This window comes from Anoplopoma fimbria, chromosome 2, assembly GCF_027596085.1.
Source record: "Anoplopoma fimbria isolate UVic2021 breed Golden Eagle Sablefish chromosome 2, Afim_UVic_2022, whole genome shotgun sequence".
NCBI classification, from domain to species: Eukaryota; Metazoa; Chordata; class Actinopteri; order Perciformes; family Anoplopomatidae; genus Anoplopoma; species Anoplopoma fimbria.
The window spans coordinates 7,989,254-8,061,342 of record NC_072450.1 but is presented as its reverse complement, the minus strand read 5'-3'; the positions used below and the strand labels follow the sequence as shown (position 1 = coordinate 8,061,342).

General features: G+C 39.9%; 2 protein-coding genes across 3 annotated transcripts; one reads left to right on the top strand and one right to left on the bottom strand.

Annotated features, from left to right (window-relative positions):
* The first annotated feature begins 13,180 nt into the window (after positions 1-13,180).
* On the top strand, positions 13,181-20,635 carry anp32a (acidic (leucine-rich) nuclear phosphoprotein 32 family, member A). Of its 2 annotated transcripts, XM_054620330.1 has the most exons (8): positions 13,181-13,540; positions 16,168-16,317; positions 16,408-16,530; positions 16,627-16,825; positions 16,943-17,052; positions 17,134-17,188; positions 18,033-18,044; positions 18,856-18,938. In XM_054620330.1, the coding sequence occupies exons 1-8, from the start codon at positions 13,487-13,489 to the stop codon at positions 18,936-18,938; spliced, it is 786 nt and encodes a 261-aa protein (XP_054476305.1). In that variant the 5' UTR covers positions 13,181-13,486. The 2 variants fall into 2 exon arrangements, with proteins under 2 accessions (XP_054476305.1, XP_054476295.1); XM_054620320.1 differs by having other exon boundaries at positions 13,185-13,540; positions 18,033-20,635.
* Positions 20,636-21,474: 839 nt separating this feature from the next.
* Positions 21,475-60,602, bottom strand: coro2ba (coronin, actin binding protein, 2Ba). The gene is made up of 12 exons (XM_054613045.1): positions 60,474-60,602; positions 34,939-35,139; positions 28,756-28,872; positions 27,847-27,996; positions 26,964-27,128; positions 25,770-25,886; positions 25,496-25,600; positions 24,415-24,511; positions 24,169-24,281; positions 23,642-23,732; positions 22,462-22,601; positions 21,475-21,615 (listed from the first exon to the last, which is right to left on the bottom strand). The coding sequence occupies exons 1-12, from the start codon at positions 60,486-60,488 to the stop codon at positions 21,481-21,483; spliced, it is 1,446 nt and encodes a 481-aa protein (XP_054469020.1). The 5' UTR covers positions 60,489-60,602; the 3' UTR covers positions 21,475-21,480.
* Positions 60,603-72,089: the final 11,487 nt, after the last annotated feature.

Sequence of the window (72,089 nt, the reverse complement as noted above, 5' to 3'; positions counted from 1 at the left end):
TACTCTCTCCTCTACTGGCTTTTTGTTTGCCGCAGAAGTGGATTGGTAGCTATTCATGGATGAGATATCCGTTCCCAGTTTAAAGGGGAACTCGACCATTTTTACATGTCAAAGTCTGTTTGCTGGTCTTGGGGAGTGCCTGAGAGAAAAGTTCTATAACTCCTTTTGTGGCTTTAGAGGTATCTGCGTTAAGTCTGATAACTTGCCTCAAGTGATGATAGTTGAGTCAGCATTGTCGGGGCTAAAGACTACTACCTCTGTATCCTGCTCCTCATCTCTGCTTAAGGCTACTTATTCTACTAGCAAAACACACTCAAATCTTAGACCCAACTGTCTCGGTTTGTGTTGAATTGTGGGTAATGCAGGCGCCAGGAAGGACCATTTCTGCTGCATCGATCTTGATCCTTCCATGGTGAGTCTGACAATGGTAAAGTGGTGCAATGCTGACTCTGTTGAGTTCTCTTTCAATACTCATTTTAATGCCACGAGTAAGATAAGAAACTCAACACCCCTGTTATATTTTCCCATGGCTTCATTTAACGCTACAGCCAGCAGCTGGCTAGCTTAGCTTAGCATGTGACTGGAAGCAGGGGGAAAGGATAGCCTGGTTCTGGGGCGGCTGTGGCGTAGTGGAGAGCAAGGTAGTTCTCCAATCAGAGGGTCGGTGGTTCGATACCCGGCTTCGGCAGTCGATGTGTCCTTGGGCAAGACACTCAACCCCAAGTTGCTCCCGAAGGCTTGCCATCGGTGTGGACTGGATGATGCATGTTAGTTAGAGTCTGATGGTGGCACCTTGCATGGTAGCCTGTCATCAGTGTGTGAATGGGTGAATGATATGTAATATACTACTGACTGTAAGTCGCTTTGGATAAAAGCGTCTGCTAAATGACTGTAATGTAATGTAATGTTCTGTATAAAGATAACATACCTCGCTTACCAGCACCTCTAAAGCTCACAAATGGGTGTTATATCTGGTTTTGTTTTTTTGTTTTTTGTGCTAAGCTAAGATAACTGTCGGCTCATGAGACATATTTAATGGACACAATAGGACTGGTATTGATTTTCTCATCAACCTCTTAGCAAACTGACATTGAGTCGATGTCCGTTAATTGCTGGAATTTGTTTGTTCAGGATCGAAAGAACAAAGGCTGTAGATTAATTTGTAGTTGCAGTTTTATTCTGGCAGGGGTTGTAATTTTCCAGCAGTGAGAAAACACTCAGTGCTCACATATTTCTCTAACGGCTGCCTGTGTCTTTACCTCCTACAGGCGAGAAGTCAGAGACAGCAAGAGGTAAGAAGGAGACAAAACACTGTGAGAGAATAGGAGAGTGTGAAGTACAGCGCTGCCATATGCAGACATTAAGAAAATATATATTTAAATAGAAATGATTTCAGAACAGAATAAGCTTTTCAGACGACTGACAATGAAACCTGCTGTTCCGATATCGTGCTCTTCTTCAGTATATTGTTTATATATTCATATTGTTTACTGTTAAATGCTTTAAAATGGGATTAAAAAAAGGATTAAAATGACCACAGAGAATTACTTCGGAGACCCATGAAACAGCTTGTTGATAACAAAGCACTGCCTGCTGAGAGCAAAGCACCACATCATTCATTGTAGTATCTTCCCATGAAAAGGTTTAAGAGGCGTGTAAAATAACAAAACAATTCAGGATAGCAACTTTGCTTTAAATTTGGACCAATATGAATTGTTTTCCTCCATAATTTATGCCTTTCTTCTTGAAACTAAGTGAGCAGACCATTTTTCCTACAAGAGGGGAATACGAACGGATGAGTAGAAGTGAAAAAGGAGGAGAGCAGCTTTATGAAGCTTCTTATGGGATAATGGAAATTATGCAAATGAGGCTCAGACTTTAAAACATTAACACAAGGAGGAGTCGTGAAAATTACAAAAAAATCTTGATACCAAATGAATTATAGTTTCATTTATCTCCACAGATTCACTCTTTTACTGCGGTGATTTTTAGAAGTAGCTCAACTGAAACTTTATTTTTTAATCAGGAGAATGAGGACAAGGTGCTTCTTTCTGAGAGGAACAAGTGTTTGCCTTCATGAATGTCGATCATGTTACGATGACTTCTGCTGCTGCGGCAAAGGCTAGACTAGAAATAAGAGTCAGCGAAGGTCATTAGTGAGTAGAGAAAGACTGAAAATACAGCCGTGCTAGTGAAAGATGAAATTGTGTTTTAGTGAAGATGTGTTTTGTAGATTTTCATTGAGATAGTTTGCATTAAGGTCAATGTGTTGAAGTGATGTATATAATTTATAGTCAATGTTCTTTTGTCCTACAGTTGAAGCAGACATTAAAGTGAACCAAGTAACATCAAAGTAGCTGTCTTCATGCTCTTACTTTACCCCGAAAATATAGTTTTAATTAAGGTGCGATCAAGTTTACTGTTAATGTTCAGAGTAAGCAGCGTTACACTGGGGCAGCGCTTTTGTGTGTTAGCATGCTAACATTTGCTAATTAGCACAACAAAAAAAAGATAGCTGAGACTTTTTGGGAATGAAATTAGTTGTTTTTTTCAGGTTCAAAACCAAAGTATTGGAAATGACTAATAACTGTGACCTGATGGTGACGGTAGAGTTATTACAATTTATCCTGAGTTGAGTGTCTGTACCAAATTTCAAGGCCACCCGTTCGATTGTTGTCGGGACTGAAGGTGCTAGAGGTAAATTCAGAGGATCAGAAAAGTCAGTAGGTGCATCATCTGAGAACCATGAATGTCTACAAAATGTCCCCTTCCAATCCATTTTGTGGATTTCACTGAATAAGTGACCTCCTGGGGAACTAAAAATCTGAAAAAAGTCAGAGGATCATCAAAGTATTTAATTCACCCTCTTAGCACCATGGATACATGTACCAAATTTAATGACATTTCCCCTTAAAGCTTAATTTGTTGTCTCCATGGTGGCGCTAAAGGAAAGGAAAGAAATCTTTCAGGACAAAATTTTGTTTCAATCCTCTTTGGCTAATTCCAGCACACTGTACAGATTATCAGTGTTCAGTGCTCCTCCACGTCATTATGAACATGACGAGACCGCTGCAGATTAGCACAAGGCAAATATGTAATTATGCATCATCCACCGTGCTGAAATATGATTAGGCAGAGGCAGGGATGTTTTGTGTGAGTGTGTGTGTGTGTGTGTGTGTGTGTGTGTGTGTGTGTGTGTGTGTGTGTGTGTGTGTGTGTGTGTGTGTGTGAAATAGAAATAGACAGAGAGGACGATGGATGGTTGTAGTGATGGTGTAAATGTGTTCTGTCTGTATGAACTGTATTATTGTATGTGCACAACAACACTGTAGACTGAAGGAATCTCGGGAAAGTGCAAACAAAAGCAAACAGTAGAGAAGATAAGAGGTGAGATTTGAAGAGGATGAAGCAGAATATGGTGTGTATGTGTTCCGGCACAGATGAAGGGTTCAATAGCAGAAGCAATGTTCTTTCCCCGATTAATACTCCTAATGTTCTCATATGTCTCAGCTACAGTAAACCAAGGAGAGGTACGGCTCAAATCTTCCCTTGTTGTGTGAATTTGATCTCACATTGATAATCTAGAGAAATCTCATCCTACTGCAGATGAAACACAAGCACCATCTCCAAAGATCAAGATCAATCTGGGCTTTTTAAAGAAGCCTTAATATTCATTTGTTTTTAAATAGCATGCTAGTGGGGAGGAAGAAAGCTAGGAGGTGACGGGAAAGGGAAGAGTTTTGAAGCGCAGAGAGTCTGCACAGTAACTGACTGCTCTGGATGAGCAGAATGGAGGGGCCTCATTAAATTTTAATTGCAGCGCGATGCTGAGTGCATCCCCATCTACATCAAGATGCGTGTGACCTTCTTTTTTCCTTTTTTCCTTCTACCAAATGGGACTGTGTACAATCGCGTTTATCCTCTCGTGAGCTTAACAGCTCTGTGATCAAATAAAAAGCATGTTGGGGAAAACACAGGCACAGTTAATATTCACAATTTAGATTTAAAAAAATGATTAACAGAAAAACAAACTCAAAGCAATTCGGTATCCCACAAGAATAATCTGCAATTTGTGGATATGGGCATTTTTGCACTATCGTGGTAAATATTCCACACGTGGCATGAGAAATTCTGCATATAGCATTCCAATAAATTACAAAAATAAACAAATATAGCCCGGTCTGCCTGAGATATGAAGAAAAAACCTGTGAAGCTAGGTAAATATGTGTTCCCTACGCCCAAAATCCTCAAACGTGTTTCAATATCAACACTTTTCCACTTGATGACAAACACTATACACTATATACACTGCAAACACCACACGGCTCTAACAACGCAAGTCACACTCCAGCATCGAGAATTAAACCTGAGTTCTTTCACAAGTTGATGTGAGAGTCATGTGAGCAGGAAGCAGCCTGTTCGGCGTGCATGCTGGAGGAGATTAGTGTGTGTTTATCGTCTTCCTGTCCTGGATGGGTGTTGCATTACAAGGTATTGTTTTTCAAACTGCCAGAGTCAATTAATATGAATAATGAATGCCGACTGACGCTGAGTGCTCATTATGTTCCAGCTCCCATTGTCCCGACACATGCAGAGCAGTTTAATTTCGCAAGAGGTCCAAGAAGCTAATTCTTTTATGGAGAACAGTAAAAAATATTCAAAAGTGAAAAAGGCACCACATGTGCTGAACAAGTATCGCACCACAAACTACACACCGGCTTAAACGTGATATATCCTGAAGGAGAAGGACGGCAATATCATTTCACTTGTGGAATGACACCGCTGAGTGAAAACAAAGATGGCATTACTCACGCTACTAAGATCGCTTTACACACTTCAGCAACCACAGCTGGAGGAGTCACACACATCAGCCCGGTCAACAGGCACTAACCAGTGGTCACCGGGCACCAGCTGACACTTGGCTCTTTACAGCCTGCTGCAAAATGCTGGTTTTATGCTCGGTGATATCACAAATGTAAAACACGCTGTCCACTTTATCATTAACCAGGTTCAGAGTGTTTAAGTAAGTAAAGTAAGTAAATTGAACTGGTTTAATAGTGCAAGACTTTTTTAAAGCAAATTGTTTTTATGTAAATCTAGGAATAACATCAGATCAAGCCGACGCAGAGAGAGTCTATAGCAATGCTAGCTACTCTGCTTTGAGCTAAATGCTAACATTAGCATGCAAATATGCTCACAATCACAATGCAAACACGCTGATGTTAAGCGGGGATTATGTTTACTATATTAGTTTAGCGTGTTAGCATGCCACACAGCTGAGAACAAAGTTGCCTCCAGCTGAGGCTGATGGGAATATCACCACCATAAACTGATATTCTGTCCAATTTCCATCAGAGGTAGACAGAAAGAAGTCTGATTGCCTTTAAGAAAATAACCCTTCCTCTCATTTCATTTATTACCTGCGTTTACATTGTAAATATGAGTTTATGGTTTAGCTGACTGGGAATAGGCCCTTTTCACATATCATAGCAGGGTTAACACAGGTTTGCTTGACATGCTTCCTTGTGTGTTGCCATGGAGATCATCTAAGTAACATGGATGCATTCATTTTGCATGTGTCATACTACTGAAGTAGGGGAAGAGGTAATAAAGAATTTATTGCAATAGATATTAGTTGCGAGTGTCATGATATTGGTTGTTCAGTTCTAAATAATTTATATTTAAGGTGTCGACCTTTTGACCCTGTGAAAGGTAGAGCCCTGATTTAACTTGAGAAAAAGCTAATTAAAAGCTGCATCGACAATTTTTAGCCTGTATTACATATTGATTGTGATGCTGTTAAGCCCATAGTTTCTGTCATTTACTGCAAAACCCTCACAGATTAAAACAATTACTTTGATTACTTTATTGTAATGAGCTGTATTCAAGGCCACCTTCAGAATTTCAATAAATGCATTTTGTTACTGGATTTTGGGGGGAAATGAGTTAAAATGTTGGCAGCAGTTATTCATCTTAAATATTTCTCCATTTTTAAAACTCAAAGAAACAGAAATTGTGCAACATTCAGATGCAGATAAAAAGAAGTAGAGAAAGAAAAAAATACATTTTTTGTATCTTACTAGTAGCGTGTTTAAACATGAGAACTGCACTGATCTGAATTCATTAGTTGGGATTTAGTGTTGCAGCTCTGCAAAGTTATAGCACCATTGATCTATAAGCATTTCCATTATTGACTGTTATCTCAATGAACAATTAACAAGTTGGTGATCAATTGCACCTAACAGCTGCAGGCTAAACCAGGAGTTTCATTTAGTATGAGGTGCATCGTCTTCAAGATCAGCCCAGACTTTGGTTCAACCTCAGGTAATCACTGTTAGCACTGTTAGCACTGTTAGCAGCTGCGCAGCCGTTGATGAGAGCCGAAATGCTCCCAATATAGCACCTTAAAGGCAATAGATCGAAAACCTTCCAACCTACCATGAAAAGTCTTCTCTTATCAGAAAAAATATTAATACAAATGATTAAATACATCTCTCTCTGGGAAACACAATATGTTAATATATAACATCAATGCATTATTTTCTGATGCAGTGTTGTTTCGACACTATAACTTTTTTGCAGCGGCTTTTTTACACAAAATATGAGCACACCTGCCTGATTTCTGCATCTAAAAACCTGGTTGCTGCTCAGAAAAGCTGCCAAATTGCTCCAAACTGCAGAAGAAACCCTTCACTCCAATCAAGTCTCTTTACTATTTTTTCTTTTAATTTTCAGGCAGCTGCTGGTGTGAGATGAGTTAATTAGAGCTGACAACTAAGTAACATTATGAGAAAGATTTTTAATGCAAAATCTTCCCGTGAAGGAGCATTTCTGTTGGGGGTTACCACAGGCATAAAGTGCTGCCATGTGGAGAAAAGTGGAAGGGCCTGATTATTTCTGCATCACTGTGCCATGAAAACAATGTGTTGCCCGTAAACCTACCTTGTTAAATCATTAATGAATACATTAAATAAAGGTGTGAAGGTGTGATCGCCTATAATGAAGAACAATTGGTTTTAATTATTTCACACACGTGCTTTAGTTTTTGCAATGTGGCTTTTTGTCAGCAGATTCTATTCCATAACTTTAAATATATCAACAATATTATATATTTCCATTATTTCCAATAGCTGCTCCACATGGACTGGTGATGCCATCTCTTTTTATCAAATATCACCCTCTTGTGGTACATTTACTCTCTCACAAGCACATTTTTGACAAGCCAGTACTGTTTTTCTTTCCACCGGCCTTCATTTCTGCCACATATGATCCGCACAATTACATTTACACACGTTGCCCTTATTGTATTTCTGTGTGAAAAAGCCAACTAGCAGGTTGAAGAAAACTTTTAATCTTAAACTAGGACCAAAGCTTAAAGGCGCACTCATGCAGGTGTTTTCAATTATTCTGTCTGATTAGACTTCTGCTCAGGTTTAAATAGACCTATTTTGACCTTGCATAGGAAGAAAAAGCAAAGGTGTTACTCGTAACATTAATGATGGCCCTGTTGTATTCAAGCGTCCCAGTTAGACACACCTCCTTTATTTAATCAGGTTAACTCAGGGAGATCAACATGTCTTTTGCAAGAGACCTGAGTAGATACAATGAAAAAACAATATATAGTTTGATACACTAAGGCACTTTTTTCTCAGAGACAATGACTGGAGAGAAAAGTTATGACAATAACAGGACCCTTAAAGGAATTAAGCCATCATTTTTTTTTTTTCATCATTTACACCTGGGTTTTTCTTATTGTGACTTCTCAAAATGTCTTCTGTGAAAAACACCTGGGCAATTAGCAAAAGTGGAAATACATAAGGTCATATACCTTAACATACCTATATGAATAACAAATGTGTTACAGTTCAATTCAATTCAATTCAGTTTATTTTGTATAGCCCAGAATCACAAATTACAAATTTGCCTCAGAGGGCTTTACAATCTGTACACATGCGACATCCTCTGTCCTTCCCTCACATCGGCACAGGAAAAACTCCCCTAAAAAAACCCCTTTACAGCAGGGGGATGTCAATCAAACTCAAGACTGTACATGTCCAAACAGTCCTCACCAGATGTCTGATGAAGCAAAAAACACCTGTTGGATTGTACCAACAGCAGGGCCTCTAAATGAAAACAATAAAAAAAAGTATACCGTGCACACATTCATATTCTTTATAGGATTAAAACTAATTTTAATGTCCGCAGAGCCTCATATTGCATTTTTGTGTGTGTGTGTGTGTGTGTGTGCTGTAATTGAGGCTTCCTTTTTTTATTATTATTTTGGTTGACGCATACCTCGCTCTAGGTATCACCAGAGTGCAAAAACACTTTTGTTCAGCCATCTTTGTCTGTAAAAGCTTTTGATTATGTAACACCTTGCAACCGTAATCGAAAACATGAACAAAAATGAACATTTTCAGCATAAAAGTGAAACAGTGGTTTATAGTTTTTGCAAAGACAGACTTTTGAATGGAATCTGTTGTCCCATACATACGTACGCTTATATTCATATTTACTTACATTCATACACCTATATGTTGATGTATACTACATACACAAATGCATCTGTTGCATTGCTTCTGCTTTGATTATCTGTATTGTCCCTCTTGTCTAAACCAACAACTAAGGGTAAACATTACCTGTACCATCCACACAGGAGACACATGCACAATCTAAACACTACAATATCAAGCATTGAACCTTATTCTTAGTTAAATTATTCATCTAAATCAGTTACGTATTTCCAACATAGTGATTCTTGTTGTTCCACTGGGCAGCTTCACAAATCAGAGAGCCATGAGTAAAAAAAACAGCAGCTGTGTCAGATATCATTTGATCTGATAAAGAAGTGGCCAAAGCCTCAGTAGAATTTGCTTTAAAGATCCAAGAATTTCTTTTTTTCCATGCCGGCATTTCCTGAAAAAAGTCTCATCTTTAAGAGTACATCTTAAACAAGTTGTTTTGGTAGATGAAGATCTAAATTCAAAGCCCGACAGCCGAGGATCTCCAACAGAAAACGCCGAGGATTTTTGATGTCTGCATAAAGACTGAATGTACAGACGTTACTTTTTCTCCAGCGAGTTAGATACATTTGGGATTATTTGGATTTGGATGAGTCACATATTTCTGCAAACAATCTAAAAGAAGAACGACTCTCTAGTGACGATGAACAGCTCCAGGACTATTAAACCGTTGTTTAAAAATGATTTCACAGATGCAATTTCTGACACAATAAGACACCAGTGGTAGCGGTGGGTCAACTGATATTACAAACAAAGCAATCAAGATTATCAGTAGATTTCTGTCATGTGTCCAGGAATAATAAAGTTAAAGGAGCATTTAGTGTTCCAGTATTCCAGATAAGAGACTTAATTCAAGCCAGACCTCCCTAATATGTGTCCTACATGATTCCAGACATGCATGGTGAGGTGAGCAGTCTGGTGTCTATACGCATCAAACATATATTTCATATCATGTGTGTCTGTCTGGCAAGTTAGCCAAGATTTAAACAAACAATTGTGGGTTTGTCATCCAGGGAAGATGACAAACTCCTGCCAGAAAACTCTACAGCTCTCTGCCAAGTGAAAACAAGCAATTGGTGTTTCACGGACAAATTATTCAAACTGCCTCACGTAACTCCACGTAAAGGAAATAAATCCTCATATCTCAAAACATGTCTGTCTTTTCTTCAAGGTTGGCAATGGACATCAACATATCCTTCCTCTCTCCATCATCAACGTCCAGAACTCTCCACTTTACATCCTGGCATGACGTCTGCCGTTGCGATGGCTTATATACATTTTAATGTACAGGTGGATTTTCATTGTGCTGCTTTGTAGCTTATTTGATCCTGAAGGATAATTCATGTTCTTGATAGCTTTGTTAAGGATAATTATTAATGCCAAGCTTATAGCTGCAGCTGTGAGGTAGCCAGTGGAAACAACAGACTATATTTAAGTTCTGAAATTCTCACACATCTTGCACCTTTAATCTTTGGCTGTTCTTATAAACAATGCTTATTTTCCAAACTTAAGATTTTCTGAGAGAATAACCATCTCTATTGTAACATTTTTGTTTGCAACCTTATACACCTCATATTATATGAAGCTACTGGTTTAGCCTGCGGATGGTAAGTACCATTAAACACCAACTTGTTTATTGCTCATTGAGATAATAATCCTTTAAGGAATCATAACATTTTACAATAAATATCTGTTAATGTGAGACATGAATTTTTTGGTGGCAATAGGAGCAGAGCGATGCCTTCATTTTACAACAAACTGTAAATGATGGCATGTGATTGAAGAACTGCACTGAGCTGCCATCAGTCTTAGTGTTTCTCCATCAGCATTTGTTTCTGGGAAAATCTAAGGATAAACATAAATCATGCAGCTGCACTGTATGCCTCATTGAATATGTACAACACCTATAGTTTGGTTAGTTATTCATGAGATTCAGGATGTTGGACAGGCACATTGTCATGCTTGGCACATCAATTCTAGCTGGGAGTTTTCCAGATTGAAATCTTCATCCGCCCTCTGGTGGTCGTGTTCCTACCCTAACTTATTCCCCCTTACCGTCTCCACTGGTGTGTCAGTCGGTATAAACTCATGCTCTGCAGCCAATATTTGTTCAAACCCAGAGATTTATTGAATTCATTAAATTGTAGTGCAGATCCTACAGTTTGCAAAGACACAAAATGGTGCACAAGACATCCAGAATATTTAAATTTGATGGAATAGTACAGCAACGACAAAAACAAAGTGTCTTTCGGTTTTAATATTTTCACACACAGCTTGAATGAAAAGCTGACGTACAGTTTATATGTGATGCTGTCAGACAGGCTGAATCACATGACTTCCAATGCTATTTACAGTAAGAGGTTAAACATAAAACCTGGCTTCTCTTTTGGTGTGTATTCAGTATTTATGTCAGATCTCCATCTTCATAGATGTGTATTATCTTTGTGAAGCAGACAGGGCCGCATAAAGCAGCTACTCTGCTTTGCATTCATTATCTATCAACAATGTTTTACACCAGATTAATAATACATGGAAAAGTTAGCCTCATTAGCCGAGATGCATGTGTGCTGCTTTCCTAATGTGGCTTGTTTGACACTAATAGAGTAAAGCGAGGAGTCATTGTGTAGAAAAGGCTGCCGTGTGAGGCGACTGACTGGCAGATTGCCTCTGAGGCTGGTGATGGAGACGTAGGCCGCAATAATGCCATTATTGGCAGTTACTCACATGACTCGCATGCATGGTTTCTGTCACGCTAGTAAAGTCACATGGACAAGGAGCAAGACACTCCTCCCTTTAGATTACCATTGGCATGTATTTCTATCTTGAAAACAAATTCTCTATTCAGGCTATTTAATTGATTTCGCTTCACATTAGCTTTTTTATTTGCTCCATTAGGCCCGCTACTGTGTTCTGTGCTAGGAATGTGAATAGATCTCCTCCTCTTCAACCTTTACTCATGTTTTCCTTTACATTTGTATCACGAGTTCAGATGAAAATGTCAATTTTAAACACACTGGTGAGGCCACTGGCTCCAGACTGGTGCCTCTGCTGCCCCCTTGTGGATAAACTTGGCCAGAACTCTCCAGCAGGAACTGGCAGTTTATTTTTGGAGAAAGCCACTGAGTGGAGGTCTGACTGCCCAAATAAATGGTCAAAAAAGTTAATTTACTGAGTGATGGAATGTATATAATATAAAAACTTGAAACACTATGTAAAAAATATTTATAATTTATTTTTAATATATTCTCATTTATGATTTAGAAAACTATAAACTATGGTTTTATTGTTATCTTCCCTCATTTTTAATAGTTAATTACATTATTTGATTTTTATGTGAACTGATTCTTTTTTTTGTTTAATGGAGCCAATCCCCTTAATATATTACAAATAAATAATGCTTTTATGTTTATTTGTATTGGTCTAATGTCTAGGTGATGTATTCAAACAATTTCCGTTAAATGACAGTAAAGTATGTGTGTGTGCATTTGTATAGGCTAACATGTAAAACCCTGAATCATTAAATCTACATTCAGCTTACTTTTAAGTCTGTAATGAAGCAGCAATTCAGATGTTTTTTTTGGTATCAAGGATTTAGGCGAGCCAGAACCATTGTGGAAATGCCTTTTTCATATTAGCTAAAATAACTATACTTCCATGTTTTAAGTGACCTGGCAGTTATCAACCCTTTGAGAATCCAAAAATTGTGTAGTTTTTTTTTGTTGCAAACCTTTATTTGTGTTATAACACAAATAACGTTGTATACATACTGTTGCAAAAGGTAAAAACATTTCATTTGAGCAATATATTTTTCTTCTTTCTTTGCATGTATTTTTACTATTTTGTGAGTATATGGATGAACATTGGCACATTGTGTGTATGTTGTTTTTTTGACTCATAATTATTATTATTATTATATTCCTTTATTGATCCCCATGGGGAAATTCAAGTGTTGCAGCAGCTCAACTACACAGACACAGACAATAAATACACATACTATACAATACAACTACACAGACAATAAATACACATACTATACAACTACACAGACAATAAATACACATACTATACAACTACACAGACAATAAATACACATACTATACAACTACACAGACAATAAATACACATACTATACAACTACACAGACACAGACAATAAATACACATACTATACAACTACACAGACAATAAATACACATACTATACAACTACACAGACAATAAATACACATACTATACAACTACACAGACAATAAATACACATACTATACAACTATACAGATAATAATAATAATAATAACCAGCTTCAAAACAAGGCTTCACAGACAATAAATACACATACTATACAACTACACAGACAATAAATACACATACTATACAACTACACAGACAATAAATACACATACTATACAACAAAATGAAGATAGAACAGGAATAAAAATAAACAGATAATAATAATAATAATAATAATAATAATAATAATAATAATAATAATAATAATAATAATAAAAAAGAAAAAGCATAATAACCAGCTTCAAAACAAGGCTTCACCTGTGCTGGCTGTTTAACAGTGAGTATTACGCTTCTCTCTCCCACAGCATGTCGCTCAGTGTAAATCATTAAAAAAAAAAAAAAAAAAAAAAAAACCTCCACACTAACCACGTAAACTTAAGTTAACAAACGACCAAACTTCAACAACAAAAGCCCCACCCAGCTCCACGGGGCGTCTCCATTGGCCCGCCCGGCTGTAGCTCCGCTCCCTGCCCGTCCTCAGAGCGCCATTGGCCGGCGGTGACGACAATCCCGAGCCGAGGGCCCGCCCACCGAGCGGATCAAGTTTGAATGAACAACAGTCAGTCAGCTCTGGAGGTGGTAGTTGCATTTGCGGTAATTATTTAAAAAAAAAAAAAAAAAAAAAAGAAAAAGAAAAAAAAAAAAAAAAAAGAAAAAGTGTTGCATCGCGTCGAGGATGGACATGAAGAAGAGGATCCACCTCGAGCTGAGGAACCGCACTCCGTCAGACGTAAGTCGGCTTCTCATCCCCGCTGGTGATGTTCCTCTCAGCTTAATGGAGAACGGGGTTCTTGTGATGCTTTGGCGTGGGGGGGTTGGGAGAGAGAGAGAGAGAGGGAGAAGGAGAGAAAGAGAGAAAGAAAGAGAGAGAGAGACAAAGTTTCCCTGCAAGTTAAAGAAGACGATGGAGACGTCGGGCCACAGTGCTGCTTTGTGGAGGCTGGGGCAACTTTTTGTGTTGTGCACGTCTTTTGATGTGCACTTTGAGAAATGCACATCTTATTTTTTTTATTATTTTTTATTATTAAAGCCACTGATGTATAAACAAGGCACAAAGCGGTACGAGGAGCCACATGTGTAACTTTTGATGCACAAACGCGCCTTTTCTTTCCGTTTTTAATGTGCGTTGAAATACAGTTTATAAGCTGTGCACTGGGAAGGATGCGGACACTCAAAGTCATGACATTATCAATGATGTGCATAACAGATCACAGCCTCTTATTGTCGCCTTGCAAATGCATCCTACATCTTAATAATAATAATAAAAAAAGGAGGTACTCCACCTGGACGGGTGGTGCGTTTCTGCAGGAAGTGCATTGAAACATTGAAGCATCACACACACTGGTGAGCCTGCAGCTCTTTGCAGCCAACAACTGGAGCACAGATGGCCGAAATAAAGCGGTGTTAGGGCGGACTGTCACCAGCCTGCAGGCCGGTGCGATGGCACAGAGAGATTACCCCGCAAATGTAGTGTTTTTTGTTTCTTTACACACATTGCTCTCTGTGGGGATCGAACTCGCGTCCAGCAGCCACAATGACAACAAACAGAGGAACCGCGCTGTTGCTCTAGTTTTTTTTTTTTTTTCTCTCCAGAACTAGGACAAGCCGCCATTTTACCAATGAAACAAAGGCAATCAGAAAAACACCGACTATCCGGGTTCATTCGACATCAAACGACGACCGACACTTCATACCTTCACATTTTACGCGCCATCGGCTCCAGATCGGAAACTGTTTATTACGCACTGGCAACAATGTATCGTTTTGCCCGGCAGATATCTAATCCGACCCGACTGCCCCTCCTACTCACACACGACCCTGTGCACGACTTGTTTTGTCTATTCCCTCTGAACCAGTCACACACATGTCTTTATTATGGTTTAACTATAATAAATAATACAAATAAACATCTACAAAACGACGCGCACGTCTGTTTCACATTGGGGGAGGGGAGCTGAAAAAAATGTGATTTTTTTTTAATTATTTTAAATGTTTTCGACGGGTTATTGATGGACTGTTTTATTTAATAGTTCCGGTCCTTGTTGCTGATTGGCTGAGTCACGTACCAGGCCGGGGACATGTAACAACAGCACACCTGTGACCGCACATCAGTCAGATTAAATATCAATACGCCAACGCTCACAAAGCCTACTGTCCTATGTGATGTGTTTATCAGGACTACAGTCTGTCTGTTTAACAGTAGGCTACCCAACATTTGGGTTCATGTGTTTTATTTTCATTTAAAGGTCCAGTCTTATGATATCATCAGTGTTCAGATGTTTTACTAATGAATTATAGAAATACCACAGTGTAGGAATACTCTTACTCTTATAAGTCCTGCATTCAAAGCGCTACTTATGTAAAAGTAAGAATACATTGCAATTGAAATCTACTTGAAGTACCAAAAGTATACATTATTTAGTAAAGGCAATTTACTATAAAATAAATATTGGACTATAATTATTGTTAATTAATAGTTTTGTGTGCATTACTTTGATGTTGCAGCTGGTAATAGTGGGGCTAATTTGAAATAACCAAAATTAAATTCCAACTATGACGGTTGTGTTGTCATTTATAAATAACTGATTGATTGAAATACTCATGTTATGTAAAAGTACCTCAAAATCGTACTAAATACAGTACTTGGGTTCCTGTTGCCTACTTAAATACTTTCAATCACTGGTAGAAGTTTACTTAAGTAAAAATAGCAATACCACACAATATAAATACTCCTTTACAATTGTGCTACAAGTCTTGCTTTGAAAGTTCAAGTATTATCAGCAAAATACTTAAAGTATCATAAATAAGAATACTCAGGCATCAGAATGTTATGTTGTAATGTATACTGTTCAATCTATATATTAAAGTACTTGAGTAAAGAATGTACTGTGTACTAGCAATAAGTCACATTTCCTGCTTATAAGGCTTTAAGGTTGATGTAGTCCGATAGCTTTCTCCCTAAATAAACTTTTAAACCTTTTTTATTTAAGAGGTCTAGTCAGGAAATGTACTTCCCAAAAGCTGAAGCACAATCAATGTAGAATGCCAAACACTACTTGACATTTTTTTGTTTGTTTATTTCATAGTCGGTATTATTATTATATTCCTTTATTGTCCAAAGCAACAAGAAAGTCACATTAAACTTCAGTAGGAATAAGAGCTAGAGGTCCTCAAAGTTCTAAGTGCATCCCTCCCAAATCAAATAAAAAATATTATCAAAAGATTTTTAACCTTGAAATAGCTTAAACTTAATGTAACATTTGTGAACACATACTTATATTTGATGCACTCTGTATTTGTCCTTATGTATTTTAAAATGTAACAATCGCTGATGAGATGCATTTGCTTGTTCTGCAGGTCAAAGAACTTGTTCTAGACAACTGTCGCTCAAATGAAGGAAAGATCGAGGGTCTAACAGACGAGTTTGAGGAGCTGGAATTCCTCAGCACAATCAATGTCGGACTCACGACAGTTGCTCACCTGCCGAAGCTAAATAAACTAAAAAAGGTGGGTGTTTATCTCTGCACAAAACAAGCCTGTGACTTACAGCTTTAAAAGGTTTTTGCATATTTTGACCGTTTTTTAATTGACCCACAGCTTGAACTCAGCGATAACAGGATCTCAGGGGGGCTCGAAGTTCTGGCAGCAAAATGCCCCAAACTCACACATCTCAACCTCAGTGGCAACAAGATCAAAGACCTCAGCACAATAGAACCTTTGGTGAGTGGGATTCAGATGTACTTAGGGAAAAAAAAAAGCACAATATTCACAACAGTCTGTTGTTATTATTCATCACTTGATTTTTCTTTTTTACAGAAAGAACTGGCGACCCTGAAAAGCCTAGATCTGTTTAACTGTGAGGTGACAAACCTGAACGAGTACAGAGACAACGTCTTCAAGCTTCTACCCCAGCTCACGTACCTGGACGGCTACGACAAAGACGACAAGGAGGCGCCGGATTCTGATGCTGAGGTCTACGCGGAGGGCTTAGATGATGATGAGGATGATGAAGACGGTGAGTTTAAGGCTTCACCTACCGTCGTGTATTCTTTCTGGCATCTCTTAAAGTTGCTGTTTGAACATTTGGCTAATTATTAACAACTAACAACCCACTGGTTTCACCAATATGCAGATGAGGAGGAGTATGATGAAGACGCACCACCAGGAGACGAGGAGGAGGAAGAGGGAGAGGACGACGACGAGGAGAATGAAGAGGAGGAAGAGGAGGACCTCAGCGGAGAGGTGAGAACAAATGAGACTTGCACTTAAAAAGGTTCGGTCTGAAATATTTATGCTAACTTTGTCTTCTTTTTTTTTTTAAAGGAGGAAGAGGAGGAAGATGTGAATGACAAGGAGGTTGACGATGAGGATGATGAAGGTGAGTAAGATGGTGGCTGACATTTAAACCCAGAAGCTGTCTCCCAATAACATACTACATGCTAGGTGTATATAACATTAAGTACTTATTGTAATAGTATTCAGTTTTTTGCAGCTCATTTACAAGAAATCTAAATACTTTAAAGGTTTCTCGTAAACAAAATTATTGTTTACTACCTTCAGTGTTACTCGCCAAAACTTATTGTGTGTATTCTTGAGGCCCAACAAAATGGTTGATTAATTTCCTTTCACAAAAAGAATCTGCAAAGCCAATTAAAAAAGATATCAAATATTGTATGCTACTTACTTCCAAGGTTTCTTTGTATTGTGCAAACAAATAGGGACCCACTTGTGAAAACGTTTCTCAATAGTGCTATAAGTGGTCAATAACTCAACAGGAAACATTGTTTAAACTGTTTAAAAAAAATTCCAAACACTGAAATGATAAGATGCAAATGCAATAAAATGTAGACTTTTGAATCCCATTGCTAATTCAACTTAAGTGTTTTTACCCAAACAGTTTAGTTTAGAGGTAGTTTTTTTAAAGCTGCGGGGAAGTTCCTCTGTTTTCTATGCGCATTGCATTGTGGTAGAATAGAGAGAATAGAGAATATAAAGACTTTTCAGATTCATTAATTTTGTCTCAGGCTCGGCTGATTCAGAAAACCTTTATTGTCCATCACAAAGAAATGTAAATCTGTCTTGTAATGTGAACGTTTGCGTAGTTTGAGCCAGCATTGCTGTCGCCGTGACGCGAAAACCTGAATGAGATGTTAAACCGAAAACATTTATTTGCTTCTGTCATTTGTGTCTTTTTAAAATGTGACTCTTTTTTTATTTTTTAGAAGAAGAGCGAGGTCAGAAGAGGAAAAGGGAGCTGGATGAAGAAGGGGAGGAGGATGAAGACGATTGAGAGTCCTCTGGAAGCTGAGTTGTGAACTGTTTTTAAACTTGTGTCTCCCTGTCACTTCCCAACAACCCCATGTATTTTTTTCCTCCAGTTTCATATTGCAGTAGGAGTGTTTTCTTTTTGTAATTGGCAGGTAGACGGGGTTGTCTGGGGAAATAAGTTCAATTTATGTACCTTTTATTGCTCCCGTGTTCCAGTCTTTACTGTCCACTTTTAACTGCTTTGTGGACACCAATTTTGTAATCTCAAATAATAGCAAAGATGAACCTTTTTAAGAAATGTTTTTTTCTTTTCTCACTGTTTGTGTAAGACCAGTTTCTGATGATTCATGTATTTTAAGAGCCCCTCCTTCAAAAGAAAAAAACAAAATGGAACAAAAAAAGTGTGCATGTCTAATACATTTTAAAGTCAACTACTGGATTTCATGTATGGCTGTCCTCTCCTCGTCTTAAACTTATTTTTGCATTGTACTTTTTTTGTTTTTTTTAATATAAGTTATGTATTTGTAGTGTCACCAGTATGCCAATACTCTCTGCTGTCCTGGTGTGAAACTTCTGTCTGAACATGCACAGTGTGACCCCTCACAGGGCATATTTTTAAAATCATAGCAACAAAAATGTCTGCCCTTGTCAAAGCTGCTCCTCCTCCTTAAACCCTCAGCTTTGATAGTTCGGAAATTACGTGTTCTTGTAAATAATGACCAAATCTATTTTTTTGTATTCTCTTTGATGACGGCAGACATTGAACAGACAACTGAGGTGAAACTATGAATTGTAATAAGATATTAAATATGTATGCTGCTTTATCTAAAATACGCAGTGTGAAATTTCTTGGAATTTAAACATTAACTTTGTATGCATAATCTTTCCATAAAGAGAAATGTTCAACATCAGAACTCATTATCGCTTTTCTTCACACAGGTGGCAATGTTTGAATTTTGTGGTGTGGTGTAGAGAAGTACCTGATATAAATGGAGGTTACAACCGCGACATATGTGCATTGAGAATTTATTGTTTCAAAGTGTAAACTCTGGAAAAAGGTCAGTTATTTGGACCTCGTTTTCACTATTACACGTACTGGTCAAATTGGCCTACCTCAGTGATTTTTCACACTATGTTAAATCCACTGTCATCAACCAAATTGTTTTTTCCCCCTCCTCCCATTCACATCAATAAATACCTTTTATATATGTTTTGAAGTTTGTGGTCCTTGTACAACACAGTCAAAGTCAAATGGTGAAGTGATTACAGGATTCCAGTTTTAAGCAATCTGGTATTAATGATGGAAAACCAATGAAGGATGCATTTTCAGCAGAGTGAGACGTGTTAATTTTACTCTTTTTGAACATTATTTAAAGTACTACCAAAGGAAAAATGTAGCAAATTTAAGCTGGGGTTTATTGGCTTCCTATAAAGTTAATTAGTGCCAAACAAAGTGATGGATCTACTGTCTAAACCTAAAATTCTACATTCATTCATCAACTGTACAAAGAGGGTTTCAGTCATTTAAAAAACCTTTTCTGTCCTGTTATCCTACCTTTTATTTTTTACCAGTTGCGTGATTCGTTTTATTCCTCTGTACACCAACAGGAGAAGCCCTGACATAACAAACTCCAGCCCAACTGTCTGATCCATCTCTGGTGGATCCGTTTCCCACTGTCTACTTTCACTGTAGCCTTTAACTTTTCCTGCAAAAAAACATACACATTTACCATTATTGAGTCAGTATACAAGTCGACATTTAAAGGGTTCATATGTTTGTTTCTTAACGGAAACTTTAAAGCATTTGACCCTTTATGTCCCCTCTTCGACTCTTAAATTCAATTCCTGCTATTCATGCAGCAGATTCATCTTTTCCCTTTCTATGTCCATCAACAGCAGAATCAGTAATAAGACACATGGCATTTTTCTTGATAACTGCTTGAACCTGGCTGGCATATTAAAGCTAATCAAATGTGAAACCAGTGCCCACTTCTCTTAAATTTTAGTCTGAAGGGGGAAACTGTTAAATGGTAAAAGAGAGTGATTTAAACTGCAGTGCGTTGGTGGTACAAGTGGAGAAGGAGAGGCAGATGACCTGGAGGCTCTAGATCAAAAGTACACATCTACAGTTAAACACATCGCACTAATAGTGACATACTTAGTTTTAAATGTAAAAGGATGGTTATTATTACAGTTTTCTGCAAGGTTAGGAAAAGGCAAGATTATATTTGTATACCTTATCTGAAGTTATGATGTTGGAGTCAGAAGAACTAATACCATAAAAAGGTACAGGTTCACACCAATCTTGCACCATTTCAATCGGAAACATTCAGCAAAATCTATCTATAGCTTCACAATCATTACTTGCGCAGCCACATCATACAAAAACCATGGGATTAAGAGATTTACATGTTATTAGCTAAAAAGGTAAAATGTGACAAATAAATAGAAGTAAATATACATTACGCCCCAATCCTCAAAATGAGCCCTAAAATCCAATAAAAGCCAGCAAAGCTTCCCTTGAGACTAAATTTGAGTTACACGTGGATCCGTGTCTCCCCTGCTGCTTTCCCAACACTTAAATAGACAATCAAATACTTAAAATGAATGAATTATCCATTCTCCTTAGGAGGAAAGGGTAGCTATGTCAGTGTTGTGAGGTCAAATTATAACCAGTAACATCTGTAGGTGAGAAAAGAAGCAACGGGATAAGCAGCTCTGTAGGAAAACATGATCCATGTCTGCAAAAGCTCGTCTCGTCCGTCAAGTGCAAAAGTATTTCACACGTCAGCCATTTTGAGATGACGTTGCAGCTCGCTGGGTCTAAGGCCTGGTGGAAGGAAAATAGGAGCCAGTGACAGTCTTTTTATCCTTTTGTTTTGCTTCAGCAGAAAAAAACAACAACCAAGGATAAGATGGTAGTTTGGTCATTACAGGAGGATGAGTGTAGTTTTTTTTTTTTTAAAAGGGGATCAAGGTATTGCATTGTGAATGACGGGGTAGGCACAGTGAGACAAATTCTCAGAAGGTCTGGCAGAAACTATGCAATAACTGATCATAACACTTGAGTGTGCTCGAACAAGAGTAAGTTGTAAAACTAGATAATACCTAAATGGATTTGAAATGTTTTCTACCAGAGGTTGCATGTTCAATCCACGAACGCTGCCTTGTCTCATCATGTTTGTCACTATTACATTATTCCAGTAATTGCACCAGTTAAGACATTATCCAACACTTCATATTATCATATCATATTATTGTGTGAACTATGCAGGGCAGCAGGAATGAAGTTATGATTTATCAAAAAAGAGGCATAGGAGGGCTCAGAAGCTTGTCGGAGGTCAGAATTTGGGGGGGCAAAGGGAGCAGCTTTGCCAGTCCAGGAGGCTGAGAGGTCAGAGGTCAGACGTTGTTGGGGCTAACGTTCTTCAGGTTGTTGAGCTCCAGCTCCAGTTGGCGTATTCGCACGTCCTTGGTGGTCAGCTCCTCCTTCAGCCGCCGCAGTTCATCCTGCTGCCGGAAGAACATCCGCAGGAGCTACGTAGAGAAAAACAGGAACTCGTGCATGTGACAAACACACTTTAACATCCAAGTATGAAAAGCTATCGTTAATACGGGAGGTTGGGAAAATGTAGAGTCGCTTTTTTACCTATTCAATTGACTACATCGACCGAATCAATCGTTCCCTTTCAATCCAGCTCGCATGCTCCTCATTTGTCATTTTATTTGTTGAATTTGGATCTCCATAAGCTGGTAAAGCTCCTCTTTGTTGGGTCAATAGGTGAAAACAGTCCAAAACAGAACATATTCTACATAACATGGACCAAGCTCTGAAGTATGTGGTGAAATCAACCCAACCCATCTCATCAAAGTATCTAAAGAAACACTGGACAACAAATAACAAAACACCAATCCTTAATGCTATAAGTTTCACAGCCGCTATTGCTACCGTTATCTTCGCCAGGGGATAATGATATGGGTTGTCTGTGTGTGTGCATCTCTGTGTCTGTCCATTGCTAATCTTGCATACTGCTGCACCAAACTGTTTAATATTGGCCCGCCTGCATGGAGCAGGTGCCGACATCGCCCTGGATTACAATGAAACCGTATCTGTTGTGTGTGATGTGCCAGTGACTAGAGTCTAGACGGGCTGTTAGTCAATTGTGGGTATTATTCATTCACCAGGTGGTCATTGCAGACACACCTGGTGGAGCTGTCTAGTTCAGTTTGCTTCTATGTTCATAGTTAGTTGTAATGCTCTGACTCCTCCCTTACAACTGTATTCTAAACCTATTTTTATTAACTTATTCTATAATAGAGGAACAACAGAATAGAGTACTGACAGCTGTGTAAAGTCATTCACAACATAAGCTGTCCACACACCTCGTTCTCCGTCCTGGGCGGAATGTTCTCCAGCAGGTCGATCCCGTTCACTACCATACTCTTCTTCTCCTTCACTGGGGCCTTAAACACTAGCTGGTTTGGTCGCTGGTAACCCTCCTTCAGGGATATTAAGACTGGGTCTGTTTGCAAAAAAGTGAGCAAAAACATGTGAAAATCCACCTTCTGAAAACACTGTCGCCTCCTGTACGTAATGCTCCATGAAATTCAAATCAAATCAATCAAGTTTCATGATTTTCATAAATGGAAATATCTGTGGGAGTTTACATCATATTGGTGAAAATACAAGCCATATGTTTAGTGAGTCTGGTGATGAGTTGGCAACGGAAAACCAAACAAAATAAATGCAGTAATTGAAGGTGTCAGTATTTCATCACAATGGTTTACTGTAGCTTTGTTTCTTTAAGTTCCCGTACAGACACCTTTAAAATATGTAAAAAATACTCTTCTATGATTAATAGTTTGTTTAACATAGTTTTTCTCATAAAAAAAGTAATATTTCTACAATAGAAAAGTCTACTCTTTCTTCTTTATTGAGAAATTCTGGATCTGGCCTCCCCCTCCTCAAAACCGCTGCTCGCTCTAGGTTGAGTATTGCACATAAAGATGGCAACTCGGAGCGATGGCTTCTTTGTCTGGTCTATTTTCTCGATTAGAGGAAAAAGTGTGTGTGAGACATGAGACTATAACATATAATGATACTATATACATGACATATATTGAATCTAACATATTAACATCCTTTATTTATTTATGCTGTTTGTTATATTGATAACTTGTGACTGGAAGTGGCTGACCCATAGTTAGTGGATGTTTTAATTTTTTTCCTGGTTTTGTGACAAAGAATCCCTGTCGACATGTGTTTTAATTTGTGTGTTGGACAGCCACTGGCTTTCAAATTTAAATTAAGTTTGCCCAGTTTTGTTAAATTTCAAATTTGAGAGATGTGCATTGACATCGTCCCCTACGGTAGAGGAAAAACATGCACCATAGTAACACACTTTACACAGATACAAATCAGTTCAGTCAAGGTCAGACATTTTCAGGAGACATAAATATAAGAAAAACACATTTTTGTGCAGGATATCTTTAAATATCTGTGCTACATAAGACTTCAAGCACATCGCATCACCAAATGAAGGTGATGAAACGTGTTGTTTACCTCTATTAATGCCGCTCAGCCATTCACTTGCTGACATTGCAGGTTCTGTTCCTGCCGTCATGGGGTAGATGTCCTCCTGGTATGTGTCTGACTGTAAACCAGGAAACACCACAGATATTCTTGTTTAACTCATTAGATTTGGAATCTGGGAAAAAAGGTCATATAACTGTCTTAAACAAGATTTCTTTGTCTCAAAGCATAAAATGTAATCTAACACTTACTGGATTCCTCTTTTTGTTTTTGGTCTCAAGTAAAAAAAAAAGAAGATCCAATTGTGTTTAGATAAATTAAGTCTGTCCTTGTTAGCTCTCATCTCTGTTTAGCTAACATACTCACTGTGTATTTCTGCTTATTACATGCCAGAATATTGTAAGTGTTGCCAGGAAAGGTTAATCACAATCAGACAAAAACTACATAATGGCTTTTTCACCCATTATGTGCTGCATAAAAGTGACACATTGCAGAAATGATTAATAATGAGAGAACAGAGTAGAATCAGTTCATTCCATTCATTCCCTCCCACTCACCCTTCTTGGTACAATCATGGAGATGGGCTCGATCAAACCCTTCAGGGTGACGAGCTTGTAGAAGCGGAACACCTCACAAGCTCCCACATCCAGCCCGTGCTTTGGCATCACACCTGCAGACAAGAACAAGACGCCGCTTTGATAACATGACGCACTTTCCCAGAATTCACGGCCAATTGACGTCACATCAACATGAGGGAAAAAAAGCAGGAGAGATCATATATTGTAGGTCAACTGATGACTTACCGAGGCCTTTCTGTGGGGCCGGGGACCGGTACTCCATCAGGTACTGGAAGTACGGCTTCTCTGTGCTAATCTCAAAGTAACGGATGTTGCCGTCCCCCTGCAGAGGCATCAGAATGTGTCTATTACACCACAGTTCAAGAGGAAGCTCTTCAAAGTTTCAACCAAGTCACATTTTTTTACATTTGGCTTCTTAGTGCTTTAAGTACAGCCTAATCTGATTTTGTGCTATGCAACGACTACCAGAATAAACTGTGCTATATTAGATTTAAATTAATCAAATGCCTCTTTAAATGTTTTGCCTACAATTTTGAATCCCCAGAGCGAGTTGCAAATTAAGGGACGGTATTGAAGACGAAAGCAGTACAAATGTATGTCTTGTAGAGCAACCATTATACCAGTCCGAAACACTAAAAAAGCACTTCTCAGAATAGTTTGTTGTTTAAGCATGTCAGAGAGGAAACTATGAGAAATGTGTTACTTTGCATCTTAAAGGTGATGTGACAGATAGTGGCACAGTTTGAAGAGACATAATTCATTGTGGGCCGGTTGTCCAATAAGCTCAGTACTATACATTCAGGCATTTCTCTTCTACACAAAATCCACATACTATACAGCTTGAATTCACTAAAAAACATTGTGACATCATATATAGTATGAATAATGAGTTAGTGTGTGATTCCGAACAAAGCCTTTTATCTGTTATGAGGCACTTCCTCAAATGTTTTGTACAGGATTCAAAATGGCTAAATTTGCAACTATATATTACTGTTATTATTGTAATTATGTATGTGTGCTCTTTTTACTAAATAAAATGCATTGTTAACATTTGTAGCTTAGTACTTTGTTTGGTATTTGCCATATAACATTTGCACTGATTGCCTTCATCCTGTTACCTTGTCAGTTAAATTCATAACAATAAAAACCTCAATATGCTGTACAGTTTTGTTCATTTGATAGACTTCTTAGTGGAAAAATACACAAAAATGTCAGAGTTCAATGTGGATAAGCTAGTGTTAAATCTGAAAAATAATACAGTCTTGAACAATAAATTCCTTATGACCCAGTAAGGATCAGCGCTGACCTTGCCTGCCAGGTACAACATGTGTGTGTCGGCATCATAGAAAGGAAACAACAGTCCTGAGAGGCCGTCTATGTCCTCCTCCACAATCGGCATGGACAAATCCTCCTGAGAAGAACAACACACACACAATGTGCATTAAACACACGCACACTCACACACACACACACACACACACACACACACACACACACACACACACACACACACACACACACACTAGCTCCACCCACACTATGCATTACTTGCGTGCAGCCATATGGAGGTGTTGTCTGACCTGATCCCAGAGAGCAATCTGCCGGGTGTTCCAGCGTGAAACCCCCGTGGTGAGCAGTCGCTTCATGTTGCCCAGGAACACCACGCGGTTCACGCGGTGGTTCTTACAACAGGCTTGCTGGTGGAGCAGCACACAAAGAACAGAGCATTAATGATACATGCTATGAAATTCTTGTGACTAGCATATTGTTATGCCAATACATATTCAGGATAAAATACATTCTACAATTATTTAGAGGAGGAAACCACCAAGGTTTATAAAGTGGAGACCCTTTAATATTTTATATAATAAGATTTTTATAATTTCAAGCAGTTTTTATAGTTAAATAAAACAGCTAACAGCACACTTTGGACAAAAGTGAATTTAGTATTTCAGGTACAGAACATTTTCATGATTTGTCCTTTTTTCCTAATTTACTCTTCCTGCTGCCTGGACTTGAAAGCCTCCAGTTGGTGCTTGATTCTAATCTTAAACCATTTCATTGTGATCTGGTTGCAAGGTCAAACATTAAGTGGTCTAGACGTGGTGTGGACCAGCTGCATCACTTTGTTTTTTTTAAACAGCAGTAAATATTCTTGAAATTATTAAGAAACCTACAGTCTAAAGATAGAAATTAACCAAATGTTTGTCTTTAAAAACCTAGTTTATGATCGCGTGAAGCTGCAATTTCTCTTTTTTCTTTATAAGAGCGGCTCAAGACCTGCTCGACAACAAAAAGAGACTATGAGGCCAAAATGTGACACCTGAACATTACACAATATGTGGTTATTAAACATCACATCCCAAAACCATCCATATCAGTCTGCTTCTACAACAGCCACTCTTTTGGTTTCAGGCTCTCCACAATGATTTTGCAACCTTCCTGCAGAGATTTGCTCCCATTCATCCATACGCGCATTAACCAGGTCGGGTGCTGAAGTTCAGCAATAAGGCTTAGCTCGCAGTTCATGCCAAATCAGGCTCTGTGCAGGACACTCAGGTTCTTCCAAACATGTCAGCTACTAATATATGGACGCTACAATTTTTAAAACAATGTGGTAAATAAGAGGTTCATTCGAGGGGAAACATATCACCATTACTATCAAATTTGATACAGTGTATGTTGAGGCCAGACAATTTAAAGGATAACTTAATACAAAACGTTGTTCCCTCAATGTGCGGACACATCAAAACACACCACCCCGTCCCGCTGACCTGAAGGACGGCCCCGGAGCGTGGCTCAATGACACGCAGCTTCTTGTCTTTGCAGCTGGTGGCCAGCAGGCTGCCGTCTGTGTTGAAGGACATGCTGATGATGACGTCCGTGTGGCAGTCGATCATTTTCACCGGCTCTCCGATCTCCAGGTTCCAGATCAGGATCTGAGGGAGGGATGGTTTGGGTGGAGCTCTTAGATGGCTGCGCTGCTTGACTCAGTGATGTGATGATGTTGTGATCTTTTTGAATGGAATTTGACTGAGTTTTTCAGGTGAAAAACATCCAAGTGAAATAAGAGCCTATTTTCGAACGTCTAAACTCTGTTCTTTGGAAAGCACAAATTTAGTAATACAGGCCTGTTGAGTGAAATTGATACACAGGGCTGCAAAAAATGATTAGCGATCGATTATCGATTAATCTGTCTGTAAGTGTTTTGGAAAAAATCTAATAATTGGCCTATAAAATGATAGAAAATAGCGAAAAATATTTAAGAGCCCAAGGTATCATCTTTTGACCAAAACCCAGAAATATTCAATTTGCATTGATATAATGAAGAAATGTATCAAGGGCTCATATTTAACAAGCTGCAACCAGCAAATATCTGGAATTAGTGCTTCATAAATGCCTTTAGAATACATTAACAAAAATAATGTTGATTAATTTGCTGTAGATCAACAAATGTATTAATCCAACACAATAGTTATCTCATAAGTAACTCCTGAAATGAGCTAAACACACATATTGACAATATTTAACATTATTAGAGTATCTAAGAGGGAATGTTTCCTTTAACCTGCATTAATATGAGTTAAATCACTGTGCTATCAGTGTTTATTGTGTTTAATTTTGAGTTTGTTGTGTTTGCGGTCACTGACGTGGTACCTTGTAGTCGTAGCCAGCGCTGAAGAGGATGCCACTGCTGGTGGGGTGCCACTCGATCACACCCACCCGTCTGCTGTGGCCGTACAGCTCCAGCACCGCCTCCGTCATGTTGCGTCTCAGACCGCCCTCTGGGATCTCCCATACTCGCACCTGCCATGTTCACACAGGAAATATAAAAGGAATATATATATATAGGGGCCTCGTCAGAAGGAGCACACACACATTTACAGAACAGGTCAATACGTATAGTGCTTTTGTCAGAGGCCTTTTCATCTTTAATCTAATGTGAGCTCTGATCTACAATCAGCACGACACAGCTGGAGATCCCTGTGATCAAAAATAGCACACGGTATCAATGCAGTCCGTTGCATTAGGATTAGACTGGATTACGGCTCTGGCTGGAGGCTCTGTGTCTGACCAGAGGAGATTAAGCTTCAACAAGTGAAAGTACTACACAGGACAGAGTGCTACCCTGGCTTCACTATGCTCGGTACAGTAATGTAACAGGTGCACAGGTTCTTAGTATGTGTCATGTAACGTCTGAGATTAAGAGTATGCAGTCAGTTGCTGAAACGCTGCTGGATTTGTGTTTCGCTCAAAAGCATTTCACATCCGTCATTTGCCATTTTCAGGCCACCGGCTCACAACAACAACAACAACAACAACAACAACAACAACAACAACAACAACAACAACAAGAAGAAGCAGAGCAGCTGCCAGATAAAATCCGCTCACAAGCTTGTGTCCAGTACGAGCTCTCTGAATCAGAGGCCCTCTGGACATAATGACGTGATGACCTCTTTGTGGCTGTCAACCTCAGAGTCTCACAGATACAGGATGTTTTTTTCACATCTTCTTACAATATCATGGTGGAAAGCATTAAAAATGAAAGGGGAGTGGGTCACTTACCGAGGTGTCCTCCGAGCATGAAGCTATGATGTTTTCAAAGAAGGGATTCCACTTGATATCCAGCACATTGCCCTGGTGGCCACACACTTTTGGGTAATGAGAGTCCAGGCGACCAGACTGAAACAGAGAGACAGAAGGTATGTTATTTTGCATTGAATGTACTTTTTCGGTTTTGGCATGCAGGGGAAGTAAATGAAAATATCAGCATATATTAAGATCTATTGGGCATGGAGCCATACCATATATAAGAGGTTATGAAATAATGGTAATGGGAATTAAATTTTAGAGTAAAATAGCAAAGATGAATGCATGTTGTTTATTTAATATATTGCACATAAAAGGCACCCGGTATACTGCCACTATGGTAAAACAACACAAAAGAGTGCAAATCAAACCAAAAAATTGTAGAAAATAAATTAAATATTTCCTTCAAGACCTAATAAGCATAATACAATTATGAGAAATAGTAGTTTATTAAATTATTTGTTACAAATAATGAATTTCTATTAATATATTCAGAACATTACTGATCAAAACTTTTCTTTTCTTGATTCAGGTGAACATGAAAGACCAACATAAAGTATTAAAAGTTAAATCCCATCAGTGAGACAACTTGATAAAAAGACAGACCTGGTTATTGTTCAGGGACATTTGAGGAACATCAGTGTTATTGCAATAACCCGTAGAGCCCACAGTGGGGCAGTGGCTCATAACAACAGACAGCAGAAAGCTTTTAATGTCGGTCATGATGTCATGAATGTTTCATGTCACTGAAATCCACTGACCTCTTTTTTTATTTCCTCAGAGATTTGTTTAGGAGCGCCGGGACATGAAATCCTGAGTGTATTTAAATGAACTGTCCTCACTGAACCCTGAAAATTCACTCCATATGCTGTATCAAGCCTTAAACTCTACTATAAAATAATGAAATACAATATAAAAATACATAGTCAAATCTTATTAGCACCATCTTTGCACCTTAATGAAAAAATGCCTTTTCTAACCGCCCCTTTGTGCTCCTCCCCCAAATTAAAAACAATAAATTTCATTTCATAAAAAGGATTTAAATGGTAAAATACAATCACACATCCCTGCTAAGGTTAAAATGATTTTGTGTATTTATATATGTGACAAATTTTGTTATCAGCTATTTTCTACCCATATTTATCAATATTAAGTTGCTACTGACACCTAGCTGACAAGTAGCTAGCATAGTAAATAGCTAGCATATTCTTTTCAATATAATCTAAGCAACATACATAAGAGAGGCATGACTTATCAACATATACATAAAAGGAAAGCAGATCAATAAATACTCTTTGAATGTCACAAAACTTTAAAAGCAGCTAGCAGGAAGTCTGCTCACAGAAAAACAATGTTTGCCAGAGATACTGAAAGCTTTGCTAACAACACAAAGGAACACAAGCCAAAACCAATAGAGACCAATGTCTGCCAACAGTGAGGTGGGACATCAAGAGGAGACAGTATGATGAAGCAGGACAGAATGATTCATAAATATAACTAAGTCTCTTTGACATGCTGCTTGTACACGTACAGTAAGAACAAATGTAAAAAGGCTGATGAAGTTTTGACGACGCTTTGTCTTTTTCTATAAATCTTAGAGTGACTGGGCGGTTTCAACATGGCCTCAAAAAATTAATTACATGGGATCTAAGGGACTCCTTATTAAAGTGGAACTAATTACCTGCAAATAAATCATGTCTGTTGGGAACCACAGGGTTCAGAGGGATTATGAGGGATTATGAGGCGGAGTCAGAAATTATTATGGAACATTATATAAATATATAGCTATCTCTTTACCACAAAGAATAAAAATGAGAGAATATGAATTAAAAAAAGTGTTGCTATTGTTTATCTGGATGACTGTCAGGAGAGAGACACAGATCTACATCAGGCCTCATTGTGTTTCTGTTAATTTCCTCAGGCAAACACAGATGTGCAGAAGCACCACACTGTGATCTCTAACAAGTCTTATTGATCTGTAATGACTAATAAATCTGCATTAACGAGGCTGTTCAATGGTTACAGTTACAGCATTCTATGACTCCAGTGGCTATAAGAGGCAATAATATGAACAAATGAATTACAGAACAGGAAGGAATTAACAACTAATGATGATAAATTGAAGATTAGCAATTGGGCATTTTCTACACTGCTGTCATTGTTGGTTTCTTTCTAATTAATTCACTGTTCACGGGAAAAAAGAACCTGCTGAGTCATGCTTATTCAGTGTATCACATGTTAATGGTCCAATGCATGTTGTTGCTGCTTTCTTAGTGTATGCACCAGCAGCATGTTCTGCAGTGTTGTCATTGGATCACTGTTAGACTCTAGTAGAGTAGTTCATAATCACTTCAAAGTTATAGTTTCAGTTTGTAGTAAACTGTAGCAAAATAACATCCTTGTTCATGACTATGTGCAAACTGCACAATATATTGGAAATGTCCTTTTTGCCATTAAAACATGTACACAGGAAATTACTCTACATAGATATTTTAAGATTAGGCATATAAAGGCATATTAAGCTAAACCAGCAGTTAAAATAAATTGCAGGAGTTTTTAAAAAAAAGTTATTTAATATAAGCTGGCAGAAGCTAACGATTATTTTCTTGAAAAATGTATTGGTCGTTTGGACTATAAAATGTCAGAAAATAGGGAAAAATGATGGTCATAATATCATCAAGCCCAAAGTGATGTCTACATATTTTTATTGTTTTTTCTGATCAGGAGTTCAAATCCTAAAGATATTTAGTTTACCATCTCATAAGATAATGAAGTGCAGGAAATCTCCACATTTGAGAAGCTGGAAAAATGACTTGAATGATTATCCAAAAATGTGCATATACATTTTCTGTCAACTATCAACTAAATAATCGAGACATGCTGCACACACTGCATCATACACAGTAAAAGTCTTGGTCATAGTATAATAGCAGTAGTAATGGCAGCAGGGATGCAAAGAGCACCACACCCAGTGTGCTCTCTTTCTTTGTCTGAGGCGATGAAGAGGTGTTTGTGACCTTGTGTGTCGATTTCTGGGCCGGTGTGTGTGCCAGGTGGTGCCAGCGGTAGTCCTTCCACTAGATTATCTGAGGGGGGGGTCAGCCATATGGCCGTCTCGCCGGCTGTCATCGTAATATGTCAGTCGTTCTCACAACTTGCAATTAGCCGAACCCTCCACTGATTAAGAAAAGTTCACAAGTGCAACAGGGGCCTTGTGTAAAGACTTTTAATTTCCCTTAGTGCTTGTAATTTCAACGTTGTTGAAAAACAAATAATCATCTGGACATAATAACTTCTCAACACCATTCTTTTCACAAACACATTAACACGTCCTCTTCTGTCTGCTGCCATTAAAAAGGCAACATTTGGAGCCTCACAAGGTATAAGGTCACCTAAAAAATGAAAAAAAGAAGTTTGCTTTTTGGACAGGATGTTACTGCATGAAACAGAAGCTGTCATCTGTACTGCTGAATATGTGGAATGCCATTTCTGAACTCGTCAACTCAGCAGAAACCAGAGGAAATGCTAAAGTGCAATACTTTGAAGAGGAGGAAATCGATCAAGTCATTGCAAAGCATAAAAAATACCACTTTAAGTATTACTAGTTACTGTAAATGACTATGTGCAATATGTATGTTTTTAATCCTATAATCAGAAGATGCCATTAAACATACACAAACTCTTAAAGAGAAGATTTTCTCCTTGTTTAGTGACGATTATTTTCACTTTGTTGAAATTATGTCATAAAAAAACCCAGGTGACATCCAGAAATGATAATCCTCTTTTTACAATCAGCAAAGAGAGTCTGAAATAAAACTACTATTAATATCAGCTCTTCATTTTATATTCAATGTATGTGAAATGTTCTTCTTCATGACACGACAGGCTGAAAACTAATCTACTTGTTTCCTCTGCACGTCTTTAATAGATGACACATGTCCTCTATAAATGTCTTTCTATGTAAATTCTCTATAATTAAATTAAATTATATTATACTGTATTAATCATATTATTGGAATTACAAGTCAGTCACCTAGTAGTCACAAACCAGCCAATATGACCTTCTCTTTCTATCTTTGCAAGCTCTATAAATCAAAATGATGCCTGCAGGCAATACTTTAATTATATGATGCTGTGCAGCTCTTCCTCATATTCATCAAGCTCAAAACAAAGTGAATTTCATAAACAAAGAGCGCTGCATCTCAACTGCCTAGAGACCTCTGAGTATTACCTGCAGCCTCATCAATTTTAAAAATCTTAAATTAATTTCTGAAAGGTAATACCAAGCCATGAAGTCAGCACTTGTTATGTACTCTGTTGTTCTGCATATTAAATTATAAAGCATGGCAACAGTGGACGGAGATTGCTGATGTGACACTGTTCGATCTGCAGCACTTCAAACCAGCTATGTAACAGAGCAGGGATGATTTTTGTAGTCCAACCTGGAAGTTAGCATCTCACTGATTACCTCGACAATCCAATGGGATTTTTCAATTGGATTTCAGACTCTTAGACGTTGACGATACTAACATGTTTGGTTTGGCAAGATAACTTTTTAAATTTAGAGCGTAAATACAATCCCAAGAAGTGAAAAGCTAGCGTTCGGCTATAATTGAACTACACCACGGTTGCATGAGTGAAACTTTACACAAAGTGGCTGTGGAGGCGGCCTAGTCAACCTTACGACCCCTTGTAGTCTCATTTAGTCACTTGTTGGCTTGCCTTTTTGGAAACACTTTACAAGAGGTGTGTTAACTGATGTATTTTATAAGTTGAACAAAACCTCAAAATCTCTTAAACTTGAGGTAACCCACACCTTATTTGAGGCATCCAACCAAAAAACCCAATCAAAAAACCCATTGACTTTAAGACGAGGGAACCAGAAGTGCATAAATGCTGACTGGTTCCTGCAGCACTCTAACATGTAGAGCCAGTCGTATGTATTTTTTCATGACTGAACACCGTGTACCAAATGAAGACGTAAAGTAAAATGTAGCTGAGGTCTCTCTTCCTCACACATTATTGCTCAGCTTACTGGATACTTCTTCTGCCTGATAACAGCTTGACTCGACCCTGCAGAGCAGCCAAGAGCTTCTCAAGTACCTTGGCAGAGTCGCTCTTAAAGAGGCAAAGCTCTTTATGGTTTCTCAGAACTACACTGTGAACTACAGAGTGGGAGGGAAACAACACCGTAGCTTTCTGGAAAAATAACACTTATATTTGTACTGCACAGTTCATAGTACCATAATGAATTTAAAAACACCACTAATCAGCTTCACATTATGAAACACATGCTGAATACATGAGCACCTCAATTCATGACAGGCATCATTTAGAAACTATTCTATACTCTTCATATCAAACTTAATATCAACATCACATAAAATGTGAGCAAACACATGTTCAGTTAAATGCAGTCCTTGGAAATAGTGTTAAAGATTTATCACTCTACTATCTGCATTAAACCTCTAAAATGTGGGACTGCGGGGCTTATCTTCCATATAAAAATGTGAAATACTGTTGTGTAATGTATAATCCAGCAAAGGCAGTAAAGCAGAATGTATCTGCTGCATGTGAAGTAAAAAATAAATGCATTCCCTTTTCCTATAATAAAAAAAAAAAGAATTTAACTATTTCAACAGCGCCCTTTTGTCTTGTTTATAGGAAATACCAGAATGCCTTTATGTGATTCTATTGGCAAATATACGCTGTTACAACTTTGGCTTTAGATTCTGGCTTTAGTTTTTAAGGCTGGCATGCTCTGTGAGTGGAATTTGTGTAAAAACAGTTTTTAAACTTCAGATCTAACTGTGCGGTCAAGAAGCTGAAACAACAGAAATCTGGTCTAAACCCTAAACAAATATACAATATAAAATACCTCAACATCCTGAATGTTTTGACTCTCAGTGATTCACTCAAGATGTGATTGTTAACTAAAGATAATGCACATTTTAAATACAAATACTCCGACAGGACCAACAACAACTGCATTTTACCAAACAATAATGGGACATCACATATCTCCCCCGACACTGAATTGTACAGTCAAGTGGAAAATAACCTCAGGGGTCCTCCAAAGAGGGGGAAGACCCCATTAATCTTTGACCCTGGTCGCCATGACAACAAGCAGCAAATCAAGAGTGTGGCAGTGCCCGTTACCTGGGATACAGGTATAACAATGAAAGAGCCTCCGCCGGCACTCTCGGTGACGACGGCCAGGAACTTGGAGTTGACGGCGCAGAAGTGGTTGTCATGGACGTTCTTGGTGATGGGGAACCCGTCGAAGCAGTGCTCCCGGTTTCCCACTTTTCCGTAGACATTTCGAAACTTGGAGCTTCGGTAGGTCGGACGCCATGACATCTGAAGAGAAAATACAGAAACACATAAATTAGTTTTATGTTATTTTACAGAATATCCAGATAGAACACTTCGGCACATCATCTGTTTCGGCAGATAAAGGCTTCAAGTTGAAAATTGCCATCGGCCAGAAGCTAACTTTTCTTCCGATATCACATATAACGATAAGATGTGTCACCATTGACGAAGCAGTTGCAGAAACAAACATGTCTGAGGTAAGGATTGTTATGATTTGAAACTTGTGAAATAGGCCAAATTTGCCTGGTTTGTTCCTGTCTGAAGGATTGCCTCAAGGACAGCCTTATCTAAGCCTGTTTAAGTTTCCAGTTTTGTTTGAATCATGTGACAATAATAAAGAAGAGGCTTGATGTTCTCTGAAATTAGTTAATTAATTAAAAAATATCTGTATGGGTATCTGTATTTCTGTATCTGCATCGACAATTGGCCAAAATAAGTTTGAAAGTATCGGCATATAGGTAATCGTCAAATATCCAATATAGTACATTACTATAATTGGATACAATTCTTAATCATCTGTCAATAAAATATTGACAAAAGAAAATGGTGAAAATTGCCCGTCACAATTTTCCAGAGCTAATTGTTATGTATTGCTTATTTTGTCTGACCAACTACCAAAACAAAATTCAATTTCTACTCTTTTAAAACATGTACAATATATAGTTATACTTATTCAATAAAAAAGAACAGCTCCGAGCAGGATTTGCCATCCAGAACAAGTATTTTGTACATTAAACTATGGGTATCTTTCCAATGACAAACCTGCTTTTGTATTATTCAGCGTGTCCAGTGTAACAGAAGTAGATATCTTTAACATTGTGTCAACGCAGAAGAGAAAAACATTGAGCCAAGCTGGGGCAACATCATGAAAATATTAATCACACTGTAAATTAAACAAACCTTTATTCTTTAAGAACTTGACGTGATGATGATAATGCACACAAAATGTCAAATTCCTTTCCACCAAACCCACAGTTGCAGGGTGGGCTGTCCCATCTGTGCAGACATGATAACTGTCACACATACAGTTGTGGGAAATCGTCCAAATTGATCATCGGTGTTACACTTTCAAAGGGTGAGAACTGGGTGAAAACTGTGTTGACACCATTTAATGTTGCCTTAGAGCTTGTGATTTATGCGTCAAGAAGGAAAAGCAATAGTAAATATATTTTTCCCCAATAACTTAATCACAAAAAAGACAGCTGTGTAAATTAAAATGACATTTTGAAGTATGTCACGCTGCTCATCACTGTATTTTGTCTCACATGGATCCTGTACAACAGAAAAGCAGCCTTTGTTTGTAGTCACTACACACAACAAAAGATAAGTGGTTACATTTGACTCAAGTAGCTTCTTTTGTTTGTCACTCCACCACAAGAAGGCCTTGATGGAGCTCTTTATCTGTTTTGGCGTGAGCTGGCTCTGGATACAGACTCAAAGGTTGATCCAGTCACAGGAAGTGGAGGTCAAACGCCCTTTGTCCCGTAAGGACAGAAGTTTGTGTCATTTATCTCTGATGAATGTGGCTGCATTTATAAAAAATCTTCTAAAACCGGATCTTTTGGTGAGAATAAATTACAGTGACACTACTTATGGACTATATCGGTTCACAACAGGATCTGGCGAGACAGGATTTACGATTCTTGTCAGATCAGTAGCAGCAGTGCCGGATGACATCAGGCAATCCTCTATTCAGTATTGTTCTTGGGATGTGGAGGGGAACTGGTGGGAGTGCCGTACAGATGCAAATAGAAACATCCTCAGAGCATGCGGCTGCCATTGTCTTTACCCGTCTGAAACCAGACAGGAGTAATGGCATCCAGTAGGCTCCAGTTGTGTGGGTGATCGTGTTGCCCTCCACTCAAATGTGGCAGCTGGGCATTTCTCTGAGAGCTAGTTAGTAGTTACTCTTTCAGATTAAGATTTTAAATACATCGATGTTGTATTGGAATAGATTAAGCTACCTGTACTTGCTGTTTGTCCAGAATCTAAATCAAACAAACCTGAAACCAAAAGGCGAATGATGCACCACATGAATGAAATGACGCAGACAAAGGATGTCCACTGGTAATACAGATGTTTCTGTTTTATTTTGGTTTATTTATCCTAAGAAACAAACAAAGAAATCACGGCTCCTCCTGCCTCTCTTTCTCTGGTAAAAGAAATAAAGTAATTAGACCCTCCCAGGTGCATGCTGGTCCTATACTTTCTCACCTAAACAGACCTGAGGTGCCTGTCAAAATGAAGAACAAGCAAAGGAAAATATTGGCTAAATAAAGACACATATCTGGAATAAATCAGTCCATACATCTTTTTGAAAAAGCTCCCACACTACCCAACATAACATAAAACTGCTTTGATTTTGGATATCCTACTACTTTACTTTTATTTTAACTTTGAAGGTAAGACCTTTACTTGTTATGGAGTAATTATACATTGAAGTATTGTTAATTTTTAAAGGATCCGAGAACTTCTACCAACAACTGTAAAATATATATTTTTTATTATTCTCTCCCTTTTAAATAATGTTATTTAATATATTTGGGTTTTAGACTGCTGGACAGACAAAACAAGCAATATGACAACATTGATAATGTGAAAAACTGTTAGTTGCCGCCCCTACATGAATCTATAAACATCTTCCCGTCATCCCAATCAAACCCAGATCGACTGCTCTGAAGCCATGTCTGTATGAGCAGCATAAAAGCAGCTTGTTAAGGAATTAATGTGGAACAGAAGAGCAGCAGAAAAGTGGCCTGAGGGACGGTTGGAGGAGAAGGGGAAGAGGAGACTCATTCATTGGGTCACCGAGGGAATGGCACAGAGAGCATATCTGTGTGTGTCTGTGTCTTTCTTATCTCACGAGGGTTTGCAGCAACACACACACACACACACACACACACACACACACACACACACACACACACACACACACACACACACACACACACACACACACACACACACACACCATGAGCAGTGGCATGCATGAACACAAAAACACAACAGCTCTGAGAAGAAAGTGACTTTGTCTCCATCGATGAAGATCACAAGACTTGTGCGTAGTGAGCATGATTCCCTCTAGGGTTCAACAGTCCTTCCTAGCTTTGCAGATATTTATTTTATGTATCTTTTTACCATTAAAAAAGTTTTATGGCATGTATGATTCAAATAAATACCCCTTCATATCCAATATACATATATATGTACACCACACTAATGCTCTCGTAATGACCCTGAAAATGTCACCTTACCTTACCAGTGTCCATGCAGTGACACTAAAGTCACAGTGTCTCTGCGGCCTTCTGCAAACATCCACCCTCCTTTTTTTCTAACCGAGCCTCCAGGATCTCCTCTCTTCCTTCCTTCCCCTTCAAATCCAAGCAGGCAGCCTGTGTCTGCGCTGCCTCCTTCTCTTTCTCATGTTTGTCCTCCCCCCCCTCCCCTTTAAACTCTCTCTTCTCCTCCTACTGGTACTGATAGCTGGAGGGCTACCACTCCCCCCCCCCCCTTCCTCCTCTTACCCTTCTCTCCCATCCTGCCACTCAGCCGGCACCCTGTCTCATTCTGTCTCTGCCACAGTTCGTTCTCCAGCCAGTAGTAGCCATTCATGCTCTTTCCTCTCCCACCCACTGCTTGTTTGGAATATCAAAGGCCCTTCTGGGCTGATTCCCAGCACCGCCAGAAGCTTTTCAACTCCCCCCATCCTCCCTCCTCTCTCTCTCTTATCTCTACTCTAATCTTTCACTCCACAGGTATGAAACCTACCAAGATTTCTGTAAAAGAAAGGTGGAACCCGGAAGGAACGTCTGCAGCTGTTGACCTTGTTAGCAACTGCAACAGTGCCAAAGGCAAGATGGTAACATTTTCAGATATAATACAATGCAATAAAAACCGTCGGACTGAAACATTATTTGAAACATTTATTGACAAGTAATGTAGAAGACATCTAACAAAGAAGGAGTTTTACAATCAACAGTTACCTCAAAGCTAAAATTAAATATCTTCTAACTCTTATGTACTGTAGAACATATATAATCAGAAATTCAAAATGATGTCTTTGAGTCAGTTTCAGTTTTTGTGCTTCATGTAATGGGAACATAGAAATAGTTCAATGAACAATATGAATCCTCCCATCCTACATCCTACATTTTTTTCCCAGAATGCAATGATATAAACTGAGCTGTTAACTGAAGCCATCATTAAAGTTATCTATTCTATGTAGTTATCGGGGAGGTAAAGCTTTCACATTTTGTAATTATTTCTACATTTTCACATTTTGCTCAAAAAAGATCTTCTCACACTTAAGCTAATGAAACATGGCTGTGATTTCATGTTCTAATATTACTCATAATTACTTCATCCTGCCCTTAATATTAAAAAAAACTATTATTATGATCAACAATTTGTTAAAAAATAAAGTGTTACCAAGAATGTATGTCAAATTAGGCTTTACAAGAATGTATTTATAAATGACAATAATGTCCTTTAATGTTTAGGTCTGTTTTAGCTTTTTATATTGTTACAGTGATAAAAATACTTAGGAGCTGTGTATTTATTGCTACGCATTTAAAGTAATTAATACGATCTTTGACACACATATTAACATCATTGTGTTACCAGGGTCTGAGGTTTATCAACAACACTTGAAATAACTAAAGTTAATTAGAGAGTCAGCATTTGTTCCTATTTAAATGGATGACAACATTAGGAACAATAATTACATTTTATATATATATATATATATATATATATATATATATATATATATATATATATATATATATATATATATATATATATATATATATATATATATATATATAAAAAATGGTGACTAAACTTCATTGCCAGGAAGATGTGCACTTCTCCAATAACAAAACAATTTTAAGGAACTTGTACATCCTAAAATGTCTTTTGCATCCTATTCAACTAGAGATAATTGTGTGAATGACGGACTGATGAACCCTGGAGTCAATACTCTTTCACTACCAACGGTTTCTCAAACGACCCCTGGTCAGATCGATGCACAGAGGCAGGTGTTATAGTGAAAATTGCTTCCCCTGATAGTTGTCTGTGTGTTTGAAATGCGGGTGGAGCCCTGCAGGTCCAATGTGAAGCAGGTTTGCCTCGGCCTCTTTTCCTTAGTGTGTGTGTCTGTGTGTCTTTCTCATGTGCTGTACACATGTGTCTGTTTCTGTGCCTGCGTCCATGTCTGACCATGTGTTGTCTGTTTGCAGCAGTATACATTTATTGTTGTGTTCGTGGCTTCAAGGCAGTACACTCCAGAGAGTAGTATGTTTATTGAGGTTTCTTTTTACGTCTTGCCTCAAGACACTGCTGCTGCTCTGTGCGCACTCAATCTCTTTCTTTCCTCCTCTCTCTTTGGGGTGGTAAACCTCTTTACAATATCCTGAAAGAAGCAAATATTTGAGTCTCAGTTAAAAAAAATATTTAAGACAAAAATATAAAACTAGCTGCCGAACTGCAACAAATCACAAAATATAATGTTTATTATCATGAAAATGGCGACATCACTTGGCAGTCCAAAGTCCTCTCATTTTTCAAACTATACAAAGTAAATGGCAGCTTACTGACTCACTATGAACCATAAAAAGCCATTCAAACATCATCAATGGGTTAAACTATTTCAATCAAGATTTCCTTATTGTTGGTGCCAAATGAGGAAGTAGGGCCATCTGAGCTCACATTCAATAGATACAAAAGGGAAATCCGCAGGGTGACTGCATGTCTTGTCACTCAGACATAGTGAAGCCCTGTCAAGTCACCGCGGTCCTGTTCTGTCTTTTCCTCCTCTCCCTTGGCAGCAGCACTGTACAGTCATTTATGATGACTTTCCCATCTCTGTGAGGCGTAAATATCACAAAAAGCGAGATATCCGATCGGTTCTCTTAACCAAATGTTCTCTCAGCGTGAAGTTGGATCTCACACAGGAACTGTCACAGCTTGGCTGAAAGTCCTGGAATATTTTTCTAGACTACTATGGCAATGCCTGATGGGACGATTGTGGTCATAAAATGCTTTTGTGGGCGGTGGAGTTACAGACTGCACGTCATGACTTACTCTCTGTATAAGCAATGCTTTAATCAAACCAAGTTCAGGTCTACATCGGCAACAATGACCAGCAGCTGTTGTCAGTCAATGCAGGAGAACCTAGCACCTCATTGCACATTGACAGATTTGTTGGAGTATTAGCCTAAAAGCCCACTTATACACAAAATCCTACTTCATAAGACAATCAGCTGAAACTGCAATCTGCATAATGCCTGATGCATACATACACAGATAAGTGAACGGAAGGCTGAGCCAACTCTGCTGACGATAGCAGCTGTGAGCAAGTAGCAAATGGAGTAAAGTGAAACAGAAGGGAATAGATTTAACACACCTGCTCCAGAGTGAATCAGTCCATCTGGATTGCTGTCGGATTTTCCAGATGGCCAGTTCAGGAATGTTGGAAAGGTAATCCTTTATTTGAGCCTGCATTCATTTCAATCAGTTGAAAAGAGAGGTCATATGAGCTCTTGGAACTCACTTAGTCTCCATTATCGGGCCCAATTACTGTCTATTAAATTGTTTATTTTGTTTCTCAAACAATTAAGAAAACACACTAACACACAAAAAACCATTATACATTAAAGTGAACCGTAAAGTCTGGTGAAAGGTCAAAACCTTCCTTCATTCTCTTCAGTCCTTCAACCAACTGCTGCTCATTTACTAAATTGACAGATTGTGGTCACATCTGCAAAACTACAATATATCCCTTTATTACAAAGCCCTAAAACTGAACATTTACCCACATGATGTCACAGTGGCACACTGCAGGTGCAATGCTTTACTGTGTGCTTTGCAGGACATTCTGTCCCTCAATCCGACATTCATGGCCCCTAAAGGATGTGTCCCACTGACTTTAATATCCTCCAGACTAGGGTCTGAAAAACTTTTTCCCCTCACCTGCCACAGTGTCAGGTCAACGAACACTTCTGAAGGCAACTCAATTTCCCAATATGGAATATATCATGTAACCTTTATCCCTCACTTTTTCTAAATAAGGAATTGTTTTTAAAAATTATATTTATTAATATAAGAAAATCGAGCATGTGATCTGGAATGTTTTCAGATTAGTTGCTAAAGACATTCAAGGTTCCTAGAGGTTGAATTTCAATCACTTTAAAAGGTGCTGAATTTGATAGTCAGAGCATTAATATAGCAGCAAAAGTTGGTATAGCTACTGTGGAGTTATACAGCAGTAACAGCTCATAACGCCGTCCCAACCGACGGCTTTGTCACGTTCGTGTAGCACCCGCCGTAAGGTTCCCCCTCAGGTAAACACTGTCTGTCAGCACTGTTGCTGTTGTTTGCACTGTTAATACTGTTAGCTGCTCAGTGTTGGCTCAGCGTTTCTTATTGTTGTTTGTTGGCTTAAAGTAGCACTGTGCCTAATCACAGAGCTGCTACCATGGTTATAGTCTTGTTATACAGACTGTGTTACCCACTGCCTCGGTGTGCTGTATCTAGTGTACTGGAGAAAAAGACCAGAGGGGTGCATGAAATATTGTTGCAGCTGTAATATTGTTGTCAAAAAATGGTCAAAAACTAGTAGTCAAAATTCACGAGCAGTCTATTTAACCTTAGTTTATAGTAACAGGACCATGAAACTTATTGAATCCATCTTTGTTAATAACTTAGTAACACTAGTGTCTAAAAGTAGACAGTTAAGTATTGCTAGTCTTTTACATAGACACCTGGTGAAACAGCAGCCAGTGCTGTTTGAGTTTTGGAGTGTACGTTCATGATGATAGGGTATTACTCAGCGATAATGACAGGAGATGCAGGAGCTCAGCTAATGGCAGCTCTTAGGCCTTTAGCCAGCCCCATTAAGCAGCTGTAATGGTGCAAAGAGCACACTACCCAAGGACAGGAAACCCAGAAACCCAGCTGAAGGGCACTTATCAAAGCACAAGCATGAAGGAGTGGGTGTCCTGGAATCCATCCATCGCCCGGTGGTGTGAAAGGACGTTGATGACAGAAGTGTTATTATCCAGGTAATGTAATTACTATGGATATATACAGCACTGTGATATTTCTTAGCTGTTTCATATGCTCACAAATAGTATTTTCTTCATCTTTCTCTCTAACACATATAATATTTCACAATCAAACACAGACAACACATTTTTTCCAATTCAATTCAAAAGGTCAGTCATCGAAGACCAGAAGGATGGTCTAAATTAATAATCTCCCCTGTGCTTGCTTTTCCTTTTCCCCCAGGAGTTTTCTGCCCTGTGCTTTTTAGAGCATAATGATGCGAGCTGGGCCTCGCACCCCGAATGACAGAGGGGGGTTGTAGATTCAAGGTGACGGAAAAAGTCCGGAGAAAACAAAGACACAGAAGAGGACATGTGAGGCACAGTGACAAAAGAGAAACAGAGATAACGTGAGCATGAACACTGCCTTAAAGAGAGACTAAGGGACTCAAGGTGAAAGAGAAGACGAGATAAGTAAAGAGAAGAAGAAAAGGCAGGGGAAGACCAGCAAAGGATGAGGAAATATTGAAAGAAACAAAGGGAGAAAACAGACAGAGAGGAGGAGCAGAGGAGGTTTTCACCAGACAGAGATAAACTCCCCTCTGTTAGACCACCTGCCTGCTCTAGAGCACACACCGCTATGAGCCATCTGAGACTGTCTGGAGGTAAATGTATTGATATTTCAGTATCTAAAAACTCACAACTGAAGCATCAAAATTATGAAAAAAAAACAACTTCCAAGAAACATTTAAGCTTCATCTTTATTTTGTCTTTGTCTTTATACCGGCAGCAATCCCCTCAGTAAAATGTAATGCCAGTGAGCTGTCATTTACTACATCCTCATACATGAGGATTATACCTTTATATAAAAGTAAACTTTAAATACAACAGCACAAGCTGTAATCATTTGAGTGTCAGTTTGAAAACAACTTGAACCACAGTTTCCATTCTATACATGGTGGACATCTGCCTGAGCAAAGATAATATGTGAATATGATTGAAATTGAAATTCTGCTTTAGAAGAAAGCTTACACACTTTTTTGGAGACGCAACACTATAAAAATGTTGATTTATGTCATAGTACACAAATCTCATCAGCTCAGAAATTAAATCCCTTTGGCGGTGGTTCAAATTGAGAAAGCCAAGTGGCAGTGTGCCATAGACGCAGGAGCACTTTCATCAGAATATTGAAATCCATCCATGAAATAAGACCACAGAAACATTTCTGTGGGACGATTAATCACTCGGTCAATTACAATTTCAGATCTGCTAAGATATTGCGCTCCAAAACTTCAAGGTGATTGCTGAGGGAGCGCGTTCACTGGCATTATAATTACCTCCTGTGAGTCAAATACAAACAGTAGCTCTGGCTAGGCTTTTTTTGACCAAACAGTTCTGGGCATTTCCTGAGAGAAACTGCCCATTGGGAAGCTCCCCCGAGCACTAAATACCTTCAAGGGATTTTGATCTGTTTGTATACACACTGCCAAAAAGAAATGCTGAAGTGGCATATAAGCCAGCCGGTCGCTGCTCTCCAAGCTGGAGAAAGAGTCCACTATGTTTGCTATAAACTCTTTTAGTCGTTTTTTTGTTCTATAAGAACAAATAAACAACTCTGTTACATGCCCCAATCATATAGATACAGGCTTAGTAGCCATCACTAAAGTACCTCTTACGATTTCAGTTCAAATTGGTTTCTTCAGCTCAGTGGGTGTGCTTTGTACTGGGTAAACCTAACTTTACTGGGTTAGTTTTTTGCTAACTTTACTGGGTTAGCCTTTGTTCTAACTTCACAGGTTTAGCCTTTGTGCTACTGGGTTAGCCTTCAATGCCACTGGGTTAGCCGTTGTGCTACTGGGTTAGCTTTTTTGCTAACTTTACTGGGTTAGCCTTTGTTCTAACTTCACAGGGTTAGCCGTGATGGGTATGCTAACACTTTAGCTGAACTGTAGGTAGCGTTTTTTATTTCAAGATATGTCAGGTGTGCTGAGGTATGTTTGCGTCTCTGTGAGAGAGATGATGGTGCCTGTTCCTTAATTGGTTATTAGGTGACCAAAGTTAAGCCCAAGGTTTAATTAAGAGGAGAAAAGGTCCTTTAACCAAGTAAATCAATGCAAAACCTCTGAAGTGCGCTGGTGCATAATCAGACTTTAACTGTGACTTGACTGACAGTGTAAAACTGCTAATTACTCATAAAAACATTACAACACGTATTAAGAACAAGAAGACTGGAAAATGTCAAACAGACACAGCAATGTTTACCAAGTGACCAGCATTTGTGACCCTGGTATAACCACAAGTTTAGTTATGATTATTGACAGCGTTATGTTACTTGACGTTGTGTCACTTAGTCACATGACATTACGTCATTAGCGTAAGTTACGTTACGGTCGATCCTGCTCAACTGTGTCAATGACCAGATGGACTAAACACCCGTTTGGTATCTCTACGTCCTCTATCTGTCACTTGTCTCCTTTCTCTGTGTCCTCTCACTATCTCTTTCTGTCTCCCTTCACAGGATTGATTGGATGGATGAGTGTGAAAAAGCCAACGTAGACAGAGAAAGTGGCCAAGCTAAGTGCCAGACCATCTGCCTGGCCAAGGACTTCTCCGTTCCAGACAGTGGCCAACTGAACCTTGGCAACAAGGACTTGTGCTGCTAGATTACTGATCTTCCTATCATTTATGTGATACTGTTGGAAAGACATGTAAGAATATGATTATAAATCCAAGAGGGAATTAAATCAGAAAGATCAAGTAATCTTCAACCCAATAGAAAATGTAGAGTTTTCCACCAAAACTAGTACAGTTACCTACAGCTACCATTACTCAGTTTTCATTTTTGAGATAGTACTTTGATTAATAATATATATATATATTCACAATACACATAAACAAGAATCCTGTTGTATGAATTGAGTATCCAGCATTGAAGGAATTCATCCTCTGGGGACGGTGAATTAATAATGGTCTACCTGCTTTCTAGAATTTAATGTTTTCTTGTGTACAGGTTTTTCATTTCTGCCTAATGCTGGTTCTACACAAAAAAAGTCAGGGATTTAGCATAAAGTGAGGAATCATCATTCGGTGACCTTGAATTTCACAGCAATTTCCTCGCCAGTCTGTCCAGTCGTCACTGAGATATCTTGCTAAGGACCATAGGTATTGATTAACTGACGGACAGAAAGTGCAGATGGCGGATACCAGTAGCGGAAGGACATTATAGAGTAATTTGTGTGATACAGTTACCCAGGGCAATGAGATAACGAATGTCCTTGTACAGGAACCTCATACACGTCAATATCATAATAGAGCACCAGGTCAGTTCTCTGTGATCTCCTTATGGTTACTCAAAATGTAATGGACTAGCTGATTCACATTGAAGGAGGGTCCATTGAATAACTACAGGTTATAAGAAATGCAGATGTACTTGCACTCCATATTATAAATTAATTGATCATTTATTGGAAAAGGTGAACTGTGGTTTGTCGATGTTGGAGAAATTCATTAGCCAGAGAGGACAGGAATAAAAAAAGCAGTAAAATTTAAGAGAGCATACCAAGATAAAGCTTCTCCCTGATGTTAATAGGGCTAATTGGGCCACAGGATTTTTCTCCTTCTGTTGGTTCGTCAACACAAATGAATGATGTCACATGTCACAGTGTATTATCATGGGCAGGATACAAAGAAGGGCAAATCTGCGAGAGACAAACAGATTGCAGCAATGTTGGCACCTTTGTCAGTGTCAAAGTGGGGGCAGGGAAACTCCAGATGTTCCTGTTTATCCAGAGCGTCAGTTGTGACTAATAATGTATTTTTCTACCACAGTTAAACCACAATTATAGTATAGAAATCAAGCCGGTGTAGAGCATGTGTGAAGATGCCGACTGTGTGCTATGTATTGAGATAGTGCTGTTTTATAACTACCATATGCACTCCTGCGCATCTGGGATCATTTATCCAATGTCTCTTCAATATTGTCTTTCTCAGCTTTCTGTTTCAATCAAGAAAAAGAAGAAGAAGAAAAAGGCATACCTTCTCAACAATGTGCACACACAGACAGAAAGGAAAGAGAAAGGGAAACTGGCAACAGTAAAAGTATTTGCACACATGTGTGAGCTTGTTAAGCCACATTTGAAATGACAGTATTCCCATATGTGGGTGAAGGTTAATGTGTTGTGAATTTGACCTATTTCAGAGGAGCCACGCTGTTGCTGACATCACCCCGAGAAATCTAACCACAGGACTAGAGTACTAATGCTGCTGTCATTCTACATCCACATGCCTCCATATGCTTGTTATATTTTGTTTCATTTATTAGAAAGTTTATATAACAGCAGGCCACTCACATGGCAAGAGAGTGTTTTGCTAGCTAGCCATAAGTTGGATATCCATCAATGGTCATTCATGCACATCTTTCCAGTCTGTTGCATTGATCTGTTTATTGCCAGCCTGTCAATTGGACTTCTACATAACAGTAGACATATGTGTCCCAGTTTTAAAAAGGCAGCTGTAGAACACAAGGCCTCATTTCACAATCCTCTATGGGGACAAATATTTAATTTTCGTTTTCCAGAAGGGATTCTTTTTTGTCACCATCTACTCCCTGCTGGATCTGCTCACTTCCAGAGCAATACTTTAGCGTACGGTTTTATCTTTAGCACCCTCCTTTCTGTGTATCTCATTTTTTGTGTGTATTACAGTGGTTTGGCTGGATTAGGAAGTAATCCTGTAAAACGGATCAGTACACAGTTATTAGAGATATTTAGAGCCGATCTGTATGACGAGGTTGTCCTTTAAAACAAGTATTTTGTGTGAATATGAGAATGAGTATTTTTCAATGATGAAAATACTATAATAAAACTATAATAATGTAATTTTCAAGCACGACTCAAAATGTATTTGTCACAGTGAGCTTTCTAGAGAGCCATTGATACAGGTTTGAACTAGGGCATAAAGTTAAGTTAAAGGGTAATGTTAATTTAAATAGAATCTCCTATTATTCAGACAACTTCTTCTGCCTTTATTGATATTTCATATTTGCACCCTTTCCTACTTTGTACGTGTAGGAACTGCTCACAAGCAAAGTTCATCTTTTTAGATTTGAAGTTCCCAAAAAAAGATGCAAACCACATACTGTTGGTTGTGTTATTATTGTTAAGATTAAAATCAACCGATGCACATAAAAATACATGACACACATGAACGTCTCTTTTCTATCTTTTTAACATCATAACAACTCATATTGGCTGCACTGCAGTAAATTATGCTGCTTAGTAAAGTCATCATTATAAAGCACAGCTTTCAACCAAATAACCTCACAAGCAACTACCAGACTTCTGAACAGGCTGAGAAAAATACAGCCAAATAGGTGACAACAAATTTTTTGGGGGAAAATGAGTTCAAGTCCCAGGCAGGCCTGTGAATGCAGTAGTTTGACCTCCCATCAGTTTCATGCTAACTCTCCTGCTTGTTTCATCCATATGACTTTGCTAGCTTTCTGTGGTTTCATTGTTGTTTGACACAGTGGCTCCGTTTTATATTTTTTCCAGTCTAAACCACTTTAAGTTCTACAGAAGCATAAGGTTGATAATTGAGGGTTGCCAACTTTACCTAGCAAATGAATTGTATTTCTTTGGAGCAGCAGAAAGATAAGGGCTGGGTGGTACGGTGGGGTTGGATCAGATATATTTGCAGACTTAAAAGAAGGATTAACACTAAAGCTTCTCAATCTATCTTTCCAAGACACAGCGACCCGCTGTATTTTTTGCATGCCTTTCTTTGCTGCCATCCTCAGCACCTTTCCACTCGAAACCACCACAGCTTTTTCCCCCTGACTATGTAGAATAATGTTTAGCGTTTATTAGGAGTTGTAACGCTGACACAAGGAATGGATGTACTTGCAGGAAAATAACTAAAATACAGCATTTTTTAAATGATTCTACATGGCCAAAGAAGAGTTGTTGTCTTACAAATTATGTGTTAGCACATAACTGCATGTTTATCCAACCAGCAGATAAAGCTCATTTGAGTATATGTTTTCTTGATTTGGTCACACAACTTAAGAGAAAACATTATCTGTCTCTCTTTGGCGTTTTAAATCTTTGGCTTTTCTTCACAAGACACATGTCAAACCAAAACAACGAGCTGAAAGTTGCATAGAGCTCAGGATGAGATGTCAATTCTCAGTGGGATCAGTACTAATAACCCTGTCCCGTGAAAAAGACACATTGTATTCAACATAAATAACTAACACATAGTTTAATTGTGCTTTATTTTTTTTACTAAAAGCCTTTACTAAAGTAACGTGCATAGCCGTAGCCAATTATCATCTGAACCCAACATTAATAAAACCATTTTTTATGTGTGAATTTAAGGAAATACAGCATCCAAATCTTTCTACTTCATCTCTTTCCACGAACCCTCTACATAAATAAATGAACTTGGCAGATCAGCATGGACCCAGCGAACCCTCTCAGCTGCAGTCGCCACCCACGGTGAAGAAGCAAAGGGGCTGGAATGCAGAAACAGCTGACTCTCAGCTGGTGAATCCGTCCAGTAAACAATAACACACTGAGATATGCATACAGTAGGTCTACATTAAATAATGTGGTGACAAAAGGATTTCCCTCAACAACGGGCTTTGTTGTCCTTCATTCCATAGTGTTTAGATCTTTCTAACACAAATTCAATACAAGATTTTAAAAATATCGGGATATGCTGCTAACAGCCGTCGCAACCATCGCCACGTTGAGGGCCATGTAGAGTCGACTCTTTTTTCATAATGTTAAACTAAATAAGAAAAAATGCTGAAGTATATTTTTATAGAAAGTACTGTGCATGTGCAGGAAAAAGTCCTTGTAAAGTTGCCTCAAGTTAAGTCATCTTTTTTTTATAAAATTCTACATGAATAGGCAATTTATTAATATGTTTCATTAATGCCATAAAACTATGTAGTAAAAGCTCTATGAATGGTAATGACGAATGTTAAAAATTCCACAAGTAGCAGAGAATACAGTTCATGTTTGACATGACTGGAGAAGTATGAATTCTAATGTTGTAACAAAGGCTCTTTGTTTCTCGTCTCTGTTGTTGGACTGTTTTGTCTTTAGACAGACAGGCATACCCACTGTGTTACCATAGTGACAGCAATGGAAATCCACACATTAAGAACAGATTCTCCAAAAAAAGAGGACCGATCGACATTTGACGTTTCTCATAAAAATTTAAAAAACAGCTCTGTGAAATGAATTCCAGTATGAATCAAACCTAGCGATGCAGTGTCTGTTCATCACCGACACAAAGGTCTGCAAGACAAATGTAAAGTACCTTTATAATTATATACAAACACAAATCTGCATGTAGAATGTTTGATCTAAGATAACTAACATTATTTTGACTTTTTTTGCACTTCCTGCGCCTTTTCTATCGCTAATAACTGTTAGTCTGAGGTGAATGTAGAAGGTTGACTCCTGTGATCTTTTTTTCACCTTTCCAGCTCACCACAGCTGTTCTGTTCACTCTATCCGCCCCAGATCCCATTCAATCCGCAAGACACCCTGACCAGCCACTAGGGATCACTAGCAGCAAGAACAGTACTCAATTTTACCAACTTCCTCCCTATGAACACTGCCAACACAGAATTAATCACCTTAGAGGACCTCTGAACAGAACCAAGGTTTCTGCAACAACAGTAGCTTCCCTGTGCACTACCTGGCATCTGATCTCTCCAAAGGTAAACTGATCTCAAACAAGCTTGATTGGTTTGGCCAAAGTCATTTAAACAAACTGCTGACACACCAGGGTTTATCTGTCCCTCAGAGTCCACACTTTCCCCCAAAACTGTAGCTTTTATTAGAGGCTTATGTATTCATTGTTCACGTGATCTCCTCATGGGCTCATCAATTTGTTCAGAATAGTCAACCACTATGATTAATTACCTTTAAAAGACATGTTTTGACGTGTTACTTTTGTGCGTCTCATTTTTAGCAGCATTGAACAGATCATAGCACAGATAGTAGAATGGTTACTAGAAATATGTTTCATACAAAAGGAGAGATAATAGTAAAGACATGTAGTAAGAGAGAAAGCACATGAGGAAAGGAAATACAATCTGTGCTGCAGAGAGACGGATATCTATATTTGCACTGCTATCAGTGCCCATAGGCGAAATACAGAGCTGATTCTGACCCTGATGAACTCCCATGCGGATGTCTGTGTGTTTGTGTGTGAGTGTGAAAGATAGAGAGAGTGGGTGGTAGTATCATCCTTCATGGATGTGCTCTCACTGGTTGCCCCGCTCCCCACTCATTGCTCTCTTATGTTCACTCAGCTCTCGACTGTCTAAGTCAGTGCAGAATACAGTTCTACCTACAGGAGAATGTGCACAAAGAGAAATTCATAGCCTGTTGTCCAAATGTAATACGTCTCATGTTTTGAACCAGTCCTTTACCAGCATAGGACATCATAACTTACCACTATACCACGTGTGAAAAATAAACAAATCACAAAACATTAGCGTCAACACTGTAGAATGTCACAAATGTGAGTTGACATCGCGCAAGCGTGCAAGAAATGAAAACACAGCACAGTAAACAGCGTCACTATTGTCAGCCTCATGCCTGGGAATGTGATGTGGGAGAAAATTACGTAAGTAGATTCCACAACACTTCATCAAGTCCCCAAACCGGGCGGCTACTGTTCCAGTGAGAAAACGGACCACCCTGTTTCTCACTGCAGTGGCACTGCATAGTTGACGTGTATTGACCACTGCAGCTTCACCAGCGCAACTGCAATGATACTCAAGTCGCGTTAATGGTATTCAGCATACCCTCATTGATATAAATGGGATGAACAATATAATAGAAATGTCAATATAACGTTGTGTTTTCTGATATAAATACCATCCTTACAGCTGCCTTAGGCCACTCAATCCGTTTCAATGTGCTGCAGACAGAGACTATCTCACAAGAGAGCCTCTTGTGTCGCTACAACTCTGTTGTTATGGCCACAGGAGTTTTAAGACCCGGGGGAAAGATAGATAAAGACAAAGACAGACAGATACCCAGACATAAAAAGGCCCAAAGGACATTTACAAGAGTGGAGAAGAACAAATTGGAGATTGAGAAAAAGCAAGAAAAGGATGAATACGAGAAAGGCGAGGCTTAACACCAGGTTTGAATCCATTTAGGATTCTACACATCTTAGCAATTAATTTCAACTCGTAATACATCTTTCCACAAAAGGGAAATTCTGCAAAATTCTTGAGGAACCTGGAGCTGAACTTCTTTGGAATAAAGTAATCGCCTCAGGTTACACTTAGACACTAGATTAAGGGCCTCTTCAAGAATTCAATGATTATGTATTGTCATTCTGCAAGACAGGGTTTTAAGACGAAATGCAGTTGTAGCCTTCTCCATTTATGCTACACAAGAAAAACATGACAAAATAAAACGACAGTAGTGCCTTTCATTATTAAATAGTTGCATCATTATAAACAGCAGCAACAAAAACACTGGTGAATAATCTGGGAATATAATATGGCCGGCATCTTAAAATAAAAAACTGGGGAGTTCAGGGAATACAGTCCATCAACTATGACTATGTTTGAGCCCCAAGCATGAGTGTACAATGCTTTCTACTACACATCCTCTTACACACAATCATACACACACACACACACACACACACAAAGTGAAGTATCCACCTGTCTCAATGCACTTACTGACTTGGCCCTGGGCCCACAAACAGGAAGCACATCCTATGTCCTGATTGTACAAACTCAATATAGACACACACATTTGGGTTTCCATGGTTTAAGAGGACATTACATTGACCTACCTTTATTTTGTGGAGACTGAGCCAAACCTAAACCTAACCTTACCCTAACATTAAACCAAGTCTTTTCCTTAAAATGTAAAGATTTACATTATGGGGATGTGCATTTGTTCACCAAAAAGAAGGCGAGTCCCCACAATGTGACTGTGGTAACAGATTTATGTCCCCACAACATTAGTAATACTAACACACACACACACACACACACACACACACACACACACACACACACACACACACACACACACACACACATGCACACATTCCATGGGATGTGCACCTAATCTCAGCTGGCGGGGAAAGGGGAGGCTGGTAATGGTCACTCTCCCCTGGATCGTTATTTCCGCTGGAGGATATTCATAAATAATTTCACATCATTGCCTCCTCTTTCATGAGAAATACTTTTCAGCGACCTCCCAAAAGGGGAATCCAAAAATGAACACTTCTATCCAACAAAAGCTACAAGAAAGCTTTTCCCTGTGCACTGTTTCGCAATGAATTCAAGTCATACTTTGGTGAGAAAGTCACTTATTATATGAGAGTCTGGACTTTCAGACTCTTTTGGAAACAGGCTTTGCACCCTGATTTTTGAAAAGTACAGTTCTCAGACACACACACACACACACACACACACACACACACACACACACACACACACACACACACACACACACACACACACACACACACACACAGAGAGAAGGGTATAGGAAGCTTTCTGACAGGCAATGAGCTCATGAGATCTGAATGTCTTCCTGTGATGAATGCTTCTCTGTTGCTTTCTCACAACTTTTCCTCCTTTTTCTCACACTTTGTCTGCTCCCCCGCTCTCTCTCTCTCTCTCTCACACACACACACACACACACACACACACACACACACACACACACACACACACAAACTAGTGTTAATTATTTTATCCACTCCATTTAGAGTGAATATAAGAAACCAAAAAGCTTAATTCTGGATTTAGAATTCTTAATCTGCTAAACTGCGATTAAGCTCTCAGTTTAATGTGTCTGTGTGTGTGTCGGTGTGTGTGAGAGAGCGTGCGACTAAGCAGTGAGCTTGACAAATGGCCAGTGGTCTAAATCAGACTCACTTAAGATTTATAGTGGGCGAGGTGCCCCGAGTAAAGAAAAGTGTGGATGTGTTTGGAATAATGTGTGAATGTGCACAGCCTTTCTACATCAAATGTTTATTTTTCTATTTTGATTGGACAAATAAAATCATTATAAAAGCACATTTGTCAGAGCTTTCATATCCTGAAATGTATCTTGAATCGTTTAATGCTGAGCGAGTCTAAACTGCTTTACAGTTGATAGCAGAAGCCGTACCATAAACACCCTGAAAATGGCTTTCAGACGTCTTTCCAACCACATGTGTATGTGTGTGTGTGTGTGTGTGTGTGTGTGTGTGTGTGTGTGTGTGTGTGTGTGTGTGTGTGTGTGTGTGTGTGTGTGTGTGTGTGTGTGTGTGTGTGCGCCTGACATCGGAGCAGAGTGGGCCTCCTTCATAATTGGGGTGCTTGCAGATATGTAATTGCAAACACACTTAACACAGCTGGAATGCTACTTTGAATTATATAGAATTCACGTCAGCATGGTTAAATATAAAGCTTTGGCTAGAGAGAAACAAGGGTGTGTGCTTTTAACTTTGTGAGGGCTGAGTTTTACACCTACAGAAACAAGACATTTAAGCAAAGAGAGTACATTGACAGCGCTCATCTGGGCTTTAAAATGTGCAAAAGAGCAAACTTCAGACACTCATGTCGAAAGGAGCAGGAGTATGTGAAGTTGTGATAAAAAGCCACAAAACAATTAAACAAATATATAAACGTTTGTGAACAGCAACAGGTCTTCATCGGTTCAAAATAAGAAACAAGACCTATATCTGATTGTGCGTTCATTCAGGGGTGTGTCCTAATTGGGCAAATCATATTTGAGGGCAAGGCTTTTATTTTGAAGGTCAAAGTTAGAATGGGATTAGGGCGAGGTTAGGGGCTCAGTGCAGGTGGTTAAGGTCAGAGTTATAAGCCAGAAAATTAATATAGTCATAAAGGGTCCTCTAGAGTATAAACACACATAAGTACGTGTGTGTGGGGGGGCGTCCCATGGGAATAGAGGATCATTTATCACCACCCTTTAGTGTTAGCTAGGGAGCACTTTTGCTGGTGCCTAAAGGAACATAAAGGGGGACTCCAAAGGCCGGTCCCCCCTCCTCATCTCCTCCCTCAGCGTCCCTCTGTCCTCCTCCCCAGCCCTGGCACACTGCTCTTTCTGTGGTATCCAACCAAAAACAACTGGACCATTTTCTGGGGTCGCCGTGCAAATCGCAGCTTTCTAATCTAAAGGGGTATTCAAGAGATTGGTCCAAATGGTCCGTTCAACTTTTTCTATGCAAGCAGCTTGCCGTTATGCTCTATGGCACAGTTTCCAAAGATTTTCCTAGATGCTCAGTAATTGGTTTGACTATGAAACAGGGTTCAGTCCTCCGGCGCTTTTTATTTCCCAACGTCTCTGGCTGGAGGTCGTTTGGCAGACGGAGGGTCGAGTGACCTCAGCCGTCTGGAGAGGTCAGTGTCTTGCACAGGGAAATCCCGCTGGGGCCATTATGCCTCTCCCTTGAGCCCTGTGGACTGAGCCCAAACTACAACTGACAAGAAGGTAACTCAGGGCAACGATCAATGCTATGAGCTAGCCTCTGTTGCCCCCTGCGTTGCTGGAGGACACAAGTGGTCTTTTATTGATCGAACTGAAGCCTGAGTAGTTTAACTGTATGGGTTTGTTCCTTCCTACTTTTATCTGATGTAAGGGAGCAGCTGTGAGCTGCTGGGTTACATTGAGCTACTTTGAGATGTAGTCGAACAGCCTTGAGGATGTAGACACACAGCGACACATTTCCAGGTCAAAAGACAGCAGGTTTGTCCTTCAGCTGATATAACAAGATCTCTAATACTCTGCACCATTTTAGTAGTAATGGAAGTTATCCACCCACCTAAACAAAATGTGTCTGCCAACTCACATTTGTGCCCTCCTACACACCCGTGCACACACACACACACACACACACACACACAGACACGCAATCACACAGCGAATGAGAACGGAGTGTCCAGATATAGTGATGATAATCCCATGCTGTGCCCTGATGTGCTAGCTGTGTTGGCAGTTTTCTGCTACACTGCTGAAAGCAGCATGTTGTATGCAGCACGAAGCATCTCACTCAAGAAAAACATTTATTTCTGTTTTTTTCATTCAATATGCTACTTATCTTTATGCCACGGACAAAGGATTTAGAGAATGAATATTCTGCAGATTAGCAAGCTTCCAGTGTTGTATCTGTTAAAAGGTTTTCAATGGAAATCAATGTAAATAAATATCAAGATTTATTTTGTCTGACCTTTTGAGAAAAACGGTTCAAAAAGCGGTTTTCTGTTGACTGTGGCTAGATTTAAAGTGAATGTAATATCACAGAGTCAAGGGCCTTTATTGTATCTCATAACCCTTTCTCTTCTGCCGTTTTCTTTCTGCCTCTCTGTGACTTTCAAACAAAGGCAGACCAGAAGAACACATTGCACATTTATTTCACTGAGTACATTTATTATGATTTCACTTTTTCTATATAGGTTCATCAACAACAGAACCTTCGAAATATATGGGGCTTGTAGGGTCTATTGATACAGACTTACTTCATTCTATGCAAGCAATCTTGATACATGCAAGTTTGAATATTGTTATTTAACATATCTATACATTAATAAAGTTATTCCCTATTAGGAAGTCTTCAGCAGTGTTAAAAGTCCTTGTCCCAGCACTCAGGCAGCATTTTGCAAAGTTACACACAGAGAGTTGATTCTGATCATAAAGCTACAGTGAAATATAACATCATTTAGGGGATGCATCAACCTCACATATTTTAACAACTTTATTATGATGTTCAATCTGAGGTATTATGATAATTGGTAGCAATATATGTGATAAACCTCCAGGCCTAAAGAAATGATTGCCAATAGACTGAAGTGACTATGTTAAAAAGCTAAAGAGCTTAAGCTCCTGTCTCACAGAGGAATCAGTCCAGTAAGGCTTGTAATGTTTGAAAGCAAAGGCCATGGATTTAAACATGCAATGACCTATTTTCACTGTAAGCATTTTGTCAGAGGAGTGAATGGTAGTTTCTCTCTCTGTTAGTTCTGTCTGAAACATTGAATAATATATTTTTGGGGGGGAGTTTTCTCTTTGCCCATGTGGGGGTCCTGGGACAGAGGATGTCGTATGTGTACAGATTGTAAAGCCCTCTGAGGCAAATTTTGTGATTTTGGGCTTTACAAATAAATTGTAATTGAATTAAATACATACACTGTACATCTCAATGATATTTCAAGACTAAATATCTTACACCAGAGGTTCCCAAACTTCTACCCCTTCAAAAGGAAATATGTTTGCCTATAATTTTAACAATTTTAGATATATTGAATCAATATTAACTCAATTAAAAAATCAACTGGTAATCTGCAGATTGACAAATATATAACTTAACCTAAAATGCAAAATATAATATATAATTGAATACACTAAAATGTTTAACTTTAATTTCTTCAAAGTTAAGTTAGTAAAATTAGCTTCTAGACAAGGTGTACAAAATGAAAACAATAGAATAGCAGCCATGTTAAAGGGACATGTGAGATTGCTTTTTGTGCATCTTGTCTGATGTATGTAGACAGAGAGCACAACCTGCAGGTCAGTTATTCTTCTTGTTTACATGTAAACCAGAGATGAGAGAGCCAGATCACACATATACAGTATGAAGTTTGCAACCTTCTCCAGGACCACCACAATTGTGAAGTCTTCTTGATCAATAGAACAGGTTGTATTTACCATTTCATGGTTTTTCACTAATTACCCTGATATGATTGTATATTTAATATTTTGGACCAATTTAGTAGCATGTCTTAAGGGAAATCTAATGAATTAAAAAAAAATGTATTGTTGTTGTTGTTTATCTAGTGATGCAGAACCAACATTTTATTTCTCATTTTGTCCCACCTAATTTGTTGTTTATGCACAATGTTTTACAGGTTGTAACAGGTCACTTCCTGTAAGTCGCTTTGGATAAAAGCGTCTGCTAAATGACTGTAATGTAATGTAATGTAATGTTGTAACTTACTAAAAGAGAACATCACCTCACCTTTTTGACAAGTGCTGTGCTAATCAGTCTGAGGAGATAATCCAAGAGGCAATACTACAATAAATGCAGAAATTTGTGTAATTTTGTGATGTTTAGTTTAAGTACTAGTGCTCACAAGCCAACACAACATAAACACAACATGTGCATTTGGCTAATTTAAACAGACATTACTGTCTGTAAATCTATATTGTAATGCTAAGAGTTCATGCCAGACGACAAAAATCTTGATCTGATACTAAGTAGGTATTGCATGGAGTGTCTCCATAATGCTGTCAGTGTGTATCGGTGTGCTAAGGGGTAAAAGGCTGTTTAGCCCCGTCAGCATAGAAGCTCTTGTCCTGTTTCCCTCCCAAGGTGACTCCTCTGCTGTTGGCAGGCAAAGCCGTGAAAACAGCTCCCTAGACTCTCTCTCTCCCTCTCTCTCTCTCTCTCTCTCTCTCTCTCTCTCTCTCTCTCTCTCTCTCTGCTGCCACACACCCATTATCTTTTAGACACTACTGTAAGCTGCTCTCTTTTTTTAAACAAAGCAAGTTTTTGTCTTTCCCTTTTGTTTCCCTTCACTCCTACCTCCTACTCACCTCATTTCCATAATTGCATGTAGGAAATCAAAATGCAGGCAAAGACGGGAAAAAAAAAAATCTTTGTGTATTCATTAAAATTCTCTGCAATGCCTTTGGCCTCGTCTACAGTCAGATGTAAGTTTGGCTCGGTGCCAACACACAAGCACCTGACCTTTTTCCTCTTCCAGTTCTCGTAGTGGGAAACGTCCACCTACGCAGCAGCACACACACCTCCCACGCAATCTGTTTCACACACAGGCCGGCAAAGATTGTACTTGGGAGGCAATCGTCTGCGATTTTATATTGCAGGTTGGAAATACAAATTACTACAACGTTTGTGTGGAACTTGCAGGTGTTGGACTGTAAGTGTGAGTAAATAGGCCATTGTCCTGGGTCTACATTAGGTCATCTATTTTGGTCCGGGTTAATTCTCTACATGGGAGTAGGTGTGCTAATTTCCTTTCTCTGTGCCTCTTCCGGTTTCTCTGTCTCTCTTTGTCGTCTCTCTCCCTCTGTTAATTGATTAAGAGGATTTGAGCGGCTGCTGCAGTGTTAAGCACAGACTGCAAACACCAATCCACACTTGGGTTCACATAAACAGTCAACTTAGTAGACTGACACACCTACTTTAAGATCAGCTTGATACTGCTTAAATAGACACACATATTTGTTGTTGTGACTTGAGAGGACACTGCATTGACTTATACCTACTTTCATAAGACATAAGCACAATCTGAACCACGTTGCTATATTTACGTCCTTTAACGGGGGCTGAGTCCCCATAATAGGAGTGTTTGAACAGTTTTTACAACATTCTTTTGATGATTGACACAATGAGGTATAATCAAAGCCACAGTGGATCGAGGAAATGCCACAAATATGACTGAAGCGCGCCGACATTAACAATATCAGTACTGGTAAAACCAGAATTTGCATATCATAATGGAAGTTTTTCTGTTAATTTGAATTTTAAATCACTTTACATATTATAATTATATTATTAATTTGTCACCGTCAGGCTTGAGGAAATACTTTACTCTCCCTGCAGCTGCTAGCAAACAAAACATCCAACCAGCATAAAAGCTCTAATGTAGACAGAAATGAAAAAAATACAACAAAAAACAACCAAACCTTTCAAAAGTTATCACTAACACTACATCTATCAACAATCCTGCACATGTGGTATGATAACTGAGCTTGAAAGGGGGTCGGATACAAAATCACAACAGCTAAAATAAACAGTTTTCGTCATATGCCAGGACTGATATTTCATTTAATTTCATCTAAATAAAGTGTATATAGCTCCTACACAGATACTGTAGAAACAAAAACTTCCTCAAACCCTGAACAAATTGTTGCCGGCCTGCAATACGCTGCAGATAACAGAGAATGACAGAAGTTGATTCTGGTCTCATCACAGACCACATTAACATACATCCTCCAGCGACTCCAAACCATACTCAAAAACTCATCCCCTCCACTGGCAAACCCACACACACACACACACACACACACACACACACACACACACACACACACACACACACACACACACACACACACACACACACACACACACATACACATACATGAATAGCACCTTCAGTAACCTTCACAGTACAATCCAACCCCCTCAGACCAAATTGCTGGTGACATCCTGAAAGTTGCTCCCCATCCAGAGCGGTCTTACCTTTGTGACAGTCATGCAGAATCAGTGGGTGAGGAGCAGGCCTGTGTCCCCTTCAAGCAAAGAGCAACGCCGCAGGAGTGGCAGAGTGATGAGGAGGAGAGGAGGGCAGCTCTGCTGAATATGCAGAGAGAGAGAGAGAGAGAGAGAGAGAGGGAGGGAGGGAGAGAGAAAAGAGGAGGGGACAGACAGGTTAGTGTGTCTGGCTCACTATGTACGAAAGGGCTGATTGCTGCTGCAGTGAAGTAATGGCTGGCAGCCGGCGTGCGGTTGGTTACTACAACAGGGAAAAGCTCCCCACTAGGATACACCCCTCCCTCCCTCCCTCCCTCCCTAACGGCACACACACACACACTAACGATGCACACAAAGTCTGGCTGCCCTGCTCTCTCTTCCTCTCCCGTCTCTCACAGTATGATTAGTGATGGGCTAATACAGCTTATTGATGAGCAGTCAGGCAGGGCTGCAGGAGGAGGCGGGAGCAGTGCTGCCTGGGACAGGAGAGGAGAGGACTGCAGAAACAGAAACAGAGGGAGGGAGGGAGGGAGTTGGACGCCGTGTCGCAGTCTGCTACTTGGGCAAGGAGCTAGCTGCACGTCATCTGGTGTGCATAAATGTGTGTCCGTGTCCGTGGGTGTGTGAGTGACAGAGGCATTGATGGGAGGAGGCAAGAACGTTTTAGATTTTTGCAGTCCAGACTACACTGAATCTAGTTATTTCTACAAGTGAAAACATGATAGAGACGTAGGCACATAAACATGGATATAAAAGAATACACATATACATTCAAAGTTGTAAAGCTCTACTTATGAGTATTTTGACTATGTTTATCTCCTTACCCTTCACCCAATCCCTGCACGTATCCTTTAATCTAACAGTGAACTAGGGCAATCATTCAATAATATTGATCGATTTCAGTGGAATCAAATTTTAATATTATGATTGTGATACAATTCTACCACATTCTGCTGTTTAAATCAATGCTACCAGTGTCATTGGAATTAGAATTTTGATTAAATCAGTTGCATTACACAAATTAGTTTTGTCTGACGGGAACACAATCAATTGCAATGAACCAGTTTGATTTGATTTTGCACACATTTGCCTGATAGATAGAATGTCCAAACTATTTACTTTCTAATCTTAAATTCAAATGTTGATTTAAGTCTTGAATCCAAATTAATTCATTAATCCCACACGAGCACAGAAGCACAAAGGCGCCCAACCAAACTCAAGGAGTAACACATCTTTGTCATACTAATTGTGGGAAATAGTGGGACACTAGATAAAGCCAAGATTCCAACTCAGTTACCATGGCTTAACTTCCCATAGCTGTGTGAGACTCTTCTCTAGTGGCTGAAACCCACAATACTGGCTTTGTTTTGTGCATCTGCATACGTGTGTGTGTGTGTGTGTGCGTGTACTGGATTAAAGGTCACTAAGACAGAAGAGATCCATACTGAATGACAGGCTGAGCATTATGTTTTTTTGTCTTACTGGGGTTTTATATTGTCATTGAGTTGTAACTTCGCTCTTCAATCTCAGGTCTTTCAGGAGTATCATTTGAGGCTCCACTCTCAGCATTTCCTGTCAAGAACAATAGCATTTCCTTTGTCTGTGTGCATGGCTGTGGGTCTTCTATCTGGGTTACAATACTGTCCCACCAAAGTAGGGCTATAATAGCACTTAGCTGGGGCATTGGGCATGTTTTATGTCCCAAAGCTAAAATAGTAATATGACAGGTTGTGCTTCATGGGTGCATTAACAATCCTAGACTCACTTCTTTATCAAAAGCATTTTCATAAAAACCTCAAGTAGTTTGGGATTTAAGCCCATTAAAATTAAGGGTACATAAATTGGTTAGTCATTTCTTTAACCTGCATATGTTGTGCCATAGCACTGTCCCATTGGGGTTCAATTCTTCAGGGTGTTGGAAGTATCTAATCTGTCCAATTGATCAAGGTGTGGGAGGAACAGACCTCATCCACTGGGTGGAGGTGGAAAATACAGGGACCCGCAGACCAGGAAGAGCCATCATGCCTCACATGTTCCACCAGACCTCAACATGAGCCTATAAAGAAAAATATAGGTGAGAGGAGAGAACTTTTAAAAAATATTCATAGAGAAAGTCTACATAAATGGCAGTCAAAAATATAATAAAGATCAGTCTGGCTTAGCTGTAGGTTTTAAATCCATGACTCCTTTCTGTTCCATTGAATTATGGAAAGTCTGTTTTGCATTAGGAATTTAATTTCCTAGTTTATTATTCTGACTCTGACAGCTCTGGGGTAACCTGGGGGAATCCGCCATATTTAATGCTTTGCTGCCATCTTGTGGTGAATTATATTAATACCTCCAAGAAGTTTATCTAGTATTGCCAATGTATTTAAAATTTCCTCAATTCAAGATTTTTGTAAGACATATTTGTAACACTTCTGAGAAGATTAAAACTACAACCGGACACCTCAAAAGCAAAAAGCCCCCACAGAGTCAACCACTCTAAAACCCTTCATCACACAGCAATGCAAATTAAATTATGATAACCTTTGCACACACCATGGGAGAAAGAAATAATGCACTAACAGTATAAATTGCCCAGTAATCAGTACACTGCACACTAATGGAACACAATTAAACTCTTTCACAGCAGACAATATGACTTGTTATGAAAAGTAGGCCCTACAGGTGAAATTGATAACATTATTGATGGTTTTTTTTTTTTTTTTACAGCAGGTGTCCTAATAAGCTATTCCAGTGAACCAGCATACTACCAGGACCTTCCCTAAGTGGAAAGAAGCCCTCATTCATTTTATTTTTTATCATATGCGCTGTTTCTATGGTGACAAGTTAAAATGTCTGCTATAAGTAAAGGTCTGTATCAAAATCCACAGCAATCAGAAGGACCACTAGAGTCAGAACCATTACTACCATAAGAGAGGCTGAAGGCCCCCTTTAGACACCAGCTTTAAAGAGAAAGCCATTACTGTTTCAATTAGTTTCATGCAATGCCAGGATATGACAGTTAATTGAATGGCCAACGGCTAGACGAAAGCTGGCTCCCATACGTCACCATTTAATTGCAATAGCCGGGTTTCAACCAGCAGAGGACAGTCACTATGCATAGTTATAAACAATATGTAGAATTTAAATACTTTACGATTTAATGTCAAGATTGATTGAGTATACTTCTAAATACCCATTTAATTTGGGTTTCAGATTAAAAAGGGGTTTGGGGATTTAGCCCCTGCCACATTGTCTCTCACATTGCCAAACTACCTAGTTAAAGGAGGCATCCAGCCAACTCTCCTATCACTAAAAAGGACCCCATTCTTGGATTTAGCAGCTAACAGCTAACAGCTAACGTCCATGGCAACAGTGCTGACAGAGCTAACAGTGTTTACATGGGGAGAACTTTTGAATTTAGCCCTTTTTAGTTAAAGTACTAGGCTACAAGACTCATAACCTTTTCTGAATTAGCTTTAAAAGATTAACAGGACTAGTAACTCTCAAGTTAGGCTCAACATATGCTTAGCAACACTTTGAACTATGGGTTTGTCATGTTGCCAAATCCTTATGTAGATTATGTCTATTTATCACCCACCTCGCAGGGAGGTTTGACAAACAGGGCCTAAAGGCTACAACTGAGAGCTGCTAATTGTCTGTGTATTATAGCTGTCAAAACATTTCTTTCTTGTCAACGTGATGATTTATTGCCTTCAAGACATTATCAACAGCGATTTTGATAAACATGAATGTTGTGTAAAATGGAGACTTCACTTCATAATTGACTTCACATTTTACGCAATTAACAGCAGATGGAAGCCCCTTCTAACTCACTCCCTCACAATGTGTAGCTTGTACACATGCAGGAAAAATGTATACAAGTGCTTATATAGATTAATCTATAGGCTACTTCCAACCGTATATGTTTTTGTGAGCTTGTCAAACTTCTTAATGTGCTAATCCAACAGTATTTATTCTTTTATTTCTACACCCACTTGAGTGCAGCTTGTGAGCCCTCCACAGCTGATAAACCCTGTAATTGCAGCGTTTCATAAAACAATTGGCAGCAGTAAGATGTGCAGTTGGATTTCTAGAAACCTGAACCTCTGCTGAGAGGCCTCACATTCTCTAATATATATATATATATATATATATATATATATATATATATATATATATGGATTCCCCTCATTGTTTTATTAATCCTGTTGGTGCACATCAGTGCTCATGATTCATTTTCACTCTAAGTAAAGTACTAAGCAGCATTATTCTGTCAATATTTATTCAGTCTAGACAGATTAATCTGATGTATTCATCCATTGTGCCACGGACTCAAGATGACTAATAAACCATCAAATATCAGGGAGCTCCAGCATGGACCCTTGCCTTGGCCCTTCAGCTGACTCACCATTCAGATCCCACATTATACGAACAGTCAATGGGATGACTTATCTTGCAGACTAAAGGCTGCTTGCATAGGCAATTTAAAAACAGCTTAGTAAAATACATTTTAAACTTGAGGTAATGCTGACATACAGGGCTCAAACATCCCATGCAGCATATCAGAAACCACATGGACCAAGTCTGGAGTGTGGCAGTTTGCCTCCTGGGCATTGCTGAGGTGCCCTTGAGCAAAGCAACTGACAGTGTTGTACAGTAGCTGTCTACAGCTCAATTTCACTGTTTGCTGACTAGTGTGACAATAAAAGTTTATTTAGATTGGGGCGGCTGTGGCGTAGTGGAGAGCAAGGTAGTTCTCCAATCAGAGGGCCGGTGGTTCGATACCCGGCTTCGGCAGTCGATGTGTCCTTCGGCAAGACGCTCCCGAAGGCTTTCCATTGGTGTGGACTGGATGTTGCATGAATGTTAGTTAGAGTCTGATGGTGGCACCTTGCATGGTAGCCCTGTCATCAGTGTGTGAATGGGTGAATGATATGTAATATACTACTGATTGTAAGTCGCTTTGGATAAAAGCGTCTGCTAAATGACTGTAATGTAATGTAGATTTAATCCAGAGTCGGTGACTACTCAGAGCTGCTTTTATGAGCTGAGGTGAGCCCCAATTACAAATCTGTAAATCCGTTGTTAAACTAGTAATGTGATTCACAACAACTCTACAGCACACAACTTCCCCAACGAGCCCTCCTCAAATTAAACACAACAAAATATGTGCTGGATTGAAGCCTGTCCACAGGTGGTGCTGTGTTTCTGTGTCCTGAAACACTCATATACTTCACATACATTTCTGCTCTCTAACTCATTTCTGCATTTCTTTTTCATTGTTCTGCTTTTCTGCTCAGCTGACAGCAGAGGGATAATAATGATGGAGGAGAAAGAAGAAGATGATACTTGACAAAGGTATGTGGTCATATTTTAATCCAAATCTTTATGACAAGCACTTAAACCAGCTCAACCACCAGAATGGCCCAGTTCTTATTCAGAGTCATGGTTCGCTCCCCCCATTGCTACCCCCAGCTCGCTCTCTCCTTCCTACCCGGACTGAGCCCCCCCCTCGGAGCCTTTAACACTGGCCCACCGCATGATTTCCCCTCACAGAAATTGTTGCTCTAGTGGAACATTTAATGCACAGGGGCTCAGATTTCGGCTTCCCCAGTGCACAGCAGTGTGTTCCAGCCAGCCACAGTCTGCACCCAAACCACTTCCTCCATCTGAAGCAAAGTGAAGAAGAAGAAGAAGAAGAAGAAGAAGAAGAAGAAGAAGAAGAAGAAAATATATAAGAGTCTAGGGGTCGTGTGTTAAGAAATGGAAAGAGGCAAGCAAAGCAGCTGATAGAGGTCGACAGAAATAGGAAGCAAGAGGGAGTGATTGAGGTTTCTAATCACGATGAGTAGTCCTCATCAGCGTGCGCCTCGTTTTGTTGGTGATGCATAGCTCAACCATGAGTAGACAATTCCACAGTTTATTCACTCAACGTTCTCTTTGAGGTCATTTTCCACGTTTCCCTTCCTGGAGCCTCTCATTTGCGTTATTATTTCACCTGCCGGTCATTGGGGCAGATTTACGGATTTACGGAGTCCTCTTATGGGAAAAGGCCTCAGACCGTAATTCATGTCAATGTCAAGGAGAGATGCTTCTTAACTGTTGTTGTTATTATGTTGTTATATATATTTTTTTAAATTGCTGTTGTTCAAAATGACCTTGGTAACCCTGTTGTCGAATTAAAGATTTATAAAAGGCAACAGATAATGTAATTAAGATGTTGAAAGGAGGGAGATACATTAATGATTTAGGGCGATTTATGACGCTCCCCTTTTGGGAAAAAGACCCTAGCTGAGTAACCAGACACACATATACATTCTTTCTTTATTCCTCTCTCTTCGTCACAATGTATTTGTCTCTTTTTCTCTCTCTCTTTCTTTCTCTCATACACTTTCACCACACACAGAGTCTGGAAAACAACACACTCACAGTAAGTCAATGACAGCCGTACAAAGGCTTAACATGTGGTAGCAGTTAGGCAGACCTTTGCAATCAAATAGACCTAAAATAAAGGAGAAAAAATGACTGGAAACAAACACGTAACTTCTTGTCAAATATATGTACAGCAGGAAAAAAGATAACTTTCAGCCCATTGTGCTTCATTAAGATCTGATACAAATTTTCTTCCATTATGTGACATTAGAGACATAAAAGCAGAAACTGCTACCCTACTCTAGTTCACTCATTTTCTCTTTAAAATAGCCAAAAACTATATATTCGGCTCTCGTAAAAGTCAGTAAGCAAGGCAAAACACATTCAAAACTTATAATTCTCGGAGGATCATTTACTGAATGAGTCAATTGGCAGACGCTGTACATTTAAATATTTCTTTGGTCAGCTCTGTCCCAACCAATGAATATTAAGTGCCTTTAAATTCATATGGTTTTTATTTCGGGTACCAAACTGGCACCTGAAAAATGTCTGACTCATATTTTATGGCTTTGCTGTGCCATAAAGGTGCTGAGGCAGATATTGATATTCCACATTGAAATCTGAGCATAAAGGCATGAAACAGAGAAAAATATGTATTTTTTTAATAATCAGCCATAATCATCCCTTTAGTGAAAATTAAAGTTGTCAATGTCCCATTTATGTCATGGCCTTGGCCATGTCTCTGGTTATTCCTTGTGTTTCATGTGTTTTCCCTTGCCCTTGTGTCTCCTGTGCTCCCTTGTTTGTTTATCTGTGTGTGTGTGTCTGTGAGGTGGGCGTGTCACTCCTCTCACTCTCCCCAGCTCCCTGATTACTGCCAAGCATACTCACCTGCTCCAAGCCACACACCTGCCTTCAATCTACTCATCAACTCTGCAGTATATCAACCCCGGTCATCCACTCACTCACCGCCAGATCGTTGCATTTATGTCAGACCTTCCAGCAATTTCCCGTGGACTGATTTCCCGTTGCCGACCCTGTCTGGACTTCCCTGCCTTGCCTGTGCCCCGGTCAACGACCCTGACCCCGAGTTTAGCCTCCGTTCCTCTGGTTTCCGTCTGCCTGATCCCCTGCCTGTTTCCCTCTGTGAGTCATAGCCTGCCTGTCTGTCTGCTGTGTTCTCAGCTTTGAATAAAGCTCCAGAACTTTATCTGTCTCGTGGTCGTTCTGCTTTTGGGTCCACACCACAATCCGTGACAGAACGATCTGGCCTCGACATGGACCCAGCAGACGCAGACTCCCTCCTAGGTCAGCACAACCAGTTCCTCTGTGAGATAATGGAAACCCTCAAAACCCTCATGCCCCATGTGGCCAGGATCGGCAGCCAGGTTGACAGACTGACTGCTAGCTTCTCGAGCCCAGCTCCTTTAGTTCAGCCCGACCAGCCCCCACAGCGGCTCCAGCCCCCCCTGGCTCCCCCTTCCAGAGAACCCCATGTCCCGGCCCCGGAGCGCTATGCGGGGGACTTGGGAACGTGCCGTGCATTTCTGATGCAGTGCGCCCTGGCGTTTGAATTACAGCCTTCCACCTACACCACAGATAAGTCCAAAATAGCTTATGTTATAGGTTTACTAAAGGGGACAGTGTTAGCCTGGGCCACAGCAGTGTGGGAGAGCCAACTGGCCGTTAGATCCTCCTTCACCAACTTCACTGATGAGATGAGGAAGGTTTTCGACCACCCCGTCCGGGGTAAGGACGTAGCCAGACAGCTCTTACACCTTCGTCAGAGCACCCGTAGTGTAGCAGAGTTTTCGGTCGAATTTAGAATCCTCGCAGCAGATTCTGGGTGGAATGACGCCTCCCTCCAGGGGGTCTTTTTTAAAGGTCTGAGTGAAACTATTGAGGACGAGCTAGCCGCTAGGGATGACACCAACAGCCTAGACTCCCTTATATCCCTCGCCATTAAGATCGATAACCGGTTCCGTGAGCGCCGTAGGGAGAGAGTTAACAACCCACCATCTCGGCCCACTCCTCACCACCTTTCTCCTCTTCCTGCTAGAATCAGTCCTGTTCATTCCCCTGTCACTCAAACCATGGTCAGTGCCACCCCCTTTTCCTGGACCCCCGAAGCAAATCAGGCTTTCTCGGAGCTGAAGAGGCGTTTCACCTCCGCACCGGTCCTGGTTCAGCCCGACCCCTCCTTTCAGTTTGTCGTGGAGGTAGATGCCTCTGACACTGGGGTCGGGGCAGTCCTCTCTCAATGCTCCCTCTCCGACCAGAAACTCCACCCCTGTGCTTTCTATTCCCGACGACCGTCCCCAGCCGAACGAAACTACGATGTGGGAAACCGTGAGTTGTTGGTGGTAAAACTCGCCCTGGAGGAATGGAGACACTGGCTAGAGGGAGCGGAACAGCCATTCATTGTATGGACGGACCATAAGAACCTGGCTTACATCCAGACTGCTAAACGCCTTAACCCTCGTTAGGCTCGTTGGGCGCTGTTCTTCGGTCGCTTCAGCTTCACACTCACCTACCGGCCTGGTTCCAGGAATGTTAAACCGGATGCCCTCTCTCGCCAGTTCACCTCCGAGGAGTCCCCCACCAGCCCTGATACCATCCTCCCGTCTTCCTGTGTGGTGGCGGCCGCTACCTGGGAGATCGAGTCCCTGGTCAAGAGGGCGCAAGCTTCCCAGCCAGACCCAGGTAATGGCCCCCCCAATCGTCTCTTTGTCCCTGACTCTGTTCGTTCTCAGGTTCTCCAGTGGGGACATACATCTCGAGTTGCCTGCCATCCGGGCGTGTGTCGCACCCTGTGCCTCCTGAAGAGACATTTCTGGTGGGCCACCATGGATACTGACACTCGAGCCTTCGTTTCCGCCTGCACGGTGTGTGCTCGTGGAAAGTCCTCCCACCGACCCCCTGCCGGCCTGCTTCGCCCCCTGCCGACTCCCTGCCGTCCGTGGTCTCACATCGCACTGGACTTTGTCATAGGGCTACCTCCATCCCTAGGTAAATCCACCATACTAACCATTGTTGACCGCTTTTCCAAAGCAGTTCACTTTGTGGCTCTCCCTCAGCTCCCCACAGCCTTGGAGATGGCCGAGCTACTGGTCCACCATGTCTTCCGCCTCCACGGAATCCCCTCTGACATTGTTTCGGACAGGGGGCCCCAGTTCATCTCGCAGGTATGGAAAGCCTTCTGTCAAGCCCTTGGAGCCTCGGTGAGCCTCTCGTCGGGTTTCCATCCACAAACTAACGGTCAGGCAGAGCGGGCCAACCAAGACCTGGAGGCCGCGCTTCGCTGCGTCGCCGCCCAAAACCCCTCTTCCTGGAGCTCCCAACTACCATGGATAGAGTATGCACACAACTCTCTGTCCAGCGCTGCCACAGGTATGTCACCCTTTGAGGCTTCGTTGGGCTACCTACCCCCTTTGTTTCCCGCTCAGGAAGAGGAGATTGCTGTACCTTCAATCCAGGCCCATCTCCACCAGTGTCGCAAGATCTGGAAGGATGCTCACTCTGCTCTCCTCCGCACCGCTGACCGCAACCGGCGCCACCGTACCCCGGCACCCAATTACCAACCAGGTCAGAGAGTGTGGTTGTCCGCTAAGGACATCCCATTAAGAATGGAGTCTAGAAAACTGTCACCCAGATTCATCGGTCTCTTTGAGATTGTTAGTGTGATTAACCCCTCTGTTGTGAAACTCAAGTTACCCAAGTCCATGAGAATCCACCCCACCTTCCATGTCTCCCAGTTGAAACCGGTATCAGTCAGTCCTTTATGCCCTCCAACCGTTCCCCCCCCACCCGCCCGGATCATGGATGACCACCCAGCGTTCACCGTCCGGCAGCTACTGGATGTGCGCCGCTGGGGGTACCAGTACCTCGTCGACTGGGAGGGATACGGGCCGGAGGAGCGCACCTGGATCCCATGCCGCCTCATCCTGGACCCGTCACTTGCCGAGATTTCCATCGGGCCCATCCTGACAAACCTGGTGGTTCGCCTGGAGGCTCTCATTGGGGGGGGTACTGTCATGTACATATTTTTATGGCTTTGCTGTGCCATAAAGGTGCTGAGGCAGATATTGATATTCCACATATAATTCAGTCATTGAACAAATCTGAGCATAAAGGCATGAAACAGAGAAAAATATGTATTTTTCTGATTACTGCCAAGCATACTCACCTGCTCCAAGCCACACACCTGCCTTCAATCTACTCATCAACTCTGCAGTATATCAACCCCGGTCATCCACTCACTCACCGCCAGATCGTTGCATTTATGTCAGACCTTCCAGCTATTTCCCGTGGACTGATTTCCCGTTGCCGACCCTGCCTGCCTGTCTGGACTTCCCTGCCTTGCCTTGCCTCTGTCCCGGTCAACGACTCAGCCTTCTGTCCCCGACTCCGAGTTTAACCTCTGTTCCTCTGGTTTCTGTCTGCCTGATCCCCTGCCTGTTTATCTCTGTGAGTCATATTCTGCCTGTCTGTCTGCTGTGTTCTCAGCTTTGAATAAAGCTCCAGAACTTTATCTGTCTCCTGGTCGTTCTGCTTTTGGGTCCACACCACAATCCGTGACAATTTACACCCACTCTTGCTGTTCTCCATCAGTACAAACACACACACTTTTCTTTTTCTTTTTTCTTCTGAGATGATAGCTTAGCACGTGTGTGTGGATGTGTTTGTGTGGTCTTCCTATCACAAAATGATCAAGGACAGCGTGGCTAGCTTCTAGTCCGGCACTAAGTGCAACGCTCTTTCTTCAATTAGTGCAGCTCCCGTCATTGCTTTCACAGCTTGTTGGCCAGCCTGAAGTTTTCACTCCCAGGATTACCACTAACAGGCCACGGCTTATCATAAAAGCAGTGGAATGCTCTTGAACCTCTCAGTATAAGTTTGCATTTCTTCCAGTGTGATGCCAAAAGTGAAGAAAAAAAAAAAATCTTGATTTGTATTAGTCTACATTTGAGGGTCAAAAAGTCAGGTCAGTTGCTTGAAAGCTCCGAATGGCTATAGCGAATGAATTGTCTGTTCCTTTCTGACATAATAAAAACTACTTCTGGGTGGTTATGGAATCAGATATCTCTCTCTGATATTTAAAAAAACTGAGGGATTTATTAAAATTTTGCAATATCCAATCTGCTCTTTGACTCTTTCTGTTTTCTGGTCTGTTGTTACGTTCTTTAGATCTGACAAACAGCTTAAATCCTAACTGCACGGGACTGATTGGATTCCAACTTCCCT

Excerpts from the sequence above, each read along its gene's own strand:
- anp32a (XM_054620330.1), top strand. The coding sequence starts at position 13,487 with ATGGACATGAAGAAGAGGATCCACCTCGAGCTGAGGAACCGCACTCCG. Across the intron at positions 13,541-16,167 it reads GGAACCGCACTCCGTCAGAC|GTCAAAGAACTTGTTCTAGA; the intron begins GTAAGTCGGCTT and ends CTTGTTCTGCAG. Across the intron at positions 16,826-16,942 it reads TGATGAGGATGATGAAGACG|ATGAGGAGGAGTATGATGAA; the intron begins GTGAGTTTAAGG and ends ACCAATATGCAG.
- coro2ba (XM_054613045.1), bottom strand. Across the intron at positions 25,887-26,963 it reads GCTCCGGGGCCGTCCTTCAG|CAAGCCTGTTGTAAGAACCA; the intron begins GTCAGCGGGACG and ends CTGCTCCACCAG. Across the intron at positions 21,616-22,461 it reads CGCCCAGGACGGAGAACGAG|CTCCTGCGGATGTTCTTCCG; the intron begins GTGTGTGGACAG and ends TTCTCTACGTAG.